The 67,595-nt window shown below is 41.0% G+C and overlaps 1 pseudogene; it reads left to right on the top strand.

The window, feature by feature from the left end:
* The first annotated feature begins 8,844 nt into the window (after positions 1-8,844).
* On the top strand, positions 8,845-32,744 carry LOC135535118 (glutamate receptor ionotropic, NMDA 2A-like; annotated as a pseudogene).
* The last annotated feature ends 34,851 nt before the right edge of the window (positions 32,745-67,595 follow it).

Below are 67,595 nucleotides of genomic sequence, written 5' to 3'. Positions count from 1 at the left end.
TATGTAAATACTGCTGTATGTAAATAGGTTTGTATGTAAATAATGTATATGTAAATATGGGTATATGTAAATAGGGTATATGTAAATAGGGTTGTATATAAATAGTGTATATGTAAATAGTGTATATGTAAATAGTGTATATGTAAATAGTGTATATGTAAATAGTGTATATGTAAATACTGTTGTATGTAAATAGGGTTGTATATAAATAGTGTATATGTAAATTGTGTATATGTAAATATGGTATATGTAAATAGGGCTGTATGTAAATATGGGTATATGTAAATATGGTTATATGTAAATATTGTTGTATGTAAATAGGGTTGTGTGTAAATAGGGTATATGTAAATAGGGTATATGTAAATTACTGCATGTTATTTCTGTCTGTTATTTCATCTGTCTTCTCTACTGTTACACTTCTGTTCAGCCAAGTCCAAGAGAGGAGAACTGGCAAGTAAGCATTTCACTGTATTGTCTACACCTCGCTGTTTGTGGTCCTCTCCTTTCCTCTCCTTTCATCTGCTCTTCTCTCCTTTCCTTTCCTCTCCTCTCCTTTCCTTTCCTCTCCTTTCATCTGCTCTTCTCTCCCTTTCCTTTCCTCTCCTCTCCTTTCCTTTCCACTACTTTCCTTCCTTCCTCTCCTCCCTCTTTCCTCTCCATTCCTCTGCTCTCCTCTCCTCCCTCTTTCCTCTCTCTCTCCATTCCTCTGCTCACCTCTCATTTCCTTTCCTCTCTCTCTCCATTCCTCTCCTCCCTCTTTCCTCTCTCTCTCCATTCCTCTCCTCTCCTCCCTCTTTCCCCTCTCTCTCCATTCCTCTCCTCTCCTCCCTCTTTACTCTCTCTCTCCATTCCTCTACTCTCCTCCCTCTTTCCTCTCTCTCTCCATTTCTCTGCTCGGCTCTCCCCTTCTCTTCTCCTCTCATCCTCTCTCCTTTCCTCTTTTCTTGTTGCTTGAAAATCCTACCCTCTATTCTCATCTCTCTACATATTCTACACTCTCTTCTCATCTCTCTACATATCCTACACTCTCTTCTCATCTCTCTACATATCCTACACTCTCTTCTCGTCTCTCTACATATCCTACACTCTCTTCTCATCTCTCTACATATCCTACACTCTCTTCTCGTCTCTCTACATATCCAACACTCTCTTCTCGTCTCTACATATCCTACACTCTCCTCGTCTCTCCTCTCGTCTCTCTTCATATCCTACATTCTCTTCTCGTCTCTCATCTTCTCTCTTCTCATCTCTCATCATATCCTACCCTCTCGTCTCTTTACATATCCTACACTCTCCTCTCGTCTCTCTTATCGTCTCTCATCATATCCAACACTCTCTTCTCGTCTCTCTTCATATTCTACATTCTCTTCTCGCTCTCTCATCTCTTCTCGTCTCTCTACATATTCTACACTCTCCTCTCGTCTCTCTTCTCGTCTCTCATAATATCCAACACTCTCTTCATGTCTCTCTACATTGACATGTTAGTCATTTAGCAGACGCTCTTATCCAGAGACACTTACAGTAAGCTCACTCATTCTGATTCAGGAGAGAGGGAGGAGAGGAGAGAGTGAGGAGAGGAGAGGAGAGAGTGAGGAGAGGAGAGGAGAGGAGGATAGGAGAGGGGATGAGAGGAGGAGAGGAGGGAGGCATGAGAGGAGGTGAGGGATGAGAGTGAGGAGAGGAGAGAGGGATGAGAGGAGGAGAGAGGGATGAGAGGAGGAGAGAAGGATGAGAGGAGGAGAGGAGACAGGGATGAGAAAGGGGAGAGAGGAGAGGAGAGAGATATGAGAAAGAGGAGAGAGGAGAGGAGAGAGATATGAGAAAGAGGAGAGAGGAGAGGGGAGAGGAGAGAGATATGAGAAAGAGGAGAGAGGAGAGGGAGGAGAGGAGAGGAGAGAGATATGAGAAAGAGGAGAGAGGAGAGGGATGAGAAAGGGGAGAGAGGGGGAGAGGGAGAGAGGGTGAGAGGAGAGCAGCAGTACCTGGACCATACAGCTCCACTAAATGGACACCATGTTTCCTGAGGGACAGCTCACTTTACCCGAATAACTCCTGTAGTACAATTACATTTACACTGACCTGTCACTGTCCAAGATGAGATACATCACATTCCACGACACTACAACACATTTACACTGAACTGTCACTGTCCAAGATGATCCACTACATCTCCAATTACACTACAATACATTTACACTGACCTGTCACCGTCCAAGATGATACACTACATCTCCACGACACTACAATACATTTACACTGAACTGTCACTGTCCAAGATGATCCAATACATCTCCACTACACTACAATACATTTACACTGAACTGTCACTGTCCAAGATGATACACTACATCTCCACTACACTACAATACATTTACACTGACCTGTCACTGTCCAAGATGATACACTACATCTCCACTACACTACAATACATTTACACTGAACTGTCACTGTCCAAGATGATCCACTACATCTCCACTACACTGCAATACATTTACACTGACCTGTCACTGTCCAAGATGATCCACTACATCTCCACTACACCACAATTACATTTACACTGACCTGTCACTGTCCAAGATGATCCACTACATCTCCACGACACTACAATACATTTACACTGAACTGTCACTGTCCAAGATGATCCACTACATCTCCACTACACTACAATACATTTACACTGAACTGTCACTGTCCAAGATGATCCACTACATCTCCACTACACTACAATTACATACAAGATGATACACTTTACTGTCCAAGATGATCCACTGACCTGTCACTGTCCAAGATCCAAGATGATCCAAGCGATACATCTCCACTACACTACAATACATTTACACTGAACTGTCACTGTCCAAGATGATCCACTACATCTCCACTACACTACAATTACATTTACACTGACCTGTCACTGTCCAAGATGATCCACTACATCTCCACTACACTACAATTACATTTACACTGAACTGTCACTGTCCAAGATGATACACTACATCTCCACTACACTACATTTACACTACATTTATCACTGAACTGTCACTGTCCAAGATGATCCAATTACTACACTACAATTACATTTACACTGACCTGTCACAAGATGATACACTACAATTACATACATTACACTGACCTGTCACTGTCCAAGATGATCCACTACATCTCCACTACACTACAATACATTTACACTGAACTGTCACTGTCCAAGATGATCCACTACATCTCCACTACACTACAATTACATTTACACTGAACTGTCACTGTCCAAGATGATCCACTACATCTCCACTACACTACAATACATTTACACTGAACTGTCACTGTCCAAGATGATCCACTACATCTCCACTACACTACAATACATTTACACTGAACTGTCACTGTCCAAGATGATCCACTACCTCTCCACTACACTACAATTACATTTACACTGACCTGTCACTGTCCAAGATGATCCACTACCTCTCCACTACACTACAATACATTTACACTGACCTGTCACTGTCCAAGATGATACACTACCTCTCCACTACACTACAACACATTTGTTAATTGGATCTGTCACCGTCTGATGATCCACTACATCTCCACTACACTACAATACATTTACACTGTCACTGTCCAAAGATGATCCACTACATCTCCACTACACTACAATACATTTACACTGAACTGTCACTGTCCAAGATGATCCACTACATCTCCACTACACTACAATACATTTACACTGAACTGTCACTGTCCAAGATGATCCACTACATCTCCACTACACTACAATACATTTACACTGAAATGTCACTGTCCAAGATGATCCACTACATCTCCACTACACTACAATACATTTACACTGAACTGTCACTGTCCAAGATGATCCACTACATCTCCACTACACTACAATACATTTACACTGAACTGTCACTGTCCAAGATGATCCACTACATCTCCACTACACTACAATACATTTACACTGACCTGTCACTGTCCAAGATGATCCACATTCCACATCTCCACTACACTACAATACATTTACATTTACACTGAACTGTCACTGTCCAAGATGATCCACTACATCTCCACTACACTACAATACATTTACACTGAACTGTCACCGTCCAAGATGATCCACTACCTCTCCACTACACACAATACATTTACACTGAAATGTCACTGTCCAAGATGATCCACTACATCTCCACTACACTACAATTACATTTACACTGAACTGTCACTGTCCAAGATGATCCACTACATTCCACTACACTACAATACATTTACACTGAACTGTCACTGTCCAAGATGATCCACTACATCTCCACTACACTACAATACATTTACACTGAACTGTCACTGTCCAAGATGATCCACTACATCTCCACACTACAATACATTTACACTGGAACTGTCACTGTCCAAGATGATCCACTACATCTCCACGACACTACAATACATTTACACTGAACTGTCACTGTCCAAGATGATCCACTACATCTCCACCACCAACACATTTTACACTGAACTGTCACTGTCCAAGATGATCCACTACATTCCACTACACTACAATACATTTACACTGAACTGTCACTGGTTCAAGATGATCCACTACATCTCCACTACACTAATAGCATTTACACTGAACTGTCACTGTCCAAGATGATACACTACATCTCCACTACACACATTTACACTGAATCCACTGTCCATGATGATACACTACATCTCCATACATTTTTACACTGAACTGTCACTGTCCAAGATGATCCACTACATCTCCACTACAGTACAATACATTTACACTAACCTGTCACTGTCCAAGATGATACACTACATCTCCACTACAATACATTTACACTGAACTGTCACTGTCCAAGATGATACACTACATCTCCACTAAAGGCTACAATACATTTACACTGGGAACTGTCACTGTCCAAGATGATCCACTACATCTCCACGACACTACAATACATTTACACTGAACTGTCACTGTACAAGATGATCCACTACATCTCCACGACACTACACTACAGCCTTCACTACCAGGCCACACAGCTAGCATGTTCCACTCTCTCACTACATCTCCACTACATCTCCACTACAGTACAGCCTTCCCTACCAGGCCACACAGCTAACATGTTCCACTCTGGTCCCACTATCTGTCCTTCTTCACAAAGTGTACACTTGCTCCTTCCCTTCTGTGATCTGAAAGGAAAAAAGGACTCGAGAGAGAGAGAAATAGGAGACTCCCACAAGTACCTCCACCAATCCAATGCTTTTTTTAGCTAGCAGACTATAGGAGACTCCCACAAGTACCTCCACCAATCCAATGCTTTTTAGCTAGCAGACTATAGAGACTCCCACAAGTACCTCCACCAATCCAATGCTTTTTAGCTAGCAGACTATAGGAGACTCCCACAAGTACCTCCACCAATCCAATGCTTTTTAGCTAGCAGACTATAGGAGACTCCCACAAGTACCTCCACCAATCCAATGCTTTTTAGCTAGCAGACTATAGGAGACTCCCACAAGTACCTCCACCAATCCAATGCTTTTTAGCTAGCAGACTATAGGAGACTCCCACAAGTACCTCCACCAATCCAATGCTTTTTAGCGAGCAGACTATAGGAGACTCCCACAAGTACCTCCACCAATCCAATGCTTTTTACGAGCAGACTATAGGAGACTCCCACAAGTACCTCCGCCAATCCAATGCTTTTTTAGCTAGCAGACTATAGGAGACTCCCACAAGTACCTCCACCAATCCAATGCTTTTTAGCGAGCAGACTATAGGGAGACTCCCACAAGTACCTCCACCAATCCAATGCTTTTTAGCGAGCAGACTATAGGAGACTCCCACAAGTACCTCCACCAATCCAATGCTTTTTAGCGAGCAGACTATAGGAGACTCCCACAAGTACCTCCACCAATCCAATGCTTTTTAGCGAGCAGACTATAGGAGACTCCCACAAGTACCTCCACCAATCCAGTGCTTTTTTTAGCTAGCAGACTATAGGAGACTCCCACATGCACCTCCACCAATCCAATGCTTTTTAACTGTCTGGGAGGTAGTGAACGAGTGCACACTTCAGGAATAAGGGTATATTATTGGTAACGGGAAGATCGACCAGCTAGCAGACGACAGTTACCATGGTTACATTCACACAGCCATCTTGCAGACTACAGTATTACCATCACAGAGTTACCATGGTTACATTCACACAGCCAGCTAGCAGACTACAGTATTACCATCACAGAGTTACCATGGTTACATTCACACAGCCAGCTAGCAAACTACAGTATTACCGTCACACAGTTACCATGGTTACATTCACACAGCCAGCTAGCAGACTACAGTATTACCACAGAGTTACCATGGTTACATTCACACAGCCAGCTAGCAGACTACAGTATTACCGTCACACAGTTACCATGGTTACATTCACACAGCCAGCTAGCAGACTGCAGTATTACCATCACAGAGTTACCATGGTTACATTCACACAGCCAGCTAGCAGACTGCAGTATTACCATCACAGAGTTACCATGGTTACATTCACACAGCCAGCTAGCAAACTACAGTATTACCACAGAGTTACCATGTACACAGTACACATATTACCATCTCCCCCTCCTCACCCCTCCTCACCCCTTTCTCTCTCTTTCAATAGATCATGTCTTAGCCTTTACTTACTGTCTACCTCTCTCTCTATCAATAGATCATGTCATAGCCTTTACTTACTGTCTACCTCTCTCTCTCTCTCTATCAATAGATCATGTCATAGCCTTTACTTACTGTCTACCTCTCTCTCTATCAATAGATCATGTCATAGCCTTTACTTACTGTCTACCTCTCTCTCTCTATCAATAGATCATGTCATAGCCTTTACTTACTGTCTACCTCTCTCTATCAATAGATCATGTCATAGCCTTTACTTACTGTCTACCCCTCTCTCTCTATCAATAGATCATGTCATAGCCTTTACTTACTGTCTACCTCTCTCTCTATCAATAGATCATGTCATAGCCTTTACTTACTGTCTACCTCTCTCTCTATCAATAGATCATGTCATAGCCTTTACTTACTGTCTACCTCTCTCTCTATCAATAGATCATGTCATAGACTACTTACTGTCTACCTCTCTATCAATAGATCATGTCATAGCCTTTACTTACTGTCTACCTCTCTCTCTCTATCAATAGATCATGTCATAGCCTTTACTTACTGTCTACCTCTCTCTCTCTATCAATAGATCATGTCATAGCCTTTACTTACTGTCTACCTCTCTCTCTATCAATAGATCATGTCATAGACTACCTACTGTCTACCTCTCTCTCTCTATCAATAGATCATGTCATAGCCTTTACTTACTGTCTACCTCTCTCTCTCTATCAATAGATCATGTCATAGCATTTACCTACTGTCTACCTTTCTCTATCAATAGATCATGTCATAGACTACTTACTGTCTACCTCTCTCTATCAATAGATCATGTCATAGACTACCTACTGTATACCTCTCTATCAATAGATCATGTCATAGACTACCTACTGTCTACCTCTCTATCAATAGATCATGTCATAGACTACTTACTGTCTACCTCTCTATCAATAGATCATGTCATAGATTTTACTTACTGTCTACCTCTCTCTCTCTATCAATAGATCATGTCATAGACTACCTACTGTCTACCTCTCTCTATCAATAGATCATGTCATAGCTACCTTACTGTCTACCTCTCTCTCTCTCTATCAATAGATCATGTCATAGACTACCTACTGTCTACCTCTCTCTCTCTATCAATAGATCATGTCATAGCCTTTACTTACTGTCTACCTCTCTCTCTCTCTATCAATAGATCATGTCATAGACTACTTACTGTCTACCTCTCTCTCTCTATCAATAGATCATGTCATAGACTACCTACTGTCTACCTCTCTCTCTATCAATAGATCATGTAATAGCCTTTACTTACTGTCTACCTCTCTCTCTCTCTATCAATAGATCATGTCGTAGCATTTACTTACTGTCTACCTTTCTCTCTCTATCAATAGATCATGTCATAGACTACTTACTGTCTACCTCTCTCTCTCTATCAATAGATCATGTCATAGACTACCTACTGTCTACCTCTCTATCAATAGATCATGTCATAGACTACCTACTGTCTACCTCTCTATCAATAGATCATGTCATAGACTACTTACTGTCTACCTCTCTATCAATAGATCATGTCATAGATTTTACTTACTGTCTACCTCTCTCTCTCTATCAATAGATCATGTCATAGACTACCTACTGTCTACCTCTCTCTCTCTATCAATAGATCATGTCATAGCCTTTACTTACTGTCTACCTCTCTCTCTCTATCAATAGATCATGTCATAGACTACTTACTGTCTACCTCTCTCTCTCTATCAATAGATCATGTCATAGACTTTACTTACTGTCTACCTCTCTCTATCTCTCTACTGCAACTTCTCTATCTCTCCCTGCCCCCACTCTCTCTCTCTCTCTCTCTCTCTCTCTCTCTCTCTCTCTCTCTCTCTCTCTCTCTCTGTCTCTATCTCTCTCTTCTCTCTCTCTCTGTCTCTCTCTATCTCTCCCTGCCCCCACTCTCTCTCTCTCTATCTCTCTCTCTATCTCTCCTCTCTCTCACTCTCTCTTCTCTCTCTATCTCTCTCTCTATCTCTCTCTTCTCTCTCTCTCTCTCTCTCTCTCTCTCTCTCTCTCTCTCTCTCTCTCCGATCTCCAGTCAGCTCTCTCTCTCTCTCTCTCTCTCTCTCTCTCTCTCTCTACTCCTCTCTCTCTCTCTCTCTCTCTCTCTCTCTTCGTCTCTCTCTCTATCTCTCTCTCTCCCCTCTTCTCCAGGTGAGATGGAGGAGTTGGAGGCTATCTGGCTAACGGGGATCTGTCACAATGAGAAGAACGAGGTGATGTCCAGTCAGCTGGATGTAGACAACATGGCCGGAGTGTTTTACATGCTGGCTACCGCCATGGGCCTGTCTCTCATTACCTTCATATCAGAACACCTCTTCTACTGGAGGCTGAGATACTGTTTCACTGGAGTCTGTAACGGACGACCTGGTCTGCTCTTCACCATCAGCAGGGTAAGACTGAAGGGTACTGGGGGGTAGGGCTTAGGGTACTGGGTAGGGGTTAGGTACTGGGTAGGGGTTAGGGTACTGGGTAGGGGTTAGGGTACTGGGTAGGGGTTAGGGTACTGGGTAGGGGTTAGGTACTGGGTAGGGGTTAGGGTACTGGGTAGGGGTTAGGGTACTGGGTAGGGGTTAGGGTACTGGGTTTGGGTTAGGGTACTGGGTAGGGGTTAGGTACTGGGTAGGGGTTAGGGTACTGGGTAGGGGTTAGGGTACTGGGTAGGGGTTAGGGGGTACTGGGTAGGGGTTAGGGTACTGGGTAGGGGTTAGAGTACTGTGTAGGGGTTAGGTACTGGGTAGGGGTTAGGGTACTGGGTAGGGGTTAGGGTACTGGGTAGGGGTTAGGGTTAGGTTACTGGGTAGGGGTTAGGGGTACTGGGTAGGGGTTAGGGTACTGGGTAGGGGGTTAGGGTTAGGGTACTGGGTAGGGGTTAGGTACTGGGTAGGGGTTAGGGTACTGGGTAGGGGTTAGGGGTACTGGGTAGGGTTTAGGGTACTGGGTAGGGGTTAGGGTACTGGGTGGGGGTTAGGGTACTGGGTAGGGGGTTAGGGTACTGGGTAGGGGTTAGGGTACTGGGTAGGGGTTAGGGTTAGGGTACTTTGTAGGGGTTAGGGTACTGGGTAGGGTTAGGGTACTGGGTAGGGGTTAGGGTTAGGGTAGGGGTTAGGGTACTGGGTAGGGGTTAGGGTTAGGGTACTGGGTAGGGGTTAGGTACTGGGTAGGGGGTTAGGGTACTGGGTAGGGTTAGGGTTAGGGTACTGGGTAGGGGTTAGGTACTGGGTAGGGTTAGGGTTAGGGTACTGGGTAGGGGTTAGGGTACTGGGGGGTTAGGGTACTGGGTAGGGGTTAGGGTACTGGGTAGGGTTAGGGTACTGGGTAGGGGTTAGGGTACTGGGTAGGGGTTAGGTACTGGGTAGGGGGTTAGGGTACTGAGTAGGGGTTAGGGTTAGGGTACTGGGTTAGGGGTTAGGGTTAGGGTACTGGGTAGGGTTAGGGTACTGGGTAGGGGTTAGGGTACTGGGTAGGGGTTAGGGTTAGGGTACTGGGTAGGGGTTAGGGGTACTGGGTAGGGGTAGGGGGGGGTTAGGGTACTGGGTAGGGGTTAGGGTTAGGGTACTGGGTAGGGGGTTAGGGTTAGGGTACTGGGTAGGGGTTAGGGTACTGGGTAGGGGTTAGGGTACTGGGTAGGGGTTAGGGTACTGGGTAGGGGTTAGGGTACTGGGTAGGGGTTAGGGTACTGGGTAGGGGTTAGGGTACTGGGTAGGGGTTAGGGTACTGGGTAGGGGTTAAGGTACTGGGTGGGGGTTAGGGTACTGGGTAGGGTTAGGGTACTGGGTAGGGTTAGGGTAGGGGTTAGTAGGGGTTAGGGTACTGGGTAGGGGTTAAGGTACTGGGTAGGGGTTAGGGTACTGGGTAGGGGGTTAGGGTACTGGGTAGGGGTTAGGGTACTGGGTATGGGGTTAGGGTACTGGGTAGGGGTTAGGGTACTGGGTAGGGGTTAGGGTTAGGGTACTGGGTAGGGGTTAAGGTACTGGGTGGGGGTTAGGGTACTGGGGTAGGGGTTAGGGTACTGGGTAGGGGTTAGGGTACTGGGTAGGGGTTAGGGTACTGGGTAGGGCTTAGGGTACTGGGTAGGGGTTAGGGTACTGAGTAGGGGTTAGGGTACTGGGTAGGGGTTAGGGTATTGGGTAGGGGTTAGGGTACTGGGTAGGGGTTAGGTACTGGGTAGGGGTTAGGGTACTGGGTAGGGTTAGGGTACTGGGTAGGGGTTAGGGTACTGAGTAGGGGTTAGGGTACTGGGTAGGGGTTAGGGGTTAGGGTACTGGGTAGGGGTTAGGGTACTGGGTAGGGGTTAGGGTATTGGGTAGGGGTTAGGGTACTGGGTAGGGGTTAGGGTACTGGGTAGGGGTTAGGGGGAATACTGGGTAGGGGTTAGGTACTGGGTAGGGGTTAGGGTACTGAGTAGGGGTTAGGGTACTGGGTAGGGGTACTGGGTAGGGTTAGGGGTTAGGGTACTGGGTAGGGTTAGGGTACTGGGTAGGGGTTAGGGTACTGAGTAGGGGTTAGGGTACTGGGTAGGGGTTAGGGTTAGGGTACTGGGTAGGGGTTAGGGTACTGAGTAGGGGTTAGGGTACTGGGTAGGGGTTAGGGGTTAGGGTACTGGGTAGGGTTAGGGGTACTGGGTAGGGGTTAGGGTACTGAGTAGGGGTTAGGGTACTGGGTAGGGTTAGGGGTTAGGGTACTGGGTATGGGTTAGAGTACTGGGTAGTGGTTAGGGTACTAGGTAGGGGTTAGGTTAAGGGTTAAGATGTAGAATGTAGGGGGTTAAGGTGTAGAAGGTAGGTGTTAGGGTGTAGAATGTAGGGGTTAATGTGTGGAATGTAGGGTTAGGGTGTAGAATGCAGGGGTTAGGGTGTGGAATTTAGGGGTTAAGGTGATGAATGTAGGGGTTAAGGTGATGAATGTAGGGATCAGGTGTAGAATGTAGGGTTTAGGGTGTAGAATGTAGGGGCTAAGGTGTTGAATGTAGGGATCAGGTGTAGAATGTAGGGTTTAGGGTGTAAGGTACAGGGGCTAAGGCTGAAGAACACCTCTTCTACAGGAGGTCAAGTTGCTGTTTCACTGCTCTGTCTGCCAGGTTGAGATGGAGAGAGAGGGAGGAGGAGAGAGCGAGAGAGAGAGAGAGAGAGAGAGAGAGAGAGAGAGAGGGATGGAGGATGGAGAGAGAGAGAGAGAGAGGGAGGGGGGATGGAGGATGGAGAGAGAGAGAGAGAGAGAGAGAGAGAGAGAGAGGGGGGGGGATGGAGGGAAGGAAGGAGAGAGAGAGAGAGAGAGAGAGAGATGAAGAGAGAGAGAGTGAGAGAGAGAGAGAGAGAGAGAGAGAGAGAGGGAATGAGAGGAAGGAAGGAGAGAGAGAGAGAGAGAGAAGAGAGAATGAGAGAGGACAGAATGAGAGAGAGAGAGAGAGAGAGAGAGAGAGAGAGAGAGAGAGAGAGAGAGAGAGAGGGGATGGAGGAAGGAAGGAGAGAGAGAGAGAGAGAGAGAGAGAGAGAGAGAGAGAGAGAGAGAGAGAGAGAGGAGGGAAGGAGAGACAGGAGAGAGAGAGAGAGAGAGAGAGAGAGAGAGAGAGGGATGGAGGAAGGAAGGAGAGAGAGAGAGAGAGAGAGAGAGAGGGGATGAGGAGGACAGGGAGAGAGAGAGAGAGAGAGAGAGAGAGAAGGGGAATGGAGGAAGGAGAGAGAGAGAGAGAGAGAGGATGGAGGAAGGAAGGAGAGAGGAGAGACAGAGAGAGAGAGACAGAGAGAGAGAGAGAGAGAGAGAGAGGGGATGGAGGAAGGAAGGAGGAGAGAGAGAGAGACAGAGAGAGAGAGAGAGAGAGAGGGGGAGGAGAGGAGGAAGGAAGGAGAGAGAGAGAGAGAGAGAGAGAGAGAGAGAGAGAGAGAGAGAGAGAGAGAGAGAGAGAGAGAGGGGTGGAGGAAGGAGGGGTGGAGATGGTCAGGTTTCTGCTGTGAAATAGAGCCAGGTGTTGCAGCCTGAGGCAGAGAACAGATACATCACCTCACCCTGTGTCTTTGTTCTGCTCCTGTACTTACGAGCCATCCTTTCTCTGCCTGGGTTAGGGCCAGTCTCTTTCTACTGTCTCTTATCCTGGGTTAGGATCAGTCTCTTTCTACTGTCTCTTATCCTGGGTTAGGATCCAGTCTCTTCTACTGTCTCTTATCCTGGGTTAGGATCAGTCTCTTCTATTGTCTCTCAGCCTGGGTTAGGGCCAGTCTCTTTCTACTGTCTTAGCCTGGGTTAGGGCCAGTCTCTTCTACAGTCTCTTATCCTGGGTTAGGATCAGTCTGTTTCCACTGTCTCTTATCCTGGATTAGGGTCAGTCTGTTTCTACTGTCTCTTATCCTGGATTAGGATCAGTCTCTTTCTACTGTCTCTTAGCCTGGGTTAGGATCAGTCTCTTTCTATGTCTCTCAGCCTGGGTTAGGGCCAGTCTCTTTCTGCCATCTCTTAGCCTGGGTTAGGGCCAGTCTCTTTCTACTGTCTCTTATCCTGGGTTAGGGCCAGTCTCTTCTACTGTCTCTTATCCTGGGTTAGGGCCAGTCTCTTTCTATTGTCTCTCAGCCTGGCTTAGGGCCAGTCTCTTCTACTGTCTCTTATCCTGGGTTAGGGCCAGTCTGTTTCTACTGTCTCTTAGCCTGGGTTAGGGCCAGTCTCTTTCTATTGGCTCTTATCCTGGATTAGGGCCAGTCTCTTTCTACTGTCTCAGCCTGGGTTAGGGTCAGTCTCTTTCTACTGTCTCTTATTCTGGGTTAGGGCCAGTCTCTTTCTACTGTCTCTTATCCTGGATTAGGGCCAGTCTCTTTCTACTGTCTCTTATCCTGGGTTAGGGCCAGTCTCTTTCTACTGTCTCAGCCTGGGTTATGGTCAGTCTGTTTCTACTGTCTCAGCCTGGGTTATGATCCAGTCTGTTTCTACTGTCTCTTATCCTGGGTTAGGGCCAGTCTCTTTCTACTGTCTCTTATTCTGGGTTAGGGCCAGTCTCTTTCTACTGTCTCTTATCCTGGATTAGGGCCAGTCTCTTTCTACTGTCTCTTAGCCTGGGTTAGGGCCAGTCTCTTTCTACTGTCTCTTAGCCTGGGTTAGGGCCAGTCTCTTTCTACTGTCTCTTAGCCTGGGTTAGGGCCAGTCTCTTTCTAATGTATCTCGGCCTGGGTTAGGGCCCGACTCTTTCTACTGCCTCCTAGCCTGGATTAGGGTCAGTCTCGTTCTACTGTCTCAGCCTGGGTTAAGGCCAGTCTCTTTCTACTGTCTTAGCCTGGGTTAGGGCCAGTCTCTTTCTATTGTCTCTCAGCCTGGGTTAGGGCCAGTCTCTTTCTACTGTCTTAGCCTGGGTTAGGGCCAGTCTCTTTCTACAGTCTCTTATCCTGGGATTAGGATCAGTCTCTTTCTACTGTCTCTTAGCCTGGGTTTCGGCCAGTCTCTTTCTACTGTCTCTTAGCCTGGGTTAAGGCCAGTCTCTTTCTATTGTCTCTCAGCCTGGGTTAGGTCCAGTCTCTGGCACACACTCTGCTCTGACATCCACTCCTCTTGCCCTGACACACACACAAGAGACAGAGCACAGACTCCAGTTTATTTATCAGTCATGTCCCTCGTGTTGACTCCAGTTTATTTATCAGTCATGTCCCTCGTGTTGACTCCAGTTTATTTATCAGTCATGTCCCTCGTGTTGACTCCAGTTTATTTCTCAGTCATGTCCCTGTCGCTGTGCTGCGCTGAGCAGAGAGGAGAGGAGTGTGGAGGAGTTAAGAGGAGTAGTAAGGAGTTAAGAGGAGTAGTGAGGAGTAGTGAGGAGTTAAGAGGAGTAGTGAGGAGTAGTGAGGAGTTAAGAGGAGTTAAGAGGAGTAGTGAGGAGTAGTGAGGAGTTAAGAGGAGTTAAGAGGAGTAGTGAGGAGTAGTGAGGAGTTAAGAGGAGTAGTGAGGAGTTTAGAAGAGGAGTTAAGAGGAGTAGTGAGGAGTAGTGAGGAGTTAAGAGGAGTAGTGATGAGTAGTGAGGAGTTAAGAGGAGTAGTGAGGAGTTAAGAGGAGTTAGGAGGAGTCGTGAGGAGTAGTGAGGAGTTAAGAGGAGTAGTGAGGAGTAGTGAGGAGTTAAGAGGAGTAGTGAGGAGTAGTGAGGAGTTAAGAGGAGTAGTGAGGAGTAGTGAGGAGTTAAGAGGAGTAGTGAGGAGTTAAGGGGAGTTAAGAGGAGTAGTGAGGAGTTAAGAGGAGTAGTGAGGAGTTAAGGGGAGTTAAGAGGAGTAGTGAGGAGTTAAGAGGAGTAGTGAGGAGTTAAGAGGAGTAGTGAGGAGTTAAAAGGAGTAGTGAGGAGTTAAAAGGAGTAGTGAGGAGTTAAGAGGGAGTAGTGAGGAGTAGTGAGGAGTATTGAGGAGTTAAGAGGAGTAGTGAGGAGTTAGAGGAGTAGTGAGGAGTAGTGAGGAGTAGTGAGGAGTTAAGAGTAGTTAAGAGGAGTAGTGAGGAGTTAAGAGGGGTTAGGAGGAGTTAAGAGGAGTTAAGAGTAGTTAAGAGGAGTTAGGAGGAGTTAAGAGGAGTTAGAGGAGTTAAGAGGAGTTAAGAGGAGAGTAGTTAAGAGTTAAGAGGAGTAGTGAGGAGTTAAGAGGAGTTAGGAGGAGTAGTGAGGAGTTAGGAGGAGTAGTGAGGAGTAGTGAGGAGTAGTGAGGAGTTAAGAGGAGTAGTGAGGAGTAGTGAGGAGTAGTGAGGAGTTAAGAGGAGTAGTGAGGAGTAGTGAGGAGTAGTGAGGAGTTAAGAGGAGTAGTGAGGAGTAGTGAGGAGTGAAGAGGAGTAGTGAGGAATAGTTAGGAGTTAAGAGGAGTAGTGAGGAGTAGTGAGGAGTAGTGCTACTACCAAGGGTTACTCTTGTCTGTCTGTCTGTCCGTCCGTCCCTCCCTTCCTCCGTCCCCCCCCTCTCTCTCTCTCTCTCTCTCTGTGTGTGTCTGTTGTCTGTCTGTGTGTGTGTGCTGCCTCACACTAATCTTCTTCCTCTCTCTTTCTGTTCCCTTTTTCCTCCCTTCCTCCCGCCCCCTCTATCACCGTTATCTTCATCACCCCCTCCTCTCTTCCTCATCTCCTCCTCCCCACCCCTTCTTTCCTCCCCCCCTCCTCCCTATCCTCCCCCTCCTCTCCCTCTCCTCCCCCTCCTCCTCCCTCTCTGTCTCCTCCTTTCCTCCTCCCCCTCCCTCCTTCTTCCTACCCCCTCCCCCCCCCTCCTCCTCTCCCTCCTCCCCTTCCTCCTCCTCTCCTCCTCCTCCCCTCCCCTCCTCCCCCTCCTCCTCCTCATCTCCTCCTCCCTCCTCTCTCCTCCCCCCCTCCTCCCCTCCCCTCCCTCCTCCCTCCTCCTCTCCTCCCTCCTCCTCCTCCTCTCCTCCTCATCCCTCCCCCCTCCTCCCTCCTCCCTCCTCCCCCTCCTCCCTCCTCCCTCCTCCCTCCTCCTCCTCCTCCTCCTCCTCCCCCTCCTCCTCCTCCTCCTCCCCTCCTCCTCCTCCCCTTCTCCTCCCTCCCCTCCCTCCTCCTCCCCTCCCCTCCTCCCCTCCTCCTCCTCCCCCTGCCCTCCCTCCTCCTCCTCCTCTCCTCCTCCTCCCCTCCTCCTCCTCCTCCTCCTCCTCCTCCTCCTCCTCCTCCAGCTTATCCAGGGTATCTGGTCTTGTGTCCACGGGGTCCATATAGAGTTAAAGAAGAAGCCTCCGGAGTTGGACTTCTCTCCTCAGGCCAACATGTTGCACCTTCTGAAGTCAGCGAAGAAGATCACCCTGTCTTCTTCATCTCCTAAACGCTCCCGGCCTTGCTGCAGCCCGGTATCATCAACATGATGAAAGGTATGATAAACCCCTGACCTCTAACCCCTGAACTCACATCTCTAACCCAGCACCAAAAATGATAGAATTACAGGAATCTTTGCAAAAACAACTACCTGGTTGGAGGTTTTCAAATTCCCTGGGAATATTCCGACCGGGACTTCGGGAAAAATGTTGGGGAATTTTATCAGGAAATTATATATCCTTTGATTCTTCAAGACTTAAAAAAATGTCTCATCAGCTTATTTCAACTGTCGTACCCAATGATGTATATACATTTATTTATTTTTTACCTTTATTTAACCAGGCAAGTCAGTTAAGAAATAATTTTATTTTCAATGACGGCCTGGGAACAGTGGGTTAACTGCCTGTTCAGGGGCAGAACGACAGATTTATACCTTGTCAGACTAATAAATGCGGGGTTTAAACTCGCAACCTTCCGGTTACTAGTCCAACTCTCTAACCACTAGGCTACCCTGCCGCCCCAATAATATAATAATATATAATAATACAACAATAATAATGACATAATAATAATAACAATGATGTATATACATCTGGAACTGCTGATGCTATGAGAGGCCTGGAAGGTACAAGTCGGCCATGTTGGCACTCCCAACGCAAATGTACACGTATTTAAGTATTGTTCTTTGTTGTTGTAGAAGGGACAGTAACATTAGTCATCTCTAACAATTACACTTTAAAAGACAATTTAAAAAAAATATATATATATGTTGTATTTGTTAAATTAATGATGAGATAACATAATATAATTTAAAAGTATCCATTAAAGCGTCTGTAGAAAAAAACTTTTCAAAACCGAACGTAGACATAATAAATGTAGTAACAGAACCCCACAGTAGAGGTGTAGACATAATAAATGTAGTAACAGAACCCCACAGTAGAGGTGTAGACATAATAAATGTATAACAGAACCCCACAGTAGAGGTGTAGATAATAAATGTAGTAACAGAACCCCACAGTAGAGGTGTAGACATAATAAATGTAGTAACAGAACCCCACAGTAGAGACATAATAAATGTAGTAACAGAACCCCACAGTAGAGACATAATAAATGTAGTAACAGAACCCCACAGTAGAGGTGTAGACATAATAAATGTAGTAACAGAACCCCACAGTAGAGACATAATAAATGTAGTAACAGAACCCCACAGTAGAGACATAATAAATGTAGTAACAGAACCCCACAGTAGAGGTGTAGACATAATAAATGTAGTAACAGAACCCCACAGTAGAGACATAATAAATGTAGTAACAGAACCCCACAGTAGAGACATAATAAATGTAGTAACAGAACCCCACAGTAGAGAGAACATAATAAATGTAGTAACAGAACCCCACAGTAGAGACATAATAAATGTAGTAACAGAACCCCACAGTAGAGGTGTAGACATAATAAATGTAGTAACAGAACCCCACAGTAGAGAGACATAATAAATGTAGTAACAGAACCCCACAGTAGAGGTGTAGACATAATAAATGTAGTAACAGAACCCCACAGTAGAGACATAATAAATGTAGTAACAGAACCCCACAGTAGAGACATAATAAATGTAGTAACAGAACCCCACAGTAGAGGTGTAGACATAATAAATGTAGTAACAGAACCCCACAGTAGAGGTGTAGACATAATAAATGTAGTAACAGAACCCCACAGTAGAGGTGTAGACATAATAAATGTAGTAACAGAACCCCACAGTAGAGACATAATAAATGTAGTAACAGAACCCCACAGTAGAGACATAATAAATGTAGTAACAGAACCCCACAGTAGAGAGACATAATAAATGTAGTAACAGAACCCCACAGTAGAGACATAATAAATGTAGTAACAGAACCCCACAGTAGAGAGACATAATAAATGTAGTAACAGAACCCCACAGTAGAGACATAATAAATGTAGTAACAGAACCCCACAGTAGAGACATAATAAATGTAGTAACAGAACCCCACAGTAGAGGTGTAGACATAATAAATGTAGTAACAGAACCCCACAGTAGAGACATAATAAATGTAGTAACAGAACCCCACAGTAGAGGTGTAGACATAATAAATGTAGTAACAGAACCCCACAGTAGAGACATAATAAATGTAGTAACAGAACCCCACAGTAGAGGTGTAGACATAATAAATGTAGTAACAGAACCCCACAGTAGAGACATAATAAATGTAGTAACAGAACCCCACAGTAGAGACATAATAAATGTAGTAACAGAACCCCACAGTAGAGACATAATAAATGTAGTAACAGAACCCCACAGTAGAGGTGTAGACATAATAAATGTAGTAACAGAACCCCACAGTAGAGACATAATAAATGTGTAGAACCCCACAGTAATAAATGTAGTAACAGAACCCCACAGTAGAGACATAATAAATGTAGTAACAGAACCCCACAGTAGAGGTGTAGACATAATAAATGTAGTAACAGAACCCCACAGTAGAGGTGTAGACATAATAAATGTAGTAACAGAACCCCACAGTAGAGTGTAGACATAATAAATGTAGTAACAGAACCCCACAGTAGAGACATAATAAATGTAGTAACAGAACCCCACAGTAGAGACATAATAAATGTAGTAACAGAACCCCACAGTAGAGGTGTAGACATAATAAATGTAGTAACAGAACCCCACAGTAGAGGTGTAGACATAATAAATGTAGTAACAGAACCCCACAGTAGAGGAGTAGACATAATAAATGTAGTAACAGAACCCAACAGTAGAGACATAATAAATGTAGTAACAGAACCCCACAGTAGAGACATAATAAATGTAGTAACAGAACCCCACAGTAGAGGTGTAGACATAATAAATGTAGTAACAGAACCCCACAGTAGAGGTGTAGACATAATAAATGTAGTAACAGAACCCCACAGTAGAGGTGTAGACATAATAAATGTAGTAACAGAACCCCACAGTAGAGGTGTAGACATAATAAATGTAGTAACAGAACCCCACAGTAGAGGTGTAGACATAATAAATGTAGTAACAGAACCCCACAGTAGAGGTGTAGACATAATAAATGTAGTAACAGAACCCCACAGTAGAGACATAATAAATGTAGTAACAGAACCCCACAGTAGAGGTGTAGACATAATAAATGTAGTAACAGAACCCCACAGTAGAGGTGTAGACATAATAAATGTAGTAACAGAACCCCACAGTAGAGACATAATAAATGTAGTAACAGAACCCCACAGTAGAGGTGTACATAATAAATGTAGTAACAGAACCCCACAGTAGAGACATAATAAATGTAGTAACAGAACCCCACAGTAGAGACATAATAAATGTAGTAACAGAACCCCACAGTAGAGGTGTAGACATAATAAATGTAGTAACAGAACCCCACAGTAGAGGTGTAGACATAATAAATGTAGTAACAGAACCCCACAGTAGAGACATAATAAATGTGTATACATAATAATATGTAGTAACAGAACCCCACAGTAGAGGTGTAGACATAATAAATGTAGTAACAGAACCCCACAGTAGAGGTGTAGACATAATAAATGTAGTAACAGAACCCCACAGTAGAGGTGTAGACATAATAAATGTAGTAACAGAACCCCACAGTAGAGGTGTAGACATAATAAATGTAGTAACAGAACCCCACAGTAGAGGTGTAGACATAATAAATGTAGTAACAGAACCCCACAGTAGAGACATAATAAATGTAGTAACAGAACCCCACAGTAGAGACATAATAAATGTAGTAACAGAACCCCACAGTAGAGGTGTAGACATAATAAATGTAGTAACAGAACCCCACAGTAGAGGTGTAGACATAATAAATGTAGTAACAGAACCCCACAGTAGAGACATAATAAATGTAGTAACAGAACCCCACAGTAGAGGTGTAGACATAATAAATGTAGTAACAGAACCCCACAGTAGAGACATAATAAATGTAGTAACAGAACCCCACAGTAGAGGAGTAGACATAATAAATGTAGTAACAGAACCCCACAGTAGAGACATAATAAATGTAGTAACAGAACCCCACAGTAGAGAGACATAATAAATGTAGTAACAGAACCCCACAGTAGAGGTGTAGACATAATAAATGTAGTAACAGAACCCCACAGTAGATAATAAATGTAGTACATAATAAATGTAGTAACAGAACCCCACAGTAGAGACATAATAAATGTAGTAACAGAACCCCACAGTAGAGAGACATAATAAATGTAGTAACAGAACCCCACAGTAGAGGTGTAGACATAATAAATGTAGTAACAGAACCCCACAGTAGAGTGTAGACATAATAAATGTAGTAACAGAACCCCACAGTAGAGACATAATAAATGTAGTAACAGAACCCCACAGTAGAGGTGTAGACATAATAAATGTAGTAACAGAACCCCACAGTAGAGGTGTAGACATAATAAATGTAGTAACAGAACCCCACAGTAGAGGTAGTAACATAATAAATGTAGTAACAGAACCCCACAGTAGAGGTGTAGACATAATAAATGTAGTAACAGAACCCCACAGTAGAGACATAATAAATGTAGTAACAGAACCCCACAGTAGAGGTGTAGACATAATAAATGTAGTAACAGAACCCCACAGTAGAGGTGTAGACATAATAAATGTAGTAACAGAACCCCACAGTAGAGACATAATAAATGTAGTAACAGAACCCCACAGTAGAGGTGTAGACATAATAAATGTAGTAACAGAACCCCACAGTAGAGACATAATAAATGTAGTAACAGAACCCCACAGTAGAGGTGTAGACATAATAAATGTAGTAACAGAACCCCACAGTAGAGGTGTAGACATAATAAATGTAGTAACAGAACCCCACAGTAGAAATGAACAGAACATAATAAATGTAGTAACAGAACCCCACAGTAGAGGTGTAGACATAATAAATGTAGTAACAGAACCCCACAGTAGAGGTGTAGACATAATAAATGTAGTAACAGAACCCCACAGTAGAGACATAATAAATGTAGTAACAGAACCCCACAGTAGAGACATAATAAATGTAGTAACAGAACCCCACAGTAGAGGTGTAGACATAATAAATGTAGTAACAGAACCCCACAGTAGAGGTGTAGACATAATAAATGTAGTAACAGAACCCCACAGTAGAGACATAATAAATGTAGTAACAGAACCCCACAGTAGAGGTGTAGACATAATAAATGTAGTAACAGAACCCCACAGTAGAGGTGTAGACATAATAAATGTAGTAACAGAACCCCACAGTAGAGACATAATAAATGTAGTAACAGAACCCCACAGTAGAGAGACATAATAAATGTAGTAACAGAACCCCACAGTAGAGGTGTAGATTCAGAATTCAATTATAATGTTATAACAGAACCCCACAGTGGTCTCTATAGATTATAGATGTTTTACTGTAATCCAGGTGGTAACTCCCATAAATGTATAATAAATGTATACTGTCCCTAGTAGAGACATAATAAATTTTATAACAGAACCCCACAGTAGAGGTGTAGACATAATAAATGTAGTAACAGAACCCCACAGTGGTCTCTATACATAATAAATGTTATACAGAACCCCAGGTGGTCTAATATAGATTATTGATATTATAAATGTAGTAACAGAACCCCACAGTAGAGTCATAATAAATGTAGTATAGATGAACCCCACAGTAGAGGTGTAGACATAATAAGATGTTAAATAATCAGAACCCCAGTAGAGGTCTCTATAATTATAGATGTAACAGAACCCCACAGTAGAGTCATCTAAATGTTAACAGAACCCCACAGTAGAGACATATACTGTCTCCAGGTAGACTGTATAGATAATAGATGTTATACTGTCCCAGGTGGTCTCTACATAATAAATGTCATAACAGAACCCCACAGTAGAGACATAATAAATGTATAGATTATAGATGTTAATAAATGTAGTAACAGAACCCCACAGTAGAGTTAATAAATGTTATGCAGAACCCCACAGTAGGTCTCATAATAAATGTTATAGATGTTAATAAATGTAGTAACAGAACCCCACAGTAGTTAATAAATGTAGTAACAGAACCCCACAGTGGTCTCTATACATAATAAATGTAGTACAGAACCCCACAGTAGAGTCTAATAAATGTTATAGATGTTAATACTGTAGTAACAGAACCCCATAGATTATAGACATAATAAATGTAGTAACAGTCCCCAGTTGGTCTCTAGACATAATAAATGTAGTAACAGAACCCCACAGTAGATAGATTATAGATGTAGAGACATAATAAATGTAGTAACAGAACCCCTCAGTATAGATTAATAAATGTTATACAGAACCCCAGGAGGTCTCTAGACATATAAATGTTATAACTGAACCCCAGGTGATCTCATATAGATTATAGATGTTAATAAATGTAGTAACAGAACCCCCACAGTAGAGGTCTCTATAAATTATAGATGTTATACTGTCTCCAGTAGGTCTGTATGACATAATAAATGTTAACTGAACCCCAGGTAGAGTCTCATATAAATGATTATAGATGTTATACTGTCAGAACCCCACAGTAGAGGTCTAGACATAATAGATTATAGATGTTAATACTGTAGTCCCCCACAGTAGAGGTCTCTATGTTATATATGTTATACTGTCTCCAGGAGGTCTCTATGTTGTAGATGTTATACTGTCTCCAGGTGGTCTCTATAGATTATAGATGAACTCCTCCAGGAGGTCTCTATGTTATATATGTTATACTCTCTCCAGGTAGAGTCATAATTATAATGTTATAACTGTCTCCAGGAGTAGAGGTGTAGACATATAAATGTTATACTGTCTTCAGTGGTCTCTAGACATTATAAATGTATACTGTCTCCAGGTGGTCTCTATAGATTATAGATGTTATACTGTCTCTAGGAGGTCTCTATAGATTATAGATGTTATACTGTCTCTAGGTGGTGTCTATGTTATAGATGTTATACAGTCTTCAGGAGGTCTCTATAGATTATAAATGTATACTGTCTCCAGGTGGTGTCTATGTTATAAATGTTATACTGTCTCCAGGTGGTCTCTATAGATTATAGATGTTATACTGTCTCCAGGAGGTCTCTATGTTATAGATGTTATACTGTCTCCAGTAGAGGTCTCTATAGATTAAGATGTATAACTGTCTCCAGGTGGTCTCTATAGATTATAGATGTTATACTGTCTCCAGGAGGTCTCTATAAATTATAGATGTTATACTGTCTCCAGTTGGTCTCTATAGATTAATAGATGTTATACTGTCTCCAGGTGGTCTCTATAATTATAGATGTTATAACTGAACTCCAGGAGGTCTCTATGTTGTAGATGTTATACTGTCTCCAGTTGGTCTCTATAGATGTATAGATGTAGAGATGTATACTGTCTCAGGTGGTCTCTATAGATTATAGATGTTATACTGTCTCCATGTGGTCTCTATGATTATAGATGTTATACTGTCTCCAGGAGGTCTCTATGAATATAGATGTTATACTGTCTCCAGGTGGTCTCTATAGATTATAGATGTTATACTGTCTCCAGGTGGTCTCTATAGATTATAGATGTTATACTGAACCCCAGGTGGTCTCTATGATTATAGATGTTATACTGTCTCCAGGAGGTCTCTATAGATTATAGATGTTATAACTGTCTCCAGGTAGTCTCTATAGATTATAGATGTTATACTGTCTCCAGGAGGTCTCTATAGATTATAGATGTTATACTGTCTCCAGGTGGTCTCTATAGATTATAGATGTTGTGCTGTCTTTCCTCTAGGTAACTCTGTCGTCAGTCTGTCTCCTAAAGGCCAGGGTGGTCTCTATAGCAACACTTCCACTCTACAGGGCTTCCTGGGTCGGCACAAAGACCTGCTGAATAACTCATCCCCAGGCCCGTACCCTGGGAAACCCAAACCCCACCCCTCAGCCTCAACGACGTAGAGGTCAGCGTTAGGTACCGCCGACAACGGCAAACCCAACCCCACAGGCCCATAATAAATGTCCGGAACCCCACAGCTGTAGAAACCCCGCGCCCTATGGAAGAAGATGTGGAGACGCTGAAACAAGGACCAATCCCGTTGTCCGGTCCCGTTGGTGGTCCCGCCCCCGGATCCGCTGGCTCCGCCTCTGTCCCGGGCCATGCAACAATGAAGAGCCAGCGTTACCTCCCTGAAGACCCGCCCCATTCCGACATCTCTGAGTGTTCCAGCCGGCCCCCTCTTACATGGAATCTGATCTGGGGGAACCCCAGGATGGGGATGGGGGTTCAAACCCCAAAGAGACGGGCTGAAGAAACGCCCGGTGGGACATAATAGGTGTAGGAGGGAGGCGGCAGTGGGAGGAGTCACGAGAAGATCTATTCCATAGACTCAGACCAGGCCAGTCTACACTCAGAACCCCGCTCTACCAGAGAGACAGCCTCCAGGAACCCCCACAGACGTCAGACACGCACTCCGAGGTGTCAGACACTCTCACTACGGAGCACTCCAACGCCGTGAGACATCCATCCTGCAGCTGAGCGCCAGTAGAGGTGCTGCACCACAGCCACTCTGCCGACGCTGACCTCCACTCTCTGAAGGACAAGAAGTACAGCACCTACAAACACACCAGCACTGGAGCTGCCTCCTCAGGCAAAGACAAGAGCAGTAAGTATTAATGTAGTACTACTGTAGTACTATAGAAGTATTACTGTAGTTGTACTGTAGTATAGCTATAGTATTGTAGAAGTAGATGTTAGCACCTACAAACACACCAGCACTGGAGCTGCATAATAAATGGCAAAGACAAGAGCAGTAAGTATTAATGTAGTACTACTGTAGTATAACTAATAAATGTATTACAGAAGTTGTACTGTAGTATAGCTATAGTATTGTAGAATAATACAGCACCTACAAACACACCAGCACTGGAGCTGCCATCCTCAGGCAAAGACAAGAGCAGTAAGTATTAATGTAGTATTACTGTAGTATAACATAGTATTACTGTAGTTGTACTGTAGTATAGCTATAGTATTGTAGAAGTACAGCACCTACAAACACACCAGAACACTGGAGCTGCCTCCTCAGGCAAAGACAAGAGCAGTAAGTATTAATGTAGTACTACTGTAGAGGTATAGAAGTATTACTGTAGTTGTACTGTAATATAGCTATAGTATTAGTAGAAGTACAGCACCTACAAACACACCAGCACTGGAGCTGCCATCCTCAGGTAAAGACAAGAGAGTAAGTATTAATGTAGTACTGTCCCCACAGTAGAGGTCATAATAAATGTATTACTGTACCCCTGTAGTATAGCTATAGTATTGTAGAAGTACAGCACCTACAAACACACCAGCACTGGAGCTGCCTCCTCAGGCAAAGACAAGAGCAGTAGAGACATTAATGTAGTAAACTAACTGTAGACTATAGAATATTACTGTAGTTATACTGTAGTATAGCTATAGTATTAACAGAAGTACAGCACTCTAAAATGTACACCAGCACTGGAGGTGCTCTAATAAGGCAAAGACAAGAGCAGTAGAGTATTAATGTAGTATTACTGTAGTATGTAACATATAGTATTACAGAACCCCACAGTAGAGACATAATACTGTAGTATAGCTATAGTATTGTAGACATAATAAAGCACCTACAAACACACCAGCACTGGAGCTGCCTAATCAGGCAAAGACAAGAGCAGTAATATTAATGTAGTACTACTGTAGTACTATAAATGTAGTATTACTGTAGAGACATTAAATGTACTGTAGTATAGCTATAGTATTGTAGAAGTACAGAACCTACAAACACACCAGCACTGGAGCTGCCTCCTCAGGCAAATACAAGAGTAGTAAGTATTAATGTAGTACTAAATGTAGTACTATAGAGGTATTACTGTAGTAACAGTACCCCACAGTAGTATAGCTATAGTATTGTAGAAGTACAGCACCTACAAACACACAGCACTGAGGTGCCTAATCAGGTAAAGACAAGAGCAGTAAGTATTAATGTAGTATTACTGTAGTATAACTATAGTATTACTGTAGTTGTACTGTAGTATAGCTATAGTATTGTAGAAGTACAGCACCTACAAACACACCAGCACTGGAGTTGCCTCCTCAGGTAAAGACAAGAGCAGTAAGACATAATAATGTAGTACTACTGTAGTACTATATAGTATTACTGTAGTTGTACTGTAGTATAGCTATAGTATTGTAGAAGTACAGCACCTACAAACACACCAGCACTGGAGCTGCCTCCCAGGCAAAGACAAGAGCAGTACGTATTAATGTAGTACTACTGTAGTACTAGACATAAGTATTACTGTAGTTGTGCTGTAGTATAGCTATAGAGTTTAGAAGTACAGCACCTACAAACACACCAGCACTGGAGCTGCCTCCGTAAGGCAAAGACAAGAGAGTAAGTATTAATGTAGTAACAGAACCCCACAGTATAACTAAGTATTACTGTAGTAACAGTACCTCCAGTATAGCCCCATAGACATTGTAGAAGTAACAGCACCCATCACAAACACACCAGCACTGGAGCAGCCCCACAGTCAGGCAAAGACAAGAGCAGTAAGTATTAATGTAGTATTACTGTAGTATAACCCCGGTAGAGGTGTAGATTACTGTAGTTGTACTGTAGTATAGCTATAGTATTGTAGAAGTACAGCACCTACAAACACACCAAACTGGAGCTGCCTCCCAGGCAAAGACAACAGAACAGTAGAGTATTAATGTAGTACTACTGTAGTACTATAATAAAACTGTAGTTGTGCTGTAGTGTAGCTATAGTATTGTAGAAGTACAGCACCTACAAACACACCAGCACTGAAGCTGCCTCCTTAGATGCAAAGACAAGAGCAGTACCCCACAGTAGTAGACATTACTGTAGTATAACGATGTATTACTGTAGTTGTACTGTAGTATAGCTATAGTATTGTAGAAGTACAGCACCTACAAACACACCAGCACTGGAGCTGCCTCCTCAGGCAAAGACAAGAGCAGTAAGTATTAAAGTAGTATTACTGTAGTATAACATATAGTATTACTGTAGTTGTACTGTAGTATAGCTATAGTATTGTAGAAGTACAGCACCTACAAACACACCAGCACTGGAGCTGCCTCCTCAGGCAAAGACAAGAGCAGTAAGTATTAATGTAGTATTAACCGTAGTAGTATAGAAGTATTACTGTAGTTGTACTGTAGTATAGCTATAGTATTAACAGAACCCCACAGTACAGCACCTACAAACACACCCGCACTGGAGCTGCCTCCTCAGGCAAAGACAAGAGCAGTAAGTATTAATGTAGTACATACTGTAGTATAACCCCATAGTATTACTGTAGTTGTACTGTAGTATAGCTATAGTATTATAGAAGTACAGCACCTACAAACACACCAGCACTGGAGCTGCCTCCTAAGGCAAAGACAAGAGCAGTAAGTATTAATGTAGTATTTCCGCAGTAGTATAGAAGTATTACTGTAGTTGTACTGTAGTATAGCTATAGTATTATAGAAGTACAGCACCTACAAACACACCCACACTGGAGCTGCCTCCTCAGGCAAAGACAAGAGCAGTAAGTATTAATGTAGTATTACTGTAGTATAACGATAGTATTACTGTAGTTGTACTGTAGTATAGCTATAGTATTGTAGAAGTACAGCACCTACAAACACACCAGCACTGAGCTGCCTCCTCAGGCAAAGACAAGAGCAGTAAGTAGAGACATAATGTAGTATTACTGTAGTAGTATAAATGTATTACTGTAGTTGTACTGTAGTATAGCTATAGTATTGTAGAAGTACAGCACCTACAAACACACCAGCACTGGAGCTGCCTCCTCCAGCAAAGACAAGAGCAATAAGTATTAATGTAGTATTACCGTAGTATTATAGAAGTATTACTGTAGTTTTACTGTAGTATAGCTATAGTATTGGAGCTGCCTCCTCCATGAGGGACAAGAACAGTAAGTATTACTGTAATATTACTGTAGTATTATAGAAGTAGTACTGTAGTAAAACTATAGTATTATAGAAGTACAGCACCTACAAACACACCCGCACTGGAGCTGCCTCCTCCAGCAAGGACAAGAACAGTAAGTATTACTGTAGTATTACTGTAGTGTAATATAATTATTACTGTGGTATCACTGTAGTATAATTCTAGTATTATAGATGTACTACAGTAGTATTACAGTGCTAGAGCTGTAGTGTTATAGAAATGTTATATAATTATTACTGTGGTATTACTGTAGTATAGCTGTAGTATTATAGAAGTATGTAGTATAACGGTTGTATAACTGTAGTACTGTAGTAAAACTATAGCATTATAGAAGTACAACACCTACAAACACAACAACACTGGAGCTGCCTCCTCCAGCAATGACAAGAACGGTAAGTATTACTGTAGTATAACTATAGTACTATAGAGGTATCAATATAGTATACCTATGGTATTATAGAAGTATTACTGTAGTATAACTATAGTACTATAGAGGTATCAATATAGTATACCTATGGTATTATAGAAGTAGTAATGTGGTATAACTAGAGTACTATAGATGTATTAATATAGTATACCTATGGTATTATAGAAGTATTACTGTAGTATAACTATAGTACTATAGAGGTATCAATATAGTATACCTATGGTATTATAGAAGTAGTAATGTGGTATAACTAGAGTACTATAGAGGTATTAATATAGTATACCTATGGTATTATATAGTAATGTATAACTAGAGTACTATAGAGGTATGTATACCTATGTATTATAGAAGTAGTAATGTGGTATAACTAGAGTACTATAGATGTATTAATATAGTATACCTATGGTATTATAGAAGTATTAATGTAGTATAACTACAGTACAATAGAGGTATCAATATAGTATAGCTATGGTATTATAGAAGTAGTAATGTGGTATAACTAGAGTACTATAGAGGTATTAATATAGTATACCTATGGTATTATAGAAGTATTACTGTAGGTATAACTAGAGTACTAATAGAGGTATTAATATAGTATACCTATGGTATTATAGAAGTAGTAATGTGGTATAACTAGAGTACTATAGAGGTATTAATATAGTATACCTATGGTATTATAGAAGTAGTAATGTGGTATAACTAGAGTACTATAGAGGTATTAATATAGTATAGCTATGGTATTATATAGTAGTAATGTGGTATAACTAGAGTACTATAGAGGTATTAATATAGTATACCTATGGTATTATAGAAGTATTACTGTAGTATAACTAGAGTACTATAGAGGTATTAATATAGTATACCTATGGTATTATAGAAGTAGTAATGTGGTATAACTAGAGTACTATAGAGGTATTAATATAGTATACTATGGTATTATAGAAGTATTACTGTAGTATAACTATAGAACTATAGAGGTATTAATATAGTATACCTATGGTATTATAGAAGTATTACTGTAGTATAACTATAGTTCTATAGAGGTATTAATATAGTAACAGCACATGTAAAAACAATAACAAAGACAAGAACAGTAAATGTGTGGTAATCAGTTTAAATGTCACCATGTTCTGTGGTAATCACCATGTTTAAATGTCTACCATGTTCTGTGGTAATCAGCCCATGTTTAAATGTCTACCATGTTCTGTGGTAATCAGCACCATGTTATAAATGTCTACCATGTTCTGTGGTAATCAGCACCATGTTATAAATGTCTACCATGTTCTGTGGTAATCAGCACCATGTTATAAATGTCTACCATGTTCTGTGGTAATCAGCACCATGTTATAAATGTCTACCATGTTCTGTGGTAATCAGCATGTTATAAATGTCTACCATGTTCTGTGGTAATCACCATGTTATAAATGTCTACCATGTTCTGTGGTAATCAGCACCATGTTATAAATGTCTACCATGTTCTGTGGTAATCAGCACATGTTATAAATGTCTACCATGTTCTGTGGTAATCAGCACCATGTTATAAATGTCTACCATGTTCTGTGGTAATCAGCAATCATGTTATAAATGTCTACCATGTTCTGTGGTAATCAGCTCCATGTTATAAATGTCTACAATTCAGTAATCAGCACCATGTTATAAATGTCTACCATGTTCTGTGGTAATAAGCATGTTATAAATGTCTACCATGTTCTGTGAATCAGCACCATGTTATAAATGTCTACCACATCTTCTGTGGTAATCAGCACCATGTTATAAATGTCTACCATGTTTGCTGCTAATCAGTTTATAAATGTCTACCATGTTCTGTTCTGTGGTAATCAGCACCATGTTATAAATGTCTACCATGTTCTGTGGTAATCAGCATGTTATAAATGTCTACCATGTTCTGTGTTATAAATCCAGCATGTTATAAATGTCTACCATGTTCTGTGGTAATCAGCACCATGTTATAAATGTCTACCATGTTCTGTGGTAATCAGCCCATGTTATAAATGTCTACCATGTTCCCTGGTAATCACATGTTTAAATGTCTCCATGTTCGTGGTTCAATATTTCCCCCTAATTTAATTCCAATTCAGTTCAGTAAACTAGAGGGCTAATTATTGCTGTCAGACATTTGACACAGATAAGAGACATCTCCCCCTCAGCAGCCCTGGGATCTGTTTTGCTGCTACAGTAGTTCTGCAAGGGACTGATTACAGACTGGTCAATACATTATGTTAATCAATACATGATGTTAATCCCCCCTCTCCAGGTGGAATCCTACTCTTATGTTCCCCCTCCCTCTCATGGTCCCCCTCCCTTCCCTGTCCTCCCTCTCCCCTCTTCCTCCTCTCCCTCCTCCCTCCTCTCCTCTCCCTCTCCCTCCCTCCCCAGGCCAGTCTCCTCCCTCCTCCCCTCCCCCCCTTCCCCCTCTCCACGTCTCCTCATCTCTCCCCCTCTCCCTCTCTCTCCCCCTCTCCTCCTCTCCTCCCTCTCTCCCACAGCCTCCCCTCTCCACTCCCCTCTCCCTCCCCCCTCTCCCTCTCCACTCCTCCTCTCCTCTCCCCATCTCCCCCTCTCCCCTCTCCCCTCTCTCCCTCTCCTCTCCCCTCTCCTCCCTCTCCTCTCTCCCTCTCTCCTCCAGGTCTCCCCTCTCCCTCTCTCTCCCCTCCTCTCCTCTCCTCCTCTCCTCTCCTCTCTCCCCTCTCCTCTCCTCTCCCCTCCCTCCCTCCCCTCTCCTCCTCTCTCTAGATGGTTCCTACGATGCCCCAGGGGGCCAGAGACAGACCCATTGCCGGTCCTGTCTAGGGAAGTTATCAGGTTACTCTGGTCTGTACACAGTCCGCTCCCCTCAGAACCGCTGTGATGCCTGCATCCACCTGGGAAATCTCTACGACATCAGTGAAGACCAGCTGCAGTACCAGACCTATTCACAGGCACACGCACACTCCCCAAACACACACTCTCCCACTCCCTCTCCACACGCACACTCCCCACACGCACACTCCCCACACGCACACTCCCCACACGCACACTCCCCACACGCACACACACACACCCCAGCACACACACCCTCACTCTGGCGGGGACATGTTCACCCACTACCTGCCTCAGAGCGAGCTGGGTCTGGTGGGCGCTAGGGTGATGGGTTGGTGAGTCACTACCTCCCCCCAGCCGGGACCTCCCCCCCAGGATCTCACCTCTCCACCCAGCTCAGCCGACAGCCCTCCTACGAGAACGTCCCTGAGAAGCAGCAGCGTCGGGGGGGCGGCAGGGAGTCAGAGCGGCAGCAGAGTCAGTTCAGAGGGTTCAGTCTGCCAGACAGGGACAACAGCAGAGATAACAACAGCTTTGGTCTCCTGGAGGATAGTCCCTACGCTAACGTCCTCACCATGCGCTCTGACCGACCCTACTCCTCCTCCCCCCTCAACCACTCTCTGGATCCTGTCCTGCCCCTCCCCCTGCCCCTCCCCCGCCGCTCCAAGTCCCTGTACCCCGACCGGCCCTCCCATAACCCCTTCCTGCAGGGCGGAGGGGGGACGGGGCAGCGAGGAGAGAACAGCCTGGCCGCTGCACAGCGCCTGGCACACGGCCACTCCGCCACCGACCTCTACAAACAACTAGTCCCCCTGGCGATGACGCTCGGCAACCACCACGGGCATCCCCACGGCAACCACCAGGAGTTCTTCTACCCCGGGGCCTCAGAGACGGCCGTGATGTCGTACGTGATGGCTCCGCCCGCCATGGCGGCCCAGCAGCCAATCGGCTACGTGACGGCTCCCGGGCCTCCAGCGCCGGTGGAAACAGGCCACGCCTCTACCGACGCATGCCCAGCATCGAGTCCGACGTCTGAGACACACACACACACACGCACGCACACACACACACACACACACACGCACACACACAGCTGAACAGAACAGTCCTAGTCCTCAGTGTTTTCTATGAGGAGCTAAACCTCCTTCATAAAGCACTAATACTATACAACCTATAAACAGGTGGTCTACCACTGACTTTACAGGAGAGAGAGGAGAGGAGAGGGAGAGGAGGGGAGGGGGAGGAGGGAGAGGGAGAGGGGGGGGGGAGGAGAGGAGGGGGAAACACAGGAGGGAAGGGGAGGAGGAGGCAGGAGGGGAAGGGGAGAAGGAGAGGAGTAGAGAGGAGGGGAGTGGGAGGGGAGGGAGGAGGGGAGGGGAGGAGGAGGTAGGGAGGGAGGGAGGAGGAGAGGGAGGAGAGGAGGGTAGAGGGATGGACTCAGACTGCTATGTGTACCCTGGGAGGGTAGGAGTATCTGGAGACCTTGAGGGATAAGAACAGGAAGTAACTGGAGCTGAAGCTGAACCATACACAGAGACTGATGGACTCAGACTGCTCTGTGTACCCTGGGACTGGGTAGGATGTTCATCTGGATGACCTCTAACTTCTGATTCCTCCTCTCCTCTGACACAGCCCTGGCTGGGCTCTAAACCCGCTCTTTGGTTCTTCTGAGAGAGAGATATCTTCTCTCCCCCTCTCTACCAGGGATAACCCCCTCCCCTCTCTTACCAGGGATAACCCCCAGCTCTCCCCCTCTCTACCAGGGATAACCCCCAGCTCTCCCCCTCTCTACCAGGGATAACCCCCAGCTCTCCCCCTCTCTACCAGGGATAACCCCAGCTCTCCCCTCTCTCTACCAGGGATAACCCCCAGCTCTCCCCTCTCTAACTACCAGGGATAACCCCCAGCTCTCCCCCTCTCTACCAGGGATAACCCCCTCTCCCCCTCTCTCTAGCTCTCCCCCTCTCTACCAGGGATAACCCCAGCTCTCCCCCTCTCTACCAGGGATAACCCCCAGCTCCCCCTCTCTCTACCAGGGATAACCCCAGCTCTCCCCTCTACCAGGGATAACCTACCAGGGATAACCCCCAGCTCTCCCCCTCTCTACCAGGGATAACCCCAGCTCTCTCTCCCCCCTCTCTCTACCAGGGATAACCCCCAGCTCTCCCCCTCTCTTCCATAACCCCCAGCTCTACCAGGGATAACCCCCAGCTCTCTCTCTTCACCAGGGATAACCCCAGCTCTCCCTCTCTACCAGGGATAACCCCCAGCTCTCCCCCTCTCTACCAGGGATAACCCCCAGCTCTCTACCAGGATAACCCCCAGCTCTCTACCAGGGATAACCCCAGCTCTCCCCTCTCTACCAGGGATAACCCCAGGGGATAACCCCCAGCTCTCCCCCTCTCTCTACCAGGGATAACCCCAGCTCTCCCTCTCTCTACCAGGGATAACCCCAGCTCTCCCTCTCTCTAACCCCCAGCTCTCCCTCTACCAGGGATAACCCCAGCTCTCCCCCTCTCTCTACCAGGGATAACCCCAGCTCTCCCCCTCTCTACCAGGGATAACCCCAGCTCTCCTCTCTATGAGGATAACCCCCAGCTCTCCCCCCCCAGCTCTCCCTCTCTACAGGAGAGGAGAGGAGAGGATCTACCAGGGATAACCCCAGCTCTCCCCTCTCTCTACCAGGGATAACCCCCAGCTCTCCCCTCTCTCTACCAGGGATAACCCCAGCTCTCCCCCTCTCTCTACCTCTCCCCCTCTCTACCAGGGATAACCCCAGCTCTCCCATCTCTAGGGGATAACCCCCCAGCTCTCCCCCTCTCTCTACCAGGGATAACCCCAGCTCTCCCCCTCTCTACCAGGGATAACCCCAGCTCTCCCCATCTAACCCCACCAGGGATAACCCCAGCTCTCCCCCTCTCTCTAACCCCAGCTCTCCCCTCTCTACCAGGGATAACCCCAGCTCTCCCTCTCTCTACCAGGGATAACCCCAGCTCTCCCATCTCTCTACCAGGGATAACCCCAGCTCTCCCCTCTCTCTACCAGGGATAACCCCCAGCTCTCCCACTCTCCCCCAGCTCTCCCCCTCTCTACCAGGGATAACCCCAGCTCTCCCCTCTCTCTACCAGGGATAACCCCCCCAGCTCTCCCATCTCTACCAGGGATAACCCCAGCTCTCCTCTCTACCAGGGATAACCCCCAGCTCTCCCCTCTCTACCAGGGATAACCCCCAGCTCTCCCCTCTCTACCAGGGATAACCCCAGCTCTCTTCCAGGGATAACCTGGGGATAACCCCAGCTCTCCCCTCTCTACCAGGGATAACCCCAGCTCTCCCCCTCTCTACCAGGATAACCCCAGCTCTCCCCCTCTCTACCAGGGATAACCCCCAGCTCTCCCCCTCTCTACCAGGGATAACCCCAGCTCTCCCCTCTCTTCCAGGGATAACCCCCAGCTCTCCCCCTCTCTTAGGGATAACCCCCAGGTCCCCCTCTCTCTACCAGGGATAACCCCAGCTCTCTCTACCAGGGATAACCCCCAGCTCTCCCCCTCTCTCTACCAGGGATAACCCCAGCTCTCCCCTCTCTCTACCAGGGATAACCCCAGCTCTCCCCTCTCTCTTCCAGGGATAACCCCCAGCTCCCCTCTCTCTCTCCCCCTCTACCAGGGATAACCCCAGCTCTCCCCCTCTCTACCAGGGATAACCCCCAGCTCTCCCCTCTCTACCAGGGATAACCCCCAGCTCTCCCCCTCTCTCTACCAGGGATAACCCCAGCTCTCCCCCTCTCTCTACCAGGGATAACCCCCAGCTCTCCCCTCCTCCCCTCTCTACCAGGGATAACCCCCAGCTCTCCCTCTCTCTACCAGGGATAACCCCAGCTCTCCCTCTCTACCAGGGATAACCCCAGCTCTCCCCTCTCTACCAGGGATAACCCCCAGCTCTCCCCCTCTCTACCAGGGATAACCCCAGCTCTCCCCTCTCTAACCAGGGATAACCCCCAGCTCTCCCCTCTCTACCAGGGATAACCCCAGCTCTCCCATCTCTACCAGGGATAACCCCAGCTCTCCCCTCCTCTCTACCAGGGATAACCCCAGCTCTCCCTCTCTCTACCAGGGATAACCCCAGCTCTCCCCCTCTCTACCAGGGATAACCCCCAGCTCTCCCCCTCCAGGGATAACCCCAGCTCTCCCCCAGGATCTCTCCCCCTACCAGGGATAACCCCAGCTCCCCCTCTCTAACCCCAGCTCTCCCCCCAGGGATAACCCCAGCTCTCCCCCTCTCTACCAGGGATAACCCCCAGCTCCCCCCTCTCTTCCAGGGATAACCAGGGATAACCCAGCTCTCCCCTCTCTACCAGGGATAACCCCAGCTCTCCCAGGGATAACCTCTCTACCAGGATAACCCCAGCTCCCCCCTCTCTACCAGGGATAACCCCCAGCTCTCCCCCTCTCTACCAGGGATAACCCCAGCTCTCCCTCTCTTCCAGGGATAACCCCTACCTAACACATATTGCACTAGGACTGATGGCTCTCTAGTCACCACACTAGCAGTTAGCTAGCCAGAGGGCTGAGATTAGATAGAATCCCCAATCAGGGTTTACTTCTATAGCCCATACAGCTGGAATGAACAGAACACACAGCCAGACAATGGTATCGCCATGGAGACACGACTGTGATGATCAATCCAACATTCCACGTGAATGGGCTCAGAACACGGAATGGTGATGCGATGTGTGTTCTAATCGTTCTAGTTCTACGGCGTTAGCATCCTAACCCCCCCCCCCCTCTAACACCTTGCATGCTTCCTAACTGCTCTTCTACAGAGTAAACAGACACACACACAGACACCATGACGTTGTTGTACAGGTCTGTATTGAGACTGACGCTATGAGGTCGTGTCTTCTAGCTGTTCTTCACTTTGTAGGATATTTTATACTCTGCTACCCTGACACGTGACCAAAAATTATTTTCTACAACTGAACACGGTTACGTAACACACACACACACACACATCACACACACACTGGCTCCAGAGGATGGCAGTAGCGTGTGTGTGTGTGTGTGTGTGAGTGTGTGTGTTGTAACTGAGAATCTGTATTGATTTTAAACACAGGGATTAAGAGGGAGGAGAGATGCTGTCTTTACCCCATTAGATCAGCTAGTCATCCCGACACACACACTACACATGTACACACACACACACACACACCACACGTGTACACACACACACACAGTACACACTACACACACTAGACGTGTACACACACACACTACACACACTATACATGTACACACACACACACACACGTGTACACACACACACACACTACACGTGTACACACACACTACACGTGTACACACATACACTACACACACTAGACATGTACACACACACACACACTAGACATGTACACACACACACACACACACTAGACATGTACACACACACACACACACTAGACATGTACACACACACACACACACACACTAGACATGTACACACACACTACACGTGTACACACACACACACACACACACTAGACATGTACACACACACACACACACTAGACATGTACTCACACACACACACACTAGACATGTACACACACACCTGGCGTTTACACACACACACACACACACACACACACACACACACACTAGACATGTACACACACACACACTAGACACGTACACACACACACACTAGACATGTATACACACACACACACACACACACGCACACACACACACACACTAGACATGTACACACACACACACACTAGACATGTACACACACACACACACACACACTAGACATGTACACACACACACACACACACACACACAGACACACACACACACACACACTACACACACACACAGACATGTACACACACACTAGACACGTACACACACACACACTAGACATGTATACACACACACACACACTAGACATGTATACACACACACACGCGTGCACACACACACGCACACTAGACATGTATACACACACACACACACACACACACACACACACACACACACACACACACACACACACTACATCATTGCCTGTAAAGTAAAACAGTTTGAAGCCAAACTGGACTTTTTAACTGCGCTGGTGAAACAGCCCTTGATGATGATGATGATGATGATGATGATGATGATGCTCTTATGCACAATATCAGGTTGCAATATCATATAATAATATCTGTACAGAGAAATGAATTGATGATTTTAAGTGTTTGATTTATTTCCTGGTTATTTTGTTGGGTTTGTATAATTCACAGTGATGATTCTAGATGTACGACTCCTTGGGGTTTTTAATCCTTCTGTCTCTAAAGGCATGTAATGTTGTGTCTCTGCAGCTGTCGATTGATTACTTGATTGGTTGATTAATTTCATTGGTTGATTAATTTCATTGGTTGATTAATTTGATTGGTTGATTGATCAGTATTGTTAGGCAGCTGATAGGTTGATCTGCAACAACAACACTGTATATAAAATACACAAAGTGACAATAAATAATGTCATATTTTTACTTTACTATGTGATCTAAGATGACTGTATGACCCTAACCCATACACCCTACCCCCTACACCCTAACCCCTACACTGTAACCCCTACACCCTAACCCCTACACCCTAACCCCTACACCTAGATGACTGTATAACCAATGTTAATGTTCAGCTCCTCCATTTGTCTGTGTAACCCAGATCCCAACCTATACCAATGTAACCCCCAGCTCCTCCATTTTCTGCCCCTAGTCCCAACCCTACACCCTAACCCCTACACCCAAGCCCCTAGTCCCAACCATACACCCTAACTGTTTTTCTGTGTACATGTTTCAGAACATGAATGTGTGTGTGTCTGTGTGTGGGGGGGGGGCAGGACACCAGACAGTGGGATGGAAGGAACATTCATCTAGTTCCAGGTTTCTTTCCTGATGTGATACGGTTGGTTACACATCACAGCTGTGTTGGGTGGGTATGTCACAATCTTCACTTCACTCAGTCAATATGTTTAATTAACACTGCTGATTTCTACTGCGTGACCAATCTGACGCTTGTCCTATAGAGGAGGTGTTTTAACAACAACACCAACAACACAAACAAAAACCACCAGCAACAACACAAACAACAACCACCAACACCAGCAACAACATAAACAACAACCACCAACACCAACACTATCAACAACAACAACAACCACCAACACCAACACCAACAACACCAACAACAACACAAACAAAAACCACCAGCAACAACACAAACAACAACCACCAACACCAACAACACTGACAACAACACAAACAAAAACCACCAACACCAGCAACAACACAAACAAAAACCACCAACACCAACAACACCAACAACAACACAAACAAAACCACCAACAACAACACAAACACCAACAACAAACAAACAAAACCACCAACACCAGCACAACACAAAAACAACAACCACCAGCACCAAAACAAACAACAACCAAACAGCAACAAACAACAACACAAACAAAACCACCATCAACAACAACACCACCAACAACCACCAACACCCAACAACACAGCAACAACACATCACAAACAAACCAACCACCACAACACCAGCAACAACACAAACAAAACCACCAACACCAAACCAGCAACAACACCAGCAACAACACAAACAAAAACCACCAACACTAGCAACAACACAAACAAAACCACCAACACCAAAACTATCAACAACAACAACACCACCACTAACAACAACACCATCAACAACAACACCACCAACAACAACAACACCATCAACAACAACACCACCAACACCACCACTAACACACCACCACTAACAACACCACCAACACCACCACTACTAACAACACCATCAACAACAACACCACCAACACCACCACCACTAACAACACCATCAACAACAACAACAACAAAACAAACAAAAACCACCAACACACAAAACCAACACCAACACCAAAACAACCAACAACACAAATAAACCAACCACCAACAACAACACAAACCAAACCACCAACACCAAAACCACCAACACCGAAACAACACAAACACCCACCAACACCAAAACCATCAACACCACCAACACAGACAAAAATCACCAACACCAAAACCACCAACACCACCAACAACAACAACACCACCACCACCAACAACACCACCACTACAACAAGAACACCACCACTAACAACAAGAACACCACCACCAACAATAACAACACCACAACTAACAACAACAACACCACAACACCAACAATAACCAACAACACCAACAACCACCAACAACAACAACAACACATCAACAACAACACCCCAACAACAACCCATCAACAACAACACCACTAACAACAACACCACCAACAACACCACCAAATAACCAACCACCAACAACAACACCATCAACAACAACACCACCAACAACACCACCACCACCAACAACACCATCAACAACAACACCGGTTACCTACACCACCACCACTAACAAACATCCATCAACACCACCAACACCACCACAACAACAATATAATATACACCAATCAAATATATCACCATTTAGCAGACACCACCATCAACCAACACCACCATCAACAACAACACCACCATCAACCAACCTACCATACACCATGGGTAACCACAACACCAATCAACAACACCACCATAACAACAACACCACCAACACCACCATCAACAACACCATCTTGAGACACAGGACCCCAACACCATCAACAACAACACCACCAACACCACCACTAACAACCATCAACACAACACCACCATAACAACAACACCACAACACCACCAACCAATCAAACAACACCACCAACAACAACACCACCAACACCACCACTAACAACCACCAACAACCACCACTAACAACACCAACATCAACAACAACACCATCAACAACAACACCACCATCACACCACCATCAACAACAACACCACCATCAACAACAACACCACCAACAACACCATCAACAACAACCATCAACCACCATCAACAACACCACCACCATGTGTTGGGTGGGTATCAACAACAACACCACCATCAACAACAACACCACCATCAACCAACACCACCAACACCACCATCAACAACAACACCACCATCAACAACAACACCACCATCAACAACAACACCACCAAACAACAACCACCACCAACACCACCATCAACAACAACACCACCATCAACAACACCATCAACAACAACACCACCATCAACAACAACACCAACAACATCAACAACAACACAACAACACCACCAACAACAACACCACCACAACAACACCACCACCATCAACAACACCACCATCAACAACAACACCACCAACACCACCACTAACAACACCACCATCACCAACACATCAACAACAAACCACCATCAACAACAACACCACCAACACCACCACTAACAACACCTTGGGACCAACACCACCATCAACAACAACATAACCATCAACAACAACACCACCATCAACACCACATCAACAACAACACCACCATCAACAACACCACCATCAACAACAACACCACCAACTTTGTTTTGCCACAACAACACCACCATCAACAACAACCACCATCAACAACAACACCATCAACAACAACCACCACCAAACAACAACACCACCATCAACAACAACACCACCAACAACAACACCACCATCAAAACAACAACCACCAACACCAACAACTCAACAACAACACCACCATCAACAACAACACCACCATCAACAACAACACCACCAACACCACCACAACAACACAACCAACACCACCATCAAAGATATCACAAACACCACCATCAACAACAACACCACCACCATCAACAACAACACCATCAACAACAACACCACCATCAACAACACCCCACCAACACCATCAACAACAACACCAAACACCACCATCAACAACAACACCATCAACAACAACACCACCAACAACCACCATAAACAACCACCATCAACAACAACAAACACCATCAACAACAACACCACCAACAACAACACCACCATCAACAACAACACCACCAACACCACCACTCTAACAACATACCAACACCACCATCAACAACAACACCACCATCAACAACAACACCACCATCAACAACACCACCATCAACAACACCACCACCATCAACAACAACACCACCATCAACAACAACACACCATCAACAACAACACCACCATCAACAACAACACCACCAACACCACCACTCAACACCACCAACACCACCACTCAACAACACCACCATCAACAACAACACCACCAGTACACCACCACTAACAACACTGCACCAACACCACCAATCAACAACAACACCACCATCAACAACAACACCATCAACAACAACACCACCATCAACACCACCAGTCAACAACAACACCACCATCAACAACAACACCACCATCTAACAACAACACCACCAACAACAACACCACCATCAACAACAACACCACCAACACCACCACTAACAACAACAACACCACCATCAACAACACCACCATCAACAACAACACCACCAACACCACCACTCAACAACACCAACACCACCAACACCACCATCAACACCAACACCACCATCAACACCATCAACACCAAACACCACCATCAACAACAACACCACCATCAACAACAACACCACCATCAACAACACCACAGTACACCAACAACAACAACACCACTACACAACACCATCAACAACACCACCATCAACAACAACAACACCATCAACAACAACACCACCAACAACAACAACACCACCATCAACAACAACACCACCATCAACAACACCACCACCAACAACAACACCACCAACAACAACACCATCAACAACAACACCACCAACAACACCACTAACAACACCACCAACACCACCATCAACCGGGACAACACACACCATCAACAACAACACCACCAACAACAACACCACCATCAACATGACTGTATGACCCTACCATACACACCACCACTAACAACACACCAACACCACCATGACTGTACAACAACACCACCATCTTAACAACAACACCACCAACACCACCACTAACAACACACCCTTATATACACCCAAGCAACAACCACCATCAACAACAACACCACCATCAACAACAACACATCAGTTCCATCAACACCAACACCACCATCAATCAACACTTCACCATCAACAACAACACCACCAACACCACCACTAACAACATACCAACACCACCATCAACACAAACAAAACCACCAGCAACAACAACACCACCAACACCACCACTAACAACAACCACCAACACCAACCATCAACAACAACACCACCATCAACACCAACACCACCATCAACACCAACACCACCATCAACAACAACACCAACTGAAACAACACCATCAACAACAACACCACCATCAACAACAACACCATCAACAACAACACCACCATCAACAACACCACCAACAACAACAAAACAAAACACCACAACAAACCATCAACAACACCAACACCAGCAACACCGACAACAAAACACCACCATCAACAACAACACAACAACCATCAACAACAACACCACCATCAACACAAACAACAAACACCACAACAACACAAACACCACAAACAACACCAGCAACACCACCATCAAAAAAACAGCAACACCACCAACAACAACAACACCACCAACACCACCACTAACAACACCACCAAACACCACCATCAACAACAACACACCACAACAACAACCACCAACAACAGCAACAACACAAACACCATCAACACCAAAACCACCAACAACAACAACACAAACAGATCACCAACACCAACACCACCATCAACAACAACACCACCATCACTAGCAACAACACCAACAAAACACCACCAACAACAAAACACCACCATCAACAACACCACACCACACATCAACAACACACCACCAACAACAACACCACCATCAACAACAACACCACCAACACCACCACTAACAACACCACCATCAACAACAACACAACTGTGTCCCGAGATGTTCCAAAAGGCACCTATTGTGTAATGCACTATTTAGGTACATAACTTATATAGTGCACTACTTAGGGTACATAACTTATAAAGTGCACTACTTAGGGTACATAACTTATATAGTGCACTACTTGGGCCAAGTATGACTTAAAGGGGCTAAAAAAATTTTGCACGCCCATCACATTTAACTAACTATATAGTGCACTACTTGGGGTACATAACTTATATCGTGCACTAAATGTGGCTTGGGGTACATAACTTATATAGTGCACTTGTTAAAAAACATAACCATATAGTGCACTACTTAGGGTTGATAACTTACAGTTCAGTTTTATATCTTTATGTTTGAAGCCTGAAATGTGAACTTCAAGGGGACCGAATACTTTGCCACTTCAAACATAAAGATATAAAACTGTCTTTTTGGAATAAATAATCAACATGGACACAATCATGAAGTGTATGAACGACATTTATTGCATGATATTTCAAAAACTGCAACAAATCAACAAACTGAAAAACTGCTAGTATGGACGTGCAAAAACTTTGATTCAAACATGCCCAATAAACTGATTAATTAATTTATGGATGCGCCACAATTTTGCTAAACATGCGATGGACCAGCTGTAAACTGCTTGATTCTAAACATGCTTGGGGTATAAACTGATTGATTCTATCAGTTTTTCAATAAAGAGATCCTAAACATTTAGTTGGATCCCATTCTAAACTCCTTGATTCAAAACAGCTCGATGCTCAGTGAATAAACTGGATTCTAAACATGCTAGTATGGAGAGCATTTGCTGAAAACATGCTAGTATGGATTTCAGTTCTTTGATCCAAGATTCTGATTGATTCAAACATCTGTGACTTTGACTTGGCCATTCTAACACCTGGATATGTTTATTTTTAAACCATTCCATTGTAGATTTTGCTAAACATTATGTTTTGATCAACTGTCTTGTTGATTCTACACATGCTAGTGTGGACCGTTCCAGTCTCAAACATTTTGCAGACTGGACACCCAGTTCATCAGGTTGATTCTTCCAGAATGGTCCTAAACATTTGGCTCCATCCTGCTTCTTCCCATCAATTTTAACCATCTTCCGTTCAGTACACTGAAGAAAAGCAGGCCCAAACATGCTAGTGATGCTGCCACCACCATGTTTGACAGTGGTGATGGTGTGTTCAGGGTGATGACTGTGTTGCTAGTTGGATCGCACAAACAGTACACTTTTGCATTGATTGCCAAAAAGTGTCACACCCAGTTATTTCATCTGACCAGAGCACTGCTTCCACCCAGTTTGGTGTCTCTCCCAGGTGGCTAGTGTGGATCTGCAAAACACTTAAATCGACACTTAGTTTACATGGATATCTAAGAAATGGACTTTACACTGGCACTCTTCCATAAAGGCCAGATTTGTGCAATATACGACTGATTGTTGTCCTATCGGACAGAGTCTCCCACCCAGCTAGTAGATCTCACTGCAGTTCATCCACCCAGTGATCATGGGTGGATCTCTTGGCTGCATCTCTGACACTTCCACTATGAGTTGGAAAGTTTAGAGTGGACGGCCAGGTCTTGGTAGATTTGCAGTGGTCTGACACCCAGTCCATTTCAATCGGGACACCCAGTTAAAGAACTGCACAGCTGCTGTGGACTTGGGATATTTAAAGCTTGGGAAATCCAGTTTTGTATCCAAACCCGGTGTGGACTTTAAACCTGCTTGTGGACAACAGTTAGTGTGGACCTGTACACTGGTGTGTTCGGGACACCCAGTTAGTGTGGACTTCAGTGACTGCTAGTGTGGATCGGGACACCCAGTTTGTGGACCGTTCAGTAACGATAGTGTGAGACTATCAGTGCAGGTCAGTACATTTGTGGATACACCCAGAGACTATTGGACCGCTGTATGCTTATCACCATTAGTCATTGCTAGTGTGGATCAACCCATTGTGTGGATCATTCAGACCTCTCTGAACTTCTGTGATCAGGACACAGTTTGCTGCACTGAAAGTAAAGGGGATGAATAATTTTCACGCCCAATTTTCAGTTTTTGATTTGTTAAAAACTGCTAGTTTGAAATATCCAATAAATGTCGTTCCACTTCATGATTGTGTCCCACTTGTTGTTGATTCTTCACCAAAAAATACAGTTTGTATATCTTTATGTTTGAAGCCTGAAATGTGGCAAACTGCTAGGTGGACAAAGTTCAAGGGGGTCTGAATGCTTTCGCAAGGCACTGTATATAGTGCACTTCTTAGGGACACATAGCTTGGACAAGACACTGCTAGTGTGGATCGGGACACTTGGACTTTACACTGCTAGTGTGGATACACCCAGTTAGTGTGGACCGCAGTACACTGCTAGTGTGGATCGGGACACCCAGTTAGTGTGGACCGGTCAATTTATATGGGCACTTAATTCAGTACACTGCTCTGTGGATCCTGGACACCCAGCCTGTGGACCCTATGTACACTGAGGATACAGGTTGGTGTGGACCCGGTCAGTACACTGCAGTGTGGATCACAAACCAACACTGCTCATGTGGATGCCCAGTTCAATAAACTGTGGATTCTAAACTGCTAGTATGGGACGCCAGGAGTTAGCGGAGTCAACACCACCACACCCACTTCCGGAACATGCTAGTGTGGACCCCACCAGTTCAACGGAACACTGCTAGGATGTAACACTGCTAGTATGGGACCCCAAACTGATTGATTCAATAAACTACACATGTGTGGATCAGTAGTGTGATGTCAGTACAAAACACCACCAACACCAACACTGCTTGGATCAACACAACCAGTAACACCAACACTGCTGCCAACAATGGGACACCCAGTTAAATGTGGAAGTACTGCTTGATTCTAAACACTGCTAGTATGGATCAGGACACAGGTTACACAAAGTTGGATATGGTGCACACCTAGTGTGGATCGGGACACCCAAGGGAAAAACTGATTCATACACTAGTGTGGATGCACACCCAGTAGTGTGGACCGGTCAATCACACTGCATAACTACAAACATGCCACCAGTGATGGACCAGTTCAATAAACTGCTTGATTCTAAACATGCTAGTATGGATCGGGACACCCAGTTAATAAACTGACCATGCAGTGTGGATCGGGACACCCAGTTCAATAAACTGATTGATTCTAAACATGCTAGTATGGACCGTTCAATAAACTGAATGATTCTAAAACATGCTAGTGTGGATGGACACCCAGTTCAATAAACTGCTTGATTCTAAACATGCTAGTGTGGATCGGGACACCCAGTTCAATAAACTGATTGATTCTAAACATGCTAGTGTGGATCGGGACACCCAGTTCAATAAACTGCTTGATTCTAAACATGCTAGTGTGGATCGGGACACTGCTAGTTCAATAAACTGATTGATTCTAAACAGTGTGGATCTTAGTGTGGACACGGTCAGTCAATAAACTGCTTGATTCTAAACATGCTAGTGTGGACCGCTCAATACACTGCTTGATTCTAAACACTGCTAGTGTGGACCGTTCAGTACACTGCTAGTGTGGATCTAACACCCAGTTAGTGTGGACCGCTCACTGTATTCAAACTGCTAGTGTGGACCGGGACACCCTGTTCAGTGTGGACCGTAAGTACACTGCTAGTGTGGATCGGGACACCCAGTTAGTGTGGACCGATTCAGTACACTGCTAGTGTGGATCGGGACACCCAGTTAGTGTGGATTGATTCTAAACATGCTAGTGTGGATCGGGACACCCAGTTAGTGTGGACCGATTCAGTACATGCTAGTGTGGATCTGGACACCCAGTTAGTGTGATTCTAAACATGCTAGTGTGGATCGGGACACCCAGTTAACCGGTAAACTGCTAGTGATCCTAAACATGTTAGTGTGGACCGGTCAGTAAACTGCTTGTGGATCCTAAACATGTTAGTGTGGACCGCTCAGTACACTGCTTGATTCTAAACATGTTAGTGTGGACCGGTCTCAATGTGTGGAACTGCTTGATTCTAAACATGCTAGTGTGGACCGGTCAATAAACTGATTGATTCTAAACATGCTAGTATGGATCGGGACACCCAGTTCAATAAACTGATTGATTCTAAACATGCTAGTGTGGACACCCAGTTCAACATAAACTGGACCGATTCTAAACATGCTAGTGTGGATCGGGACACCCAGTTAATGTGGACCGTCAGTAACTGATTGATTCTAAACATGCTAGTGTGGACCGCCGGTCAGTAAACTGCTTGATCTAAACATGCTAGTGTGGACAGGTCAATAAACTGCTAGTGATTCTAAACATGCTAGTATGGACCGGTCAATAAACTGATTGATTCTAAACATGCTAGTATGGATCGGGACACCCAGTTCAATAAACTGATTGATTCTAAACATGCTAGTGTGGACCGCTCAGTAAACTGCTAGTGTGGATCTAAACATGTTAGTATGGACAGTTCAGTACACTGCTAGTGATTCTAAACATGCAGTATGGACCGTTCAATACACTGCTAGATTGGATCGGGAAACATGCTAGTATGGACAGTTCAGTAAACTGCTTGATTCGAAACATGCTATTATGGACACCATCAATAACTGATTGATTCTAAAAATGCTAGTATGGACACTACACTGCTTGATTCTAAACATGCTAGTATGGATCGGGACACCCAGTTCAATAAACTGGATTGATTCTAAACATGCTAGTGTGGACCGTTCAATAACACTTGATTCTAAACATGCTAGTGTGGATCGGGACACCCAGTTAGTGTTCAATAAAGTGATTGATTAATTAAAATAAACATGCTAGTGTGGATCGGGACACCCAGTTAGTGTGGACCGGTACATTGATTCTAAACATGCAACAGTGTGGATCGGGACACCCAGTTCACTAAACTGAATGTGACTTCTAAACATGCTAGTGTGGAATACCGGGACACCCAGTTCAATACAACTGATTGATTCACTAAACATGTGGATCTGCAGTTTGACTGTTCAGTGTACACTGATTTATTCCAAAACATGCTAACCCCGGGACACCCAGTTATACAACACCAAACTGATTGATACTAACATGCTAGTTTGGACATTATACTCAATAAACTGCTTGATCCTAAACATGCTAGTGTATTGCTACAACAACACCAACAACATTATCAAACCCAGTTGGACCGATAATTAACTGCTTTATTTTAAAAACATGCTAAACAATACTGAACCGGGCAACAAACTGAACAATTCTAAACATGCTAGTTATAGGATCATTACACCCATACTTCAATAACACTGAACCACCTAACACAACACTAGTAACACCAACAACAAACTGCTTGATTCACCAAACATGCAGTGGTAACAATACACACCCAGTTACAACAACACTGACAACATTCTAAACATTAACTATTACACCAACAACACAAACAAAACCACCATTCACCAACACTAGTTGGATCAACAGTTCAATACCAATACTGCTTGATTCTACAACATGCTAGTGTTATACACCAGTTTATACAACAAACAACATTGATTCAACACATGCTAGTAAACATCGACACCACAAACAAAACCACTGAACAATTCATTAACACATGCACCAACACCGCAACACTGATAAACTGATTGATTCTAAACACCAACTAGTAGCACAGTTCAAACAACTGATTGATTCAAACATGCTAGTTATCGGGACCAACAACAAACTGCTGAACAACCACCAACACCATTATACTGCACCAACACATTAACAACAACAAACTGCTTGATTTTGAAACAACTACACCACCACCAACAACTGATTGATTCTACAACAATGCCAGTTAACACCACTGCACATATACTGCTTGAACACAAACATGCTTAGTGGATACGGGACACCCAGTTCAATAAACAACCATTCTAAACATGCTAGTATGGACCACCCAGCAATCAACACAAACTTGATTCACCAACACCAGTATGGACACTGAACAATACACTGCTACTGGATCGACACCATTCTACAACAACTACATGGAACGCCACTACAACTGCTTGATTCTACAAAACAACACCAGTAACACTGATACCAATACAATAACAACATTGATTCTAAACATGCTACATATGGATACACACCCAACAACAACAAACTGATTGATTCTAAACATGCTAGTGTGGACATGGGACATTTAGGAGTTAGCAATAAACTGATTGACATTAAACATTAACTGCAGTATGGACTACTTATACTGACACCTACACCAACTACCTGGGCTTATACTGACATTATACTGCTAAACATGCTAGTATGGATCGACACCCACTTAATAGAACTGGATTGATTCTAAACATGCTAGTATTTTGTGTATCAGTACACTGATTGATTCTAAACATGCTAGTATGGATTTATACTGCTACACTGCCAGTTCAATAAACTGCTTGATTCTAAACATGCTAGTGTGGACATTAATACTGTTACATTATAAACATGCTTGATTATACAAAAACATGCTAGTGTTACTGATCTTTATGACACTGCTAACATTCATTAACTGAAACATGGCTAAATACTGTGGACCTGATCAATACTGAACTGCTATTATACTGATTTCTGCTAAAAACACTGTACAGTAGTGCACTTCATTAACTGACACATAACTGATTGATTCTAAACATGCTTTATGGATTAGACACTGCTAGTTACATAAACTGATACTGATACAATACTGCTACTTAGTGTTACACTGACACTATACAACAAACTGATTGATTATGGTCAGGTGCACAATAAGATCGGGACACCTACAGTTACAACATAACATACTGGACCATCAGTAAACTGCACATGCCCATGTGGATACATTATACACCTCAATAAACTGATAGTTAGTGTGGAGGCAGATTCTAAACATGCTAGTATGGATACACACCCAGTTCAATAATTATACTGCTTGATTCTAAAAACTGCTATATGGACCGCTCACCCAGTTATACTGCTACATTCTAAACATGCTAGTATGGATCGGGACACCCAGTTAGTGCTAAACTGATTGATTCTAAACACTGCTAGTATGGATCGGGACATTACTGATACCAGTTAGTGTAAACTGATTGATTCTAAACACTGCATAGTATGGATAGCATTCCAGCTACATTATAAACTGCTGAGTGATTCTAAACATGCTTAGTGGGACAGTTCAATAAACTGCTACATTGATTCTAAACATGCTAGTATGGACATTATACGATACATTATACCCATTTCAATAAACTGATTGATTCTAAACATGCCAGTAGTATGGATCGGGACACCCAGTTCAATAAACTGCTATTGATTCTAAACATGCTAGTGTGGACCGTTCAATAAACTGCTTGATTCTAAACATGCTAGTATGGACAGTTCAATAAACTGCTTGATTCTAAACATGCTAGTTATGGACACCCACATTCAATAAACTGCTTGATTCTAAACATGCTAGTGTGGACATTTCAATAAACTGCTAGATTCTAACATGCTAGTTATGGACCTGCTCATTATACTGCTATTATATTCTTATACTGCTAGTATGACATTATACTGCCATTATACTGCTACATTATTGATTCATAAACATGCATTATACTGGATACGGGACACCCAGTTCATTATAAACTGATTGATTCTAAACATGCTAGTGTGGACATTTCAATACAATGATTGATTCTAAAATACATGCTAGTATTATACTGCTCAATAAACTGATTGATTCTAAACATGCTACATTATGGATACGTTCATTAAACTGCTTGATTCTAAACATGCTAGTATGGAACGTGACACATTATACATGATTGATTCTAAACATGCTACATGATCGGGACACCCAGTTCAATAAACTGATTGATTCATTAAACATGCTAGTATGGATCGGGGACACTGATACAGTTCAATAAATACTGATTGATTCTGAAACATTATACTGCTAGTATGGATCGGGACACCCAGTTAATAAATACTGATTGATTCTAAACATGCTAGTATGGATCGGGGACACCTACAGTTAATGACATGGATTGATTCAAACATGCTAGTATTGACTGTTCAGTACACTGTTTATACTGATTCTGTAAACATGCTAGTGTGGATCATTACACCCAGTTCAATAACACTGCTACATGATCCTAAACATGCTAGTGTGGACCGGTCAATAAACTGCTTGATCCTAAACATGTTAGTGTGGACCGTTCAATAACTGCTTGATGGATCTAAACATGCTAGTATGGACATTATACTGCTCAATACACTGCTTGATGGATCATAAACATCATATACTGACACCGGTCAGTAAACTGATTGATTCTAAACATTATACTGTACATTATCGGGACACCCAGTTCAATAAACTGATTGATTCTAAACACTGCTAGTGTGGATACGTTCAATAAACTGATTGATTCAAACATGCTAGTGTGGATCGGGACACCCAGTTCAATAAACTGATTGATTCTAAACATTATAGTGTGGACCGCTCAGTAAACTGCTTGATTCTAAACATGCTAGTGTGGACAGTTCAATAAACTGCTTGATTCTAAACATGCTACATTATGGGACATACTTACAATAACTGCTGATTGATTCTAAACATGCTAGTGTGGATCGGGACACCCAGTTAATAAACTGGATTCTAAACATGCTAGTATGGATCAGGACACCCACATTTAATATTATTATACTGATACATTATACTGATTCATTATACACCCATGTTAGTATGGACTGCTCAGTGCTACATGGATTCTACACCCAGTTAGTATGGACCGTTCAACATACACTGCTAGTGTGGATCTTTATACCCATTATGGACATTATACGGTCAGTATACTGCATTATACTGATTCTAAACACCCATTATACTGCTACATTATGGACCGGTCAGTACACTGCTTTATACTGAGTATATGGATACGGGACACCCAGTTCAATAAACTGATTGGTTCAAACACTGCTAGTGTGGATACGCTATACCTACATTAACTGATGGATTCTCAACATGCTAGTGTGGATCGGGACACCCAGTTCAATAAACATTATTGATTCTAAACATGCTAGTGTGGATCTGGACACCCACCATTCAATACAACTGCTAGATTATACTGACATTAACTGCTACATTATACTGCAGTTAGTGTGGACATTATACTGCAGTACACTGATACATTATACTGGATTCTAACACTAGTGTGGATCGGGACACCCAGTTAGTGTGGACCGATCACATACACTGCTAGTGTGGATCGGGACACCCAGTTATACTGTGGATACTCTACACTGCTAGTGTGGATACATTATACTGACACCCAGTTATACTGTTGATTTTCAGTACACTGCTAGTGTGGATCGGGACACCCAGTTAGTTGGATACGGCTAAGTTATACACTGCTAGTGTGGACCGGGACACCCAGTTAGTGTGGACCGGTACATTACACTGCTAGTGTGGACATTATACACCCTTAGTTGGACTTCAGTACACTGCTAGTGTGGATCGGGACACCCACATTATACTGTGGACCGGTCAAACACTGCTAGTGTGGATACATTATAATGCCAGTTCAATACAAACTGGATTACTGCTACATTATACTAGTGTGGATACAGTTCAATAAACTGATTTATTGATACTAAACATTATACTGCTTAGTGTGGATCTGGACACCTGCTACAGTTATAGTGCATTATATTGGATTTCAGGACACTGCTAGTGTGGACATTTCAGTACACTGCTAGTTATACTGCTAAACCCATTTAGTGTGGACCGGTCAGTACACTGCTAGTGTGGATTCTGATACACCCAGTTAGTGTGGACTGGTCAGTACACTGCTAGTGTGGACTGGACACTGATACATTATACTGGACCGGTCAGTACACTGCTAGTGTGGATCGGGACACCCAGTTAGTGTGGACCGGTCAGTACACTGCTAGTGTGGACATTATACGGGACACCCAGTTAGTGTGGACCGGTCAGTACACTGCTAGTGTTATACTGATCGGGACACCCAGTTAGTGTGGACCTGGTCAGTACACTGCTAGTGTGGATCGGGACACCCAGTTAGTGTGGACCGGTCAGTACACTGCTAGTGTGGATCGGGACACCCAGTTAGTGTGGACTGTCAGTACACTGCTAGTGTGGATCGGGACACCCAGTTAGTGTGGACCGGTCAGTACACTGCTAGTGTGGATCGGGACACCCAGTTAGTGTGGACCGGGTCAGTACACTGCTAGTGTGGATACGGGACACCCAGTTAGTGTGGACCGGTCAGTACACTGCTAGTGTGGATCGGGACACCTACAGTTAGTGTGGACCGTCAGTACACTGCTAGTGTGGATCGGGACACCCAGTTAGTGTGGACCATGTACACTGCTAGTGTGGATCTGACACCCAGTTAGTGTGGACGGTCAGTACACTGCTAGTGTGGATCGGGACACCCAGATTAGTGTGGACTTGATTATACTGCGAGCCTCATTATACTGCTACATAGGTTGCACCCTATTCATTATGAAGCATTAGGGCCTAGGGCTTTACTGATACATTATACTGATACATTATACATTGAGAATAGGATGTGATTGATCTGTGTCCTCTCACACTCTCATTATACTGATCTGCAGTTTGCTACATTACTACTATTGAAAGTGCTTTTACTGGACATGCAGAACATTATGTGCTACTAACTGGCCCCATACTCTACATTATACTGCTACATTGTGTGATACATTATGTGCTGTGTGTACTGTGTTATACTGTGTGTGTGTACATTATACTGTGTGTACTGTACATTATGTGTATAGTGGTAAACATTATGTACATTATACTGTGTACTGTACATTATACTGCTACATTATGTGTGTTATACTGTACATTATAGCTAGCATTTACTGTTTACCTCTGTGTTGTGGTAAAAACTGTACATTTTTAATTATACTGTTACCCTCAGGAGACTGACATTATACTGCTCTAATCTGATACATTATACTGCTGAACTGAGGAGATACTGCACACACACATACATTACACTGCACATTATACGCTACAGACAGATACACTTACACAAACTGAGGACACTTACATTATACTGCTACAAATACGTACCCACCATCAGTGCATTATACTGGGCAGAGTATACTGATAGATCTAAGTGCTTTTCAGCCCTTTAGATTTCAGCTGAAAACTACAGAACAGTCCATACTTCAAACTGTTACAACACACACACACACAAAGACACAGGCTACAGTATGGTCCTAAGAGTCTAACAGGAAGTGAGTTATAGCTCCTTAAAATGTCTGCAGAGAACTAGAGAGTTATACCAGTCAGTAAGGTTCTAGATAACTAGAGAGATAGACCAGTTATAAGGCTCTAGATAACTGTTTAAACTAGATAACTTAGACTGATACATTAGACCAGTCAGTAAGGCTCTAGATAACTAGAGAGTTAGATCAGTCAGTAAGGTTCTAGATAACTAGAGAGTACATCCACCCCCACCAGGTAACTGATCTCCTGCCCATTATACCACCAGTTGTCTCCATTATACTGCCCCCACCAGTTGTCTCCGCCCCCACTGCCATTGTCTCCGCCCCCACCAGTTACTCTCCGCCCCACCAGGTGTCTCCGACTTGGTCGTTTACCAAATAGGGCATTATGTTCTGTATACCAACCCTACCTTGTCACAACACAACTGATTGGCTTATTATACTGCTATTATATATATACATATACATTAAGAAGGACATACATACATTAGCTGTCATTATACTGATAATTATACTGATGGCATTATACATTGAAGAATCCCAAATATAAAAATATATAAAACACTTTCTTACATTATTACTTATACTGTGATTCCATGTGTTATTTCATAGTTCTGATGTCATTCATTATTATTCTACAATGTAGAATATAATAAAAATAAAGAAAAACCCTTATATGAGTAATTGTGTCCAAACATTTTGACTGCTGCTGTATATAATACAATAATTCTCCAGAAAATACTGTCACACCTTATACTGATACAGATTGTACAAAAACATTATACCTACATTATACAGGGTGATTATACTGAAACCTGAATGAGAAAGTCATTAACTTTGAGATGTACATTATAAATACATAGACTTATACATTAACTGATACTTATACTTACATTATACTGATACATACATTATACTGCTACATTATACTGCTACATTATACTGATTATGATACATTATACTGCTACATTATACTGCTACATTATACTGCTACATTATACTGCTACATTATACTGATACATTATACTGCTACAGTGGTAAATATTATACTGATACATTATACTGCTACATTATACTGCTACATTATACTGACATTATACCATTATACTGATACATTATACTGAACAACATTATACAACATTATACTGCATACTTATACTGATACATTATACTGCTACATTAGAAGGATTATACTGATACATTATACTGCTACATTATACTGATACATTATACTGATACATTATACTGCTATATTGGGGTTATACTGGTGTTATACTGCTCCATTATACTGACATTATACTGCATACTACTGATACATTATACTGCTACATTATACTGATACATTATACTGATACATTATACTGCTACATTATACTGCTACATTATACTGCTACATTATACTGCTACATTATACTGCTACAGTACATTATACTGCTACATTATACTGCTACATTATACTGCTACATTATACTGCTATACATTTATACTGATACATTATACTGATACATTATACTGCTACATTATACTGCTACATTATACTGCTACATTATACTGCTACATTATACTGATACATTATACTGCTACATTATACTGATACATTATACTGATACATTATACTGATACATTATACTGCTACATTATACTGCTACATTATACTGATACATTATACTGATATTTCAAACTGCTACATTTATACTGATACATTATACTGATACATTATACATTATACTGATACATTATACTGCTACATTATACTGCTACATTATACTGATACATTATACTGATACATTATACTGATACATACATTATACTGCTACATTATACTGATACATTATACTGATACATTATACTGATACATTATACATTATACTGCTACATTATACTGATACATTATACTGCTACATTATACTGATACATTATACTGCTACATTATACTGCTACATTATACTGCTACATTATACTGCATTACATACATTATACTGATACATTATACTGATACATTATACTGATACATTATACTGCTACATTATACTGATACATTATACTGCTACATTATACTGATACATTATACTGCTACATTATACTGCTACATTATACTGCTACATTATACTGCTACATTATACTGATACATTATACTGATACATTATACATTATACTGATACAATATACTGATACATTATACTGCTACAGTGGTAAACATTATACTGATACATTATACTGATACATTATACTGCTACATTATACTGCTACATTATACTGCATACATTATACTTATACTATACATTATACTGATACATTATACTGCTACATTATACTGATACATTATACTGATACATTATACTGATACATTATACTGATACATTATACTGATACATTATACTGCTACATTATACTGCTACATTATACTGATAATTATACTGCTACATTATACTGCTACATTATACTGATACATTATACTGATACATTATACTGCTACATTATACTGCTACATTATACTGATACATTATACTACAGATAAACATTATACTGCTACATTATACTGGGTAATTACATTATACTGCTACATTATACTGCTACATTATACTGATACATTATACATTATACTGATACATTATACTGATACATTATACTGATACATTATACTGCTACATTATACTGATACATTATACTGCTACATTATACTGCTACATTATACTGCTACATTATACTGTTACATTATACTGATACATTATACTGATACATTATACTGCTACATTATACTGCTACATTATACTGATACATTATACTGATACATTATACTGCTACATTATACTGCTACATTATACTGCTACATTATACTGATACATTATACTGCTACATTATACTGATACATTATACTGCTACATTATACTGATACATTATACTGATATTATACATACATTATACTGCTACATTATACTGATACATTATACTGATACATTATACTGTTTATAGTGGTAAACATTATACTGATACATTATACTGATTATACTGATACATTATACTGCTACAGTGGTAATACATTATACTGATACATTATAATGATACATTATACTGCTACATTATACTGATACATTATACTGATACATTATACTGATACATTATACTGCTACATTATACTGATACATTATACTGCTACATTATACTGATACATTATACTGCTACATTATACTGATACATTATACTGCTACATTATACATTATACTGGTACATTATACTGATACATTATACTGCTACATTATACTGATACATTATACTGACATGATACTGATACATTATACTGATACATTATACTGCTACATTATACTGCTACATTATACTGATACATTATACTGCTACATTATACTGATACATTATACTGCTACATTATACTGTTATACTGCTACATTATACTGATACATTATACTGATACATTATACTGCTACATTATACTGATACATTATACTGCTACATTATACTGATACATTATACTGCTACATTATACTGATACATTATACTGATTTATACTGCTACATTATACTGATACATTATACTGCTACATTATACTGCTACATTATACTGATACATTATACTGCTACATTATACTATAGTGGTACATTATACTGATACATTATACTGCTACATTATACTGATACATTATACTGCTACATTATACTGATACATTATACTGATACATTATACTGCTACATTATACTGATACATTATACTGATACATTATACTATAGCTACATTATACTGATACATTATACTGCTACATTATACTGCTACATTATACTGATACATTATACTGCTACATTATACTGATACATTATACTGCTACATTATACTGATACATTATACTGCTACATTATACTGCTACATTATACTGATACATTATACTGCTACATTATACTGCTACATTATACTGCTACATTATACTGTACATTATACTGCTACATTATACTGCTACATTATACTGATACATTATACTGCTACATTATACTGCTACATTATACTGATACATTATACTGCTACATTATACTGATACATTATACTGCTACATTATACTGCTACATTATACTGCTACATTATACTGATACATTATACTGATACATACATTATACTGATACATTATACTGCTATTATACTGCTACATTATACTGCTACATTATACTGCTACATTATACTGATACTGATACATTATACTGCTACATTATACTGCTACATTATACTGATACATTATACTGATACATTATACTGATACATTATACATTACATTATACTGCTACATTATACTGATACATTATACTGATACATTATACTGCTACATTATACTGATACATTATACTGATACATTATACTGCTACATTATACTGCTTATATTATACTGCTACATTATTATACTGATACATTATACTGCTACATTATACTGATACATTATACTGCTACATTATACTGCTACATTATACTGATACATTATACTGATACATTATACTGCTACATTATACTGCTACATTATACTGCTACATTATACTGCTACATTATACTGATACATTATACTGATACATTATACTGATACATTATATACTGATACATTATACTGATACATTATACTGCTACATTATACTGCTACATTATACTGCTACATTATACTGCTACATTATACTGCTACATTATACTGATACATTATACATTATACTGCTACATTATACTGATACATTATACTATACATTATACTGCTACATTATACTGATACATTATATACATTATACTGCTACATTATACTGATACATTATACTGCTACATTATACTGCTTGATACATTATACTGATACATTATACTGATACATTATACTGATACATTATACTGCTACATTATACTGCTACATTATACTGATACATTATACTGATACATTATACTGATTATACTGATACATTATACTGATACATTATACTGCTTACATTATACTGATACATTATACTGCTACATTATACTGCTACATTATACTGCTACATTATACTGCTACATTATACTGCTACATTATACTGTATTATACTGCTACATTATACTGATACATTATACTGATACATTATACTGATACATTATACTGATACATTATACTGCTACATTATACTGATACATTATACTGATACATTATACTGCTACAGTGGTAAACATTATACTGCTATTATACTGCACATTATACTGATACATTATACTGATACATTATACTGATACATTATACTGCATACATTATACTGCTACATTATACTGATACATTATACTGATACATTATACTGCTACATTATACTGCTACATTATACTGATTATACTGTGATACATTATACTGCTACATTATACTGATACATTATACTGCTACATTATACTGATACATTATACTGCTACATTATACTGATACATTATACTGCTACATTATACTGCTACATTATACTGATACATTATACTGCTACAAACATTATACTGCTACATTATACTGCTACATTATACTGCTACATTATACTGCTACATTATACTGATACATTATACTGATACATTATACTGCTACATTATACTGATACACATTATACTGATACATTATACTGCTACATTATACTGATACATTATACTGCTACATTATACTGCTACATTATACTGATACATTATACTGATACATTATACTGCTACATTATACTGCTACATTATACTGCTACATTATACAATATACTGATACATTATACTGATACATTATACTGATACATTATACTGATACATTATACTGATACATTATACTGCTACATTATACTGCTACATTATACTGCTACATTATACTGCTACATTATACTGATACATTATACTGCTACATTATACTGATACATTATACTGTTACATTATACTGATACATTATACTGCTACATTATACTGTACATTATACTGATACATTATACTGTATAGTGGTAAACATTATACTGATACTGCTACATTATACTGCTACATTATACATTATACTGATACATTATACTGATACATTATACTGCTACATTATACTGCTACATTATACTGATACATTATACTGCTACATTATACTGCTACATTATACTGATACATTATACTGCTACATTATACTGCTACATTATACTGATACATTATACTGATACATTATACTGATACATTATACTGCTACATTATACTGATACATTATACTGATACATTATACTGCTACATTATACTGATACATTATACTGCTACATTATACTGAACATTATACTGCTACATTATACTGATACATTATACTGCTACATTATACTGCTACATTATACTGATTATACTGCTACATTATACTGATACATTATACTGATACATTATACTGCTACATTATACTGCTACATTATACTGCTACATTATACTGATACATTATACTGCTACATTATACTGATACATTATACTGCTACATTATACTGATACATTATACTGCTACATTATACTGATACATTATACTGATACATTATACTGATACATTATACTGCTACATTATACTGCTACATTATACTGATACATTATACTGATACATTATACTGCTACATTATACTGATACATTATACTGCTACATTATACTGATACATTATACTGCTACATTATACTGATACATTATACTGATACATTATACATTATACTGCTACATTATACTGATACATTATACTGCTACATTATATACTGCTACATTATACTGATACATTATACTGATACATTATACTGCTACATTATACTGATACATTATACTGATACATTATACTGCTACATTATACTGCTACATTATACTGATACATTATACTGATACATTATACTGGTACATTATACTGATACATTATACTGATACATTATACTGCTACATTATACTGCTACATTATACTGATACATTATACTGCTACATTATACTGCTACATTATACTGCATTACATTATACTGATACATTATACTGCTACATTATACTGCTACATTATACTGCTACATTAAACATATACTGCTACATTATACTGATACATTATACTGCTACATTATACTGATACATTATACTGATACATTATACTGATACATTATACTGCTACATTATACTGATACATTATACTGATACATTATACTGATACATTGGTAAACATTATACTGATACATTATACTGCTACATTATACTGCTACATTTATACTGCTATAGTGGTATTATACTGATACATTATACTGCTACATTATACTGATACATTATACTGCTACATTATACTGCTACATTATACTGCTACATTATACTGATACATTATACTGATACATTATACTGCTACATTATACTGATACATTATACTGACATTATACTGTACATTATACTGATACATTATACTGCTACATGATACATTATACTGATACATTATACTGCTACATTATACTGATACATTATACTGATACATTATACTGCTACATTATACTGCTACATTATACTGCTACATTATACTGCTACATTATACTGCTACATTATACTGCTACATTATACTGATACATTATACTGATACATTACATTATACTGCTATACATGGTAAACATTATACTGATACATTATACTGCTACATTATACTGATACATTATACTGCTACATTATACTGATACATTATACTGCTACATTATACTGCTACATTATACTGCTACATTATACTGCTACATTATACTGCTACATTATACTGATACATTATACTGCTACATTATACTGCTACATTATACTGATACATTATACTGATACATTATACTGCTACATTATACTGATACATTATACTGCTACACATTATACTGCTACATTATACTGCTACTGATACATTATACTGCTACATTATACTGATACATTATACTGATACATTATACTGATACATTATACTGCTACATTATACATTATACTGCTACATTATACTGCTACATTATACTGATACATTATACTGCTACATTATACTGCTACATTATACTGATACATTATACTGATACATTATACTGATACATTATACTGATATACATTATACTGATACATTATACTGCTACATTATACTGCTACATTATACTGCTACATTATACTGCTACATTATACTGCTACATTATACTGCTACATTATACTGATACATTATACTGCTACATTATACTGACATATACATTATACTGATACATTATACTGCTACATTATACTGCTACATTATACTGATACATTATACTGATACATTATACTGCTACATTATACTGCTACATTATACTGCTACATTATACTGCTACATTATACTGCTACAGTGATACATTATACTGATACATTATACTGATACATTATACTGATACTATACATTATACTGATACATTATACTGCTACATTATACTGATACATTATACTGATACATTATACTGCTACATTATACTGATACATTATACTGCTACATTATACTGATACATTATACTGATACATTATACTGATACATTATACTGATACATTATACTGCTACATTATACTGATACATTATACTGATACATTATACTGATACTGAAACATTATACTGCTACATTATACTGCTACATTATACTGCTACATTATACTGCTACAGTGGTACATTATACTGCTACATTATACTGCTACATTATACTGATACATTATACTGATACATTATACTGATACATTATACTGCTACATTATACTGCTACATTATACTGATACATTATACTGCTACATTATACTGCTACATTATACTGATACATTATACTGCTACATTATACTGATACATTATACTGCTACATTATACTGATACATTATACTGATACATTATACTGATACATTATACTGATACATTATACTGCTACATTATACTGATACATTATACTGATACATTATACTGCTACAGTGGTAAACATTATACTGCTACATTATACTGCTACATTATACTGCTACATTATACTGATACATTATACTGATACATTATACTGCTACATTATACTGATACATTATACTGATACATTATACTGCTACATTATACTGATACATTATACTGATACATTATACTGCATATACTGCTATACATTATACTGCTACATTATACTGCTACATTATTTATACTGATACATTATACTGATACATTATACTGCTACATTATACTGATACATTATACTGATACATTATACTGATACATTATACTGCTACATTATACTGATACATTATATACTGATACATTATACTGCATATACATTATACTGATACATTATACTGATACATTATACTGATTATACTGATACATTATACTGCTACATTATACTGATACATTATACTGATACATTATACTGCTACATTATACTGCTACATTTATACTGCTATACATTATACTGATTATACTGATACATTATACTGCTACATTATACTGCTACATTATACTGCTACATTATACTGATACATTATACTGCTACATTATACTGATACATTATACTGATACATTATACTGATACATTATACTGCTACATTATACTGATACATTATACTGATACATTATACTGCTACATTATACTGCTACATTATACTGCTACATTATACTGCTACATTATACTGATACATTATACTGCTACATTATACTGCTACATTATACTGCTACATTATACTGATACATTATACTGCTACATTATACTGATACATTATACTGCTACATTATACTGATACATTATACTGATACATTATACTGCTACATTATACTGATACATTATACTGATACATTATACTGCTACATTATACTGCTACATTATACTGATACATTATACTGCTACATTATACTGATACATTATACTGCTACATTATACTGATACATTATACTGATACATTATACTGCTACATTATACTGATACATTATACTGATACATTATACTGCTATAGTGGTAAACATTATACTGATACATTATACTGATACATTATACTGCTACATTATACTGATACATTATACTGATACATTATACTGATACATTATACTGATACATTATACTGCTACATTATACTGCTACATTATACTGATACATTATACTGATACATTATACTGCTACATTATACTGCTACATTATACTGCTACATTATACTGATACATTATACTGATACATTATACTGCTACATTATACTGCTACATTATACTGCTACATTATACTGCTACATTATACTGATACATTATACTGATACATTATACTGCTACATTATACTGCTACATTATACTGATACATTATACTGCTATAGTGGTAAACATTATACTGCTACATTATACTGCTACATTATACTGCTACATTATACTGATACATTATACTGATACATTATACTGCTACATTATACTGATACATTATACTGCTACATTATACTGATACATTATACTGATACATTATACTGCTACATTATACTGCTACATTATACTGATACATTATACTGCTACATTATACTGATACATTATACTGCTACATTATACTGATACATTATACTGCTACATTATACTGCTACATTATACTGCTACATTATACTGATACATTATACTGCTACAGTGGTAAACATTATACTGCTACATTATACTGCTACAATATACTGCTACATTATACTGCTACATTATACTGATACATTATACTGCTACATTATACTGATACATTATACTGATACATTATACTGATACATTATACTGCTACATTATACTGCTACATTATACTGATACATTATACTGCTACATTATACTGATACATTATACTGCTACATTATACTGCTACATTATACTGCTACATTATACTGATACATTATACTGCTACAGTGGTAAACATTATACTGCTACATTATACTGCTACAATATACTGCTACATTATACTGCTACATTATACTGATACATTATACTGATACATTATACTGATACATTATACTGATACATTATACTGCTACATTATACTGCTACATTATACTGCTACATTATAATGATACATTATACTGCTACATTATACTGCTACAGTAGTAAACATTATACTGCTACATTATACTGCTACATTATACTGCTACATTATACTGCTACATTATACTGATACATTATACTGCTACATTATACTGCTACATTATACTGATACATTATACTGCTATAGTGGTAAACATTATACTGATACATTATACTGCTACATTATACTGCTACATTATACTGCTACATTATACTGCTACATTATACTGATACATTATACTGCTACATTATACTGCTACATTATACTGATACATTATACTGCTACATTATACTGATACAATATACTGATACATTATAATGATACATTATACTGATACATTATACTGCTACATTATACTGCTACATTATACTGATACATTATACTGATACATTATACTGCTATAGTGGTAAACATTATACTGATACATTATACTGCTACATTATACTGCTACATTATACTGCTACATTATACTGATACATTATACTGATACATTATACTGATACATTATACTGCTACATTATACTGCTACATTATACTGATACATTATACTGCTACATTATACTGCTACATTATACTGCTACATTATAATGATACATTATACTGCTACATTATACTGATACATTATACTGCTACAATATACTGCTACAATATACTGCTACATTATACTGATACATTATACTGCTACAGTGGTAAACCTTTATACTGCTACATTATACTGCTACATTATACTGCTACATTATACTGCTACATTATACTGATACATTATACTGCTACATTATACTGATACATTATACTGCTACATTATACTGCTACATTATACTGCTACATTATACTGATACATTATACTGCTATAGTGGTAAACATTATACTGATACATTATACTGCTACATTATACTGCTACATTATACTGATACATTATACTGCTACATTATACTGCTACATTGTACTGATACATTATACTGATACATTATACTGCTACATTATACTGCTACATTATACTGCTACATTATACTGATACATTATACTGCTACATTATACTGCTACATTATACTGCTACATTATACTGATACATTATACTGATACATTATACTGATACATTATACTGATACATTATACTGATACATTATACTGATACATTATACTGCTACATTATACTGATACATTATACTGCTACATTATACTGCTACATTATACTGCTACAGTATACTAAACATTATACTGCTACATTATACTGATACATTATACTGATACATTATACTGCTACATTATACTGCTACATTATACTGATACATTATACTGATACATTATACTGCTACATTATACTGCTACATTATACTGCTACATTATACTGATACATTATACTGCTACATTATACTGCTACATTATACTGCTACATTATACTGATACATTATACTGCTACATTATACTGATACATTATACTGCTACATTATACTGATACATTACACTGCTACATTATACTGCTACATTATACTGCTACATTATACTGCTACAATATACTGCTACATTATACTGCTACAGTGGTAAACATTATACTGCTACATTATATTGATACATTATACTGATACATTATACTGCTACATTATACTGATACATTATACTGATACATTATACTGATACATTATA

Source organism: Oncorhynchus masou, unplaced genomic scaffold, assembly GCF_036934945.1.
Source record: "Oncorhynchus masou masou isolate Uvic2021 unplaced genomic scaffold, UVic_Omas_1.1 unplaced_scaffold_446, whole genome shotgun sequence".
NCBI classification, from domain to species: Eukaryota; Metazoa; Chordata; class Actinopteri; order Salmoniformes; family Salmonidae; genus Oncorhynchus; species Oncorhynchus masou.
This window is presented reverse-complemented; position numbering and strand designations above follow the sequence as displayed.